The 71,829-nt window shown below is 38.7% G+C and overlaps 5 protein-coding genes and 1 pseudogene across 6 annotated transcripts; 4 read left to right on the forward strand and 2 right to left on the reverse strand.

Moving 5' to 3' along the window:
• Positions 1-7,712: 7,712 nt before the first annotated feature.
• On the forward strand, positions 7,713-10,395 carry LOC103432735 (uncharacterized). Its single transcript, XM_008370929.4, has 3 exons — positions 7,713-8,015; positions 8,123-8,177; positions 9,942-10,395. The coding sequence occupies exons 1-3, from the start codon at positions 7,931-7,933 to the stop codon at positions 10,096-10,098; spliced, it is 297 nt and encodes a 98-aa protein (XP_008369151.1). The 5' UTR covers positions 7,713-7,930; the 3' UTR covers positions 10,099-10,395.
• An 8,366-nt stretch (positions 10,396-18,761) lies between these two features.
• On the forward strand, positions 18,762-19,734 carry LOC139189352 (cell number regulator 6-like; annotated as a pseudogene).
• A 5,976-nt stretch (positions 19,735-25,710) lies between these two features.
• LOC103448610 (cytochrome c-type biogenesis ccda-like chloroplastic protein) lies at positions 25,711-30,246 on the forward strand. Of its 2 annotated transcripts, none has more exons than XM_029088992.2 (13): positions 25,711-25,900; positions 26,034-26,121; positions 26,285-26,440; positions 27,001-27,053; positions 27,284-27,414; positions 27,513-27,598; positions 27,736-27,767; positions 27,890-28,051; positions 28,201-28,273; positions 28,366-28,466; positions 29,036-29,128; positions 29,630-29,676; positions 29,966-30,246. In XM_029088992.2, exons 2-13 carry the CDS (start codon positions 26,034-26,036, stop codon positions 30,036-30,038), a joined length of 1,095 nt encoding a protein of 364 aa, XP_028944825.1. In that variant the 5' UTR covers positions 25,711-25,900; the 3' UTR covers positions 30,039-30,246. The 2 variants fall into 2 exon arrangements, with proteins under 2 accessions (XP_028944825.1, XP_028944824.1); XM_029088991.2 differs by having other exon boundaries at positions 25,775-25,900; positions 27,266-27,414.
• A 2,929-nt stretch (positions 30,247-33,175) lies between these two features.
• LOC114819640 (uncharacterized) lies at positions 33,176-34,877 on the reverse strand. The gene is made up of 2 exons (XM_029088994.2): positions 34,118-34,877; positions 33,176-33,833 (listed from the first exon to the last, which is right to left on the reverse strand). The coding sequence occupies exons 1-2, from the start codon at positions 34,752-34,754 to the stop codon at positions 33,361-33,363; spliced, it is 1,110 nt and encodes a 369-aa protein (XP_028944827.1). The 5' UTR covers positions 34,755-34,877; the 3' UTR covers positions 33,176-33,360.
• Positions 34,878-62,358: 27,481 nt separating this feature from the next.
• Positions 62,359-69,863, reverse strand: LOC103448617 (ADP-ribosylation factor GTPase-activating protein AGD5-like). Its single transcript, XM_029088995.2, has 11 exons — positions 69,575-69,863; positions 68,660-68,718; positions 68,383-68,473; positions 67,866-67,920; positions 67,681-67,771; positions 67,323-67,557; positions 65,476-65,689; positions 65,195-65,367; positions 63,334-63,573; positions 63,176-63,240; positions 62,359-62,734 (listed from the first exon to the last, which is right to left on the reverse strand). Exons 1-11 carry the CDS (start codon positions 69,623-69,625, stop codon positions 62,575-62,577), a joined length of 1,434 nt encoding a protein of 477 aa, XP_028944828.1. The 5' UTR covers positions 69,626-69,863; the 3' UTR covers positions 62,359-62,574.
• Positions 63,758-65,009, forward strand: LOC139189240 (BAG family molecular chaperone regulator 5, mitochondrial-like). The gene is made up of 2 exons (XM_070807791.1): positions 63,758-63,762; positions 64,246-65,009. The coding sequence occupies exons 1-2, from the start codon at positions 63,758-63,760 to the stop codon at positions 64,916-64,918; spliced, it is 678 nt and encodes a 225-aa protein (XP_070663892.1). The 3' UTR covers positions 64,919-65,009.
• Positions 69,864-71,829: the final 1,966 nt, after the last annotated feature.

Here is a 71,829-nt window from a genome sequence, read left to right on the forward strand (position 1 = left end):
AGGGTTAATCCAACTCCCTTCTCATAATATCGTTGTATCAAAATAAAACTCAAATAAGAATTCCTTATTTTAAAATGGATAATACTTGCATTCCACTTTGAAGGGATGAGGAAATTCCCCCATTTGTGAGTAACGTATCTTGACCAAATAAAATCAACGATCTGAAACATTCAATCTATTATTCTTAATTTGAAGATCATCAATATAAAAAATCATTTAATTGGAGAAACCTAGTCATTCACATTTATAAAAAAGATTGACGGTTTAGGTACCAAGTATATTCATGATGAACCGTCTATTTAAATAAAGATTAATAAATTGCATGATTCTGATTGTTGATTTTATTCGGTCAAGATACGTTATTTGCAAATGGAGAAATATGTGCATCCTCCACATGGGCGCGGTAAGTATTATTATATAAAAATTGTCGTCATTAATATTAGGATCTAATAGTATTCATCTTCAATTGTAAGTGCGAGATCTAAATTTGGCTCATAAATAATTAATGAATTCGATACCAAATTATTATGACAGTTTTATGGTGTGACAGCTCAAATTCCTCTTTGTAATATAAAATATACATTTGAACACAAAATAAAAGTAAATACTCTTTTTTCACAAACATTTTGGCATTGTACCATATGCATATATATCTACTTTCTGTGGCAAACGGCATCTTTAATTTTTCTCTGCAAAGCTGAAGAAAAAGAGGAAAAGAGAAAAAGGTTTTGCTTATTCTGGTAGTGGTAGTTCCAAAATCTCGAAATCCTAATTGGTTATCATAGCGTGAACCTGATATATGGATTGAGATGGAGCTTTGATATATGTAAAGTGACAAGTTTTGCCTCTAAAATAACAACAAACTCATTCAATCAATGATTTTCATCCAAAATGGTTCTTGATAACTCATCACTTTGGTCTTTAAGATTAAAATTGATAGAAGCGCTTCTTGAGATTGTCATCCGTCAATTATTTTGGTCATTCTGTAAGAAATCTCCATTAAATTAAGAGAATTTTTGTTAAATCTATCCATTCCCTTGAAATGGTGGTTTCTTTAACTCAATATAGGTTTTTCACATATTGATCAACATAATTGATGGTGGACAATTTAAACGACTACTTCAATCGATTTTAAATCTCAATGATCAAATTAAAGAGTTATGACAACTTAGCTAAAAAGCTTTCAATTAATTAACAAAATCCCAAACCCTAATGAACGTGCCACTTGCTTAATTTCGATGATAGTGTTTCCCAAAGGCAATATACCAAAAAGTTTGTCTGGGAATATGATAATTAACTTACCTAACGATGCGGATCTAAACTGGCACACAGTCTAAAAATAATATTTCAATCCCAAATTTTACATGTTCGATATTTCTCTTAAGCAGCAGACCAATAATTAGGGCATGCACCATGTCCACATGGTTTGATTTTTATGAGGCGGATCTAAGATTTCAAGACCGGGGGTTCCAAAATAAAAGTTAAAAAAAATATATATATATTAGATTAGTTTGGTTCCATATCACTATTTTTATTGAATTTGGTTCATTAAATAGTCAAAATTAATCAACCACATCAAGTGGCTCAATGGTAAAGGCGCAGATTTCGGCTTTCCAAATACAAAAAACAGGGAGGTCCTAGGTTTGAGGCTCCAAGCCGGTGCCTATCTGAGTTTTCCAGACCCCTAGAAGGGGTGGATAACTGTGGCTTGCCACTAGTTGTCCCGCTTTTAAAAAAAAATTAATAATAATAGATTAATCTCAAAGGTAATAAAAACAACAAATTCTTCCCAACAACATAACACATCAATTAATGACTTTACAAAGATGAAATTTGTTAATGTAGCATATATATTACAATTGGGAGTTAAGACTAGAGTATAGGATTAAAAAACTTAAATGAATTTGGAAGAAATAAAATTAAAATTAGGCAGCTAGAGGTGGTGGAATGGCAAATGGTGCTTAGGGATGGGGTAACTTGAGTTTAAAGTTGGGAGGTTGCGACGATTTGGGGTTGGGAGTTTTTAAATATAATTTGGGGATATTAGAAAGGACCGGGGTTCTCGGGCTCTGTATAAAAAACAGAGATATTTTAGTTTTTAAATCTTTTATAATTACCTAGCTAAAAAACGCTGTCGTTTCGGCTAGATCTTTAAAACAAAAATTAGAAATCTCTTCTTCTTCGTTACAAGCACTACTGCATGCACATCCATGGAGGTAACAAGCCTCTCCATTGCACCTGCCCAAATTGTTGGAGAGTCCCAAAGGTCGATCACAAGTGTTTCTTCGGGCTTCTAAAAGATTCTAGGACCTCCTGGGAGCCCTATATGGATCTGCCGATGACCGAATGCCCTTTTATGCATGTCAATTGTACCTAAAAGCTTTAAAAGGCTTGAAAGTTGGTATTGGCAATAATTCAGCATCTAAAAGCCTGAACTAACTACTGGAATTTAAAAAGTTTAGGGTCATCATTTGCTTAAGTAAGGTTTCTAGACAAGGAATTTGAGTGAACCAGGTATACCTTCATAATAACAATTCGGGTGATGCTAGACAGTAAAGAGATCAAATTTTAAACTATTTTTTGTAGACAGAATAATATGACAGTTGATAGTTAGACTTTTTCGTTAAATCATTAAAAAAAAAGCCCAACCATCAGTTATCACATCATGTGGTCATTAAAAAATGGTTCAAAAATTTAGTCTTCCTAGCATTTCCCTAACAATTTGGTCCAATAACATAATGTCTTAATATATAACATTGTATTGTTGTGTTATTCAATTAAAATGCCATCAAGATAGTGTACTTGATCCATATAATTTGTTCTTGTAATTTGAGAGACTCCAACTTCTTCATCAAGTTTATTAATTCATCTAACAGTATATCCTGAGTCTTATTCAGTAAAAATAAATGAAGTCTAAAGTGAATACTCCTTAGATGAATATATACTATATTAGAACATCATTTGGTGAATAAAATTTAATAAAAAGAATTTGGTTGAATATAATAAGGGGCAGTGCTATTCACATTCCAAACAACCATTTTTATCTCTTTTACACTATTTTCAATTTTCAACCGTCGAATTAAATAAATTAAAGAATAGCAATGAATAAAAATTAATAAAGATGCATGAGAGATAAAGAATAGTGTCCCAAATAACACTACCCTAAAACAAGACTTGAAATTAGAGGAGATAGAAGCCGGGGTTCGGGTCAATCAAAGTCAACACAAATGTGGCTTGGTGCAAGGAGACTTTACGTGCTGGAGTGGGTTGGGTTGCCCGCGATTTTGCAGGTCTGTTGCAAGCGGCGGGAGGCTCGGGCGGTTTATTCTACCATAGTGCTGTAGCGGCTGAGGGCACTGCAATTTGTGACGCCTTGGAGTTATGTATTAAGCAAGGTTTCGACACTGTGATAGTTGAATCTGATGCAAAGGTTCTTATCCAAATGATTAGGAAGGAGCTAACCCATGAGTTTAGCTTGAAATGCATTCTTGGTGACATCGAGACTCTAGCACGTGGCTTGGAGTTGGTAACTTTTGATTATATTTTTAGAGAAAGTAACTGTGCGGCTTACTCAGTGACTAAGTATATGTTTAAGGAGGACCGTGTTTTTGTTTAGGATTGTATTGACCCTGATTTCCTGTTTAACATCTTGGAGCAAGATGCAAACCTTTCTGTCCATTTATAAAATTCCTACCTTGAATTGAAAAAAAAAAAAAAAAAATTGGAGGAGATAGAAAAATGGAGTATGGATTTGCTTTTGTACGAAACAGCATGTGTCAATGTCATTGGCTGCCCCTACCTTCTCTATGTTGTCATGTTGGACAACGGAAATCCCTTTAATCATTATTGGTGAAAGGTAAAGTTCTGACAACAACTGAGATATCTGGTGGGAGGGAATGTTCAATCGATTTTTGGTCTTAAAAATGGGAAAAGGATCTTTTCTGGTTTTACTCTGTAAAGATTTTAGAAATCATCACATCCTAATCGTTTATCGTATATTATGCTGTCAGTTTTCGTCAAATACTATATATGTTTTATTTAAAAAAAAAAAAAAAATTTCTAATCGTACTATTCATAATGAATGACTAAAATATAAAGATTCTTAAAATTAGATCCGAATGGATCCAATTCCTTAAAAAATAGTTGCCAACTCTCCATACTTAAGTACTTCTTAGCAGCTTTTGTTCCTCTGTTATCTTGCTTGGTTGAGTAGCAGCTTTTGTTCCTCTGTTATCTTGCTTGCTTGAGTAGTTTCTAAGGTGAAGGACAATGCCAGTACAAACAGTTTCATCACATTGAATTCAGTAGTAAATTAGAAAGCCCTAAACGGAATTTACAATAAGTGATCGACAAATGTCAAATTCAAGAACAAAAGCATAGAGTTCGGATCCTAGTCGGATCTTTTTTGTGAGGATTCTTGATATTCTTGAATCATATTCGTTCATCATACATCGTGCAGTCAGAAATCATTTTAAATATTTTTATTTCAAAATAAACATAAACAGTACTTGAGATCCGGAAATGATCTCTTCCACCAAGGCCACCGGATCAAGTGATCCGGACCTTCCAAAGTTCATCTAACGGCTCACCTGTTTTGATCCCTTAAAATTTGTGATAATTTTTTGCCGTTTAATGAAATTTGAAAGACCCGGATTACTTGATTCGGTGGTCTTGTTGAATGAGATCCGGAGATGATCTTTTTCCCTAGGATACCATAGAGGTTGCAGAATATTCATAACTACTTGTTGACCAAGAAAGCAACCCTGACTCATGGGCAATAAATATAAAAAATTTCAAGAAGATCAAACTTCCTTACAACAACAACAACAACAAAGCCTTTTCCCACTAAGTGGGGTCGGCTATGTGAATCATAGAACGCCATTGCGCTCGGTTTTGTGTCATATCTTCCGTTAGATCAAAGTACTCTAAGTCTTTTCTTAGGGTCTCTTCCAAAGTTTTCCTAGGTCTTCCTCTACCCCTTCAGCCCTGAACCTCTGTCCCGTAGTCACATCTTTGAACTGGAGCGTCAGTAGACCTTCTTTGCACATGTCCAACCCACTCATTCCTAATCTTATCCTTTCTCGTGAGCCCACACCTCCAACGAAGCATCCTCATCTCCGCTACACCCATTTTGTGTACGTGTTGATGCTTCACCGCCCAACATTCTGTGCCATACAGCATCGCCGACCTTATTGTCGTCCTATAAAATTTTCCCTTGAGCTTCAGTGGCATACGACGGTTACACAACACGTCGGATGCACTATTCCACTTTATCCATCACTCTTCAGATCAAACTTCCTTAAAGTCTGTAAAAACCCAATGTTAATTATTTAGGCTAGACATTCTACCAAAGTTTTACTGTGCTCATTGCAAACCAATGCGTCTTATAAATCTTGTCGTTCCTTTTAAATCCATAGCCTGTGCAGCCTGAAAAGTCGAAAACGTCAATTCATGAATTTATATTTTGAATCATTTTCTATGTTAAACAATTTCCATAATATTTAAGGGGAAAAGAAAAAAAAGGCATGGGAGTCTGGTTATGTTATGTGGTCTGATAAAAGTGGGCAACAACTGGCTGTTGCTCTTGCTGTTTTGTTGGTGGATTGTTCTGTTCTTGTTGGCCCTCCCGGGCTTCTTGTTTGGTACAATTTGAACCCAATTGATCATTGTGTACCAAGTCCTGGCCCATTTGAAATTACAAAATATAAATTGCCAAAAAAAAAAACCAAACCTGTCTAGCCGTGTACTGCATCCATGTCAATAATGTGCGGCCATATGTAGTGGGGAAAACATGGATTGAAAAGTGCAAACTGATATGATAAAATAAAATATAAAAAAAGCAGTAGCCACTTAACTTGAAATTGTTTGTTAATCGACTATGAGTATCAACTAGCTCATAATCTACATGTATTTTTCATTCCGAGTTCAAATCTCCCTCCCCTGTTATAAACAAACTTAAATACTCTACAAATTAGAATTAATGATTGACACAACAATGGACAAGCACGTGTATTTTTCGAAGGATCATCATCTGGATTATGAAAATGATGGACTCATTTTAAGCAGAGGTGCAACTAAAGCCAGACTTTGGAAAACTTATGACTAGGCCTTGAGATTAGGGTTGGATTTTTGCTAACAAGATTAGTAACCAAATGTGCCAAGCGGCTAAAATAAAGGAGTATGGTGATGGGTGATTAATACCGGTCCAACCACATAGGGGCATGTTTGGTGGAACGGACTTGATAGGAATTTGTATTTCAGACTGGTTAGGATAGGATTGGAGTGGATAGGTTGAGTTTTTTGTCCACTGTTTGGTGTAGACGATCTCAATTGTACTGGAATTGGATTGAAAAGTGAAAACGTGAAAGAAAATAGAAAAGGGTCGATGATGCGGGCTGGGGATGCGATGCACTGGCAGTGTTCACCATGCATGCACGACAATACCACCCATTCACCAACAACCCACGACGGTTGCTCACGATGTCGTTTCCGGCCCGCTCACACCTTTGTTTGGGACAACATGTCCCAGCTAGCACACCAACACAAGCCTTGTACTATACTAGGTGTTATTTTATAAACGTGAAAACGCAAACTCGTTTCACTTTTATCTCTCATCCACCAAGTCGCCGTTGGCAACGTCAACCAAAGTTCATCGTCAACGTCGTCCTTCTCTCATCTCTCAAAACCCAATCAATCTATATTTCTCCTCATTACCATTTACTAAATTGATAAGTCATTGCTATGTCATAGTCCCACTGTTGATAATTTCTCAATATAACATCGTTTCTCATCATTGGCTTCGTTGATGTAGTTTGTGACTTCCTATGTATTATAACAGGCTAGTACGACCCGCTTGTACCAGTCATTTAGTATTATGGTCTAGTGGTATTTATTTTCATTTCTAAGTAAGAGGTCTTGGATTCGATTCTCGCCAAATGCGAGTTTAAATCATATTATTGCTAGCCTATTGTGAGACTATGCACATTCTCTTCCTCTTAATGTAGAAGCTTCCCCAAATATGAATCCCATAGGAATCAACAGTTAGAAATCAGTCACCTGATGAATAATTTCAACTGATGTTTTCCCACTACAATGGACCATGAGGAAAACACTTATAAATGTAGATCCACTTTCTCCTTCATTAAACTGAAATTCCTTTAAATTCTTTTTCTATTACAAAGTCACTTGGTCCAGAACGACTTGTAAAGTGCATCCGCTTTTCGAGATGCCAACGGAGACGAAAACTGCAAAGAGACGTATTCAAGACCGTGCAACTCGTACATGAACACCAAGGACATAGAAATTAATTGAAGAAAATTAAGGCTGGCTATTTCTATAGGATAATACAAATGTTATAGTCATAATACACACATATATTAATAAACAAAGCAGTAAAACTAAAAGGTAAGGAATGATCTGGTGTGTGATATCAAGATTTGTGTTGTCAGCCATAGACGCCTCTGTACCTGCCGGAATAACAATTATCTACAACTCCAAGATACAATCCTCATAGAGTGTCTGATCTATAAACATAATTATGGCAAACGGGGTGTCAAGTAGTGATCAATTGCCCATTAATGGTAAAGATGAGTAGGAGGATAATAGGAAGAAAAAACAAAGAGCATTTTGGAACAAGGCTTTTTGAAAGGTAGTTTTCTACAAGGGCTACTTGAATCAAATTTTAAAAAGAAAAAAACTTGAAAAGAGAGATTGTTTTTTTTATTTTTTTTATGTTAGAGTGGGCGAGATGTCCCAGAAAAAAACAATGGGCTAGATGTCCAAAATCCTGATGGGCCAATGGCCCAACAGGGTATAAGGTAGTTAAAGGTCCAATTAGCCCGCTTTTCCGCGGGTTCTCTCTCCGTGCAACGAGCTAGGGTTTATTTTTCCCTAAAACCTCTCTCAGATTTTCGGCTCTCTGTACATAGCCATGGCGAAGAACAGGAACAAGAAGAAGAAAACCGGCGCCGCTTCAATGGACATCGCCGAAGATCCCGTCTCAGATCTGCCTCAAGGTATCGAATTGGAAGAAAACACACGAGAATTTGGAATCATTTTTTATAATTCCTTCCAATTCCATGGTTATGAAATTTGGATTTCTGACGTTTTGATCTTTGTGCAGCAATGGATACGTCAGAGTCTGGAGCTCATAACCCTAGTGCTGCTGCTTCCAATTTGTAAGTATCAAGTATTAAAAACCAGTCAATTTTTATTTTTTTAATTTTTTGAAGAATTTCAGATTGCCAATCAAGACCACAAATTGAAACCCTAAACCTTAATCACAAGTCTAAGCATGATTCCATGTGAATGAATGAATTGATTAACATTCTGATAAAGTATGCTAGGTTCTGTGCAGCATTGAGATGGTATTATTGTACGGTTACGTGTGAGATTATTCGTTATGGGTTTTAATTTTAAAAAAAATGAATATATATATATATATATATATATATATATATATATATATATGGGTAGTGCTATGGAAACTAAATTTGCAAACTAAATGATGTGTCACCAATAAAAATAAGCACGTTAATCAATAGTTAAGTAATGATTTAATCGTCAACTTCCATATCATTTAGTTTACAAAATTTAGTCTCCCTAATATTATGTGTGTATGTACATACTTATGTCTGTATGCATTCAATGCATATTTATCTGTCTTCTTCTTTTGTGAGAAAATATCGGCGTTTACTTTATAAAATGTAGCAATAGTCCCTTATCTTAAACTCAATTGAATCAATGATCCCTCAACTAAAAATCCATTGCCATTGGTATCTCAACTTTAATCCAACTGGAGAAATGATCCTGAACTTTAACCCAATTAGAGCAATGTTTCCTCAATTTTAACCTAATTGTAGCAATGGTCCTTCCAACATAACTCATGTCGACAAAATTCTGACGAAGTTGACGAAAAAGACCATAGCTACACGTTTTGATGAGTTGAGGGATCCCAATTGTAGCAATGGTCCTTCCAATATAACTTATTTTGACACAATTGTGACGAAGTTGATGAAAAGGACCATAGCTGCACCATTTTGATGAGTTGAGGGACCAATGGTAATGAATTTTTAGTTGAGGACCATTACTCCAATTTGATTAAAGTTAAGGGACCATTGCTACAATTTACTTTTATAAAATGGTGCAGAATTTCAAATTTTAAGCGTGAATGTATATTGTTTTGGTTTGCATGGTAGATGTTACCCAATTATATGCATATTGTGAGCAATTCCAGAATTCGATCAAAAAATGTCTTGGTTGTATATCGTATGTCCGAAAGTTTTATTAAGTCCTCAAGCGAGATTGCTCCGTAAATGGCTCGAACGGTTTTATTATGGACAGTGATCAGTGGCATTACTGCATGATCATCAATTTGATAGTCAACTTATGATGGTACTCTAGTCCCAAGTTCTTCAACAGAGGGCATCTCTGCTACTCTCATTATCAAGTATTTGTTGCGTACAAGCTAGCATAATTACTTCTTTGCCTGTTTTGGGGCTGTGAAAATCAGTTTTACCATGTTTTTGGGGGTCAGTTGAGCATGCTAGAATTGGTAATGAGGAGACTTGTTTTTGTCGCTAGGTGATACTGCTCTGTGACTGTTCATGTCACAGGTGCAGGAATATAGGGTTCAAATCATGGGAAGAGATTGAGGAAGGGAGGGTTCATTGATGCGTCACGTGATTGCCATTTGATTATGTTTTGTCCTTTGAAAATAGGGTCAAGTATTTAGTATTTTGGTGGCTTCGTAGTTACTTTCCCCTCCGATTGATGTTTTATTTGTTCTTTCTGTGATGTCTAAGTTGTCTGTTCAAGTTACTTGTTTATGTTTTTGTAATCTTCCTTTTCTGGTTTCGTTTTATTTCTATATCCTTTGTTTTCCCGAAGCAATCTGTTTTCTGTTTCATACACCTTTATAATCGTGAAAATTTCTGTGACAGAAAGATAAAGGGAAGACAAATGAAGAGATCGAAAAATGCTCGAAAGAAAAAAGCCGTTGTGAGAGCTATATCTAAAACAGAGAAGGCTGTTGAGAAAGTTAAGAAGCATGAAAACAAAACCTTGAGAACTCAATCTGCAAAGTTGCTGTATGACTGAGGATTCTGGTCGACCATATTGATAGTCTTAAGATTCAACTCTTTTTATGATCCATGTATCAGTTTCCTTATAAGTTTCCTTCCCAATTGATATTTTGGTAATGAATGTAATTAGTTGGATGTTTTCGGGTCTTGACGTTGAAATTTCGCCTTAATCCATGGATGCTAGTAGACTTGTACAAGCATGAAAGCAAAAGACTCGTGCCGGACTCTCGTGTGTCCGGTGTCCCTTCTGCCTGGCAGGAATTTGGCATGAATTTGTAAAAGAGCAAACAGAAAAGCATCTTAGTTCTAATTATATGTTCTTGAAAAACACTAACAGGAATTGATCCTGTAATAAATCATTGACTCCATTCTACGGGAAAAAAAAAAACAGGAACTTCTTGAAAAACACTAACGTTAAGTATCAAGTTCTACAACGCTGAAGAAACACATGCCATACTTCCTGAACGAACTTCAACAAAAGCGTACTTGTACACGAAACCAACACAGGGGATAAATGTGAGTTCTTTAATACAGTTGGTATTAGAACAGAGGAATTAAAGACAATTTCTCAAAATCTCAGCTATAAAAATAATGTTCTTAACCATTTGAGGATAAGTGTCTCAACGGTAGTGTCAGTGTCTCAGTTAACTAATGCTAAAAAAGAATACCAAAGTTTAACAATGTGAGTCAATTTGGAATTTGCTTCTATAAGACCATCTCTAAGACCAACTCCAACCATGACTTATAACCTAAAATTCCCCTTCCCCCCCCCCCCCCCCCCAAAAACCCACTCCAACCCATGACCTAAAATAAACCTAAAACCTAAAACTCAAATGGGGGCCAAATTCCAGTCACGTTTTAAGCCACAAAGTAAAATGGGCCCCACATTTCTGCTAAAGAAAAGCAACCCCATGTTCCCCCAGCTTTCAATGCAAAAAGTAGCTGTTGGCTACTTTATATCATCAGCCCAATGCAAAAAATAGCGGTTGGCTACTTTATATCATCCAAGTTCAATTTTTTTTTTTAGTTTTTTATGTATATATATTGAATCAAACGGCTTAGATCGAATATAATCAAATCTAATAGTAAAAAAAAAGATCTAACGGTCTAAATTTAAATCCAACGGCTAAAATAATTAAAAAAAAATATTTAACTTAAAATTCAACCAAAAACTCTATAAATACCTATGTATTTGTTCAAACATCCACACAAAACTCAATTTTCTCCTACAATTCTTCCAATTTTTCTTTCTACCATTTCTTCTCATTTCCAAAATTTTCAAGATGGCAAAAGAGAATGTTAGAGGTCGTAATTGGACATTTGATGAAGATATTCCTTTATGTTTGGCATGGATATCTGTTAGTGAAGATGGTGTCGTCGGCACCAATCAAAATAGAAAGGATTTGTGGGGTAAAATCGTTGATAAGTTCCATGAAAACTCCAACGCCGGTCGAAGGGAAGTTGGTGATGTTTATGATCGGTGGAAGATTATCAACAAAGCGTGCACTTTGTGGACGGGAAGCTTGGAGAGAGCCATGGTTGACATGCCTAATGGAAGGGGTGCCTCAGAAATTGTGAGTTTCTTTGTTGATATTTTACTTGTCATGTACATAATAGTATTTTGCAACTAATTATTTTTATGTATTTGTTGCATAGGGTGACAAAGCAATGATAATTTACAAGACAAGAACTACAGCAAAAAATCAAGCTTTTAAGTTGCATCATGCTTGGAACATCCTCAAGGATTGTTCGAGGTGGGGAACCGATGCGAATCAACAATGTGGAAGATTATTTCATAATGAAGCCCCACCCCCAAATGATGTTAATGAAGGTGTGAATTTTGCCGACAATGAAGGTATCGACCAAATGAGCCTAACTTCTTCTTTGCCAAAGCCCTTGGGTAGAGATAAACAAAAGGAAGCAAAGAGAAAAGGGAAGTCCCAAGATCCGATACGTGCACAATTTGCTAGCAAAATGGCAAGAATGAACGAAAACCAGTGTCGTCGGCAAGAAGAATCGGCCCAAATGTTTTTGGCCATGAAGCAAGAAGGGGATAGGGAGCAAGAAAGGTACGCAACTAATTTGATAATGGATGACCTCGACAAATACACTCCAGAGAGGAAGAGATACTTACGTGGTAATCAAAAAGAAATTTTACGAAGGAATGCCACAATGAGTATATTTCAAGATGATGATTCATCTCAAGACCATCACCCAAGTCCACCACCAAGTCAAGATGATGGATATCATTATTAGGTTTATGTAGTCTATGAGTTTTCGATTGTATTAAGTTTATGTGGTTTATTAATTGTCTTTTTTTTAAAGTTTATGTGGTTTATCATGATTTTCATGTATTGATTTAGTGATTTTTCAAAATTTATCGGAATCTAAATATTTTTAGGTTAAAATGTTCATAAAATTAATTTAGGATAGTCTACATAATTTGTTTTTTAAAGTTAATTTAAAAAAAAATTAGCCTTAATTCATTTTTGATAATCTAGGGCTAAAATTTTAGGCCAAAAAGGTTGGAGTAGAAAAGTTGTTTCTGGGCTAAAACCTAAATTTTATGGGCTAAATATTTTTAGGTTTTAGGTCAGGATTGGAGATGATCTAAGACCATCTCCAACCCTTGGGCTAAAAGCCAAATTTTTTAGCCCTGAAAATTTAGCTTTTAGCCCAGAAATATCTTTTCTGCTCCAACCCTTCTACCCTAAAATTTTAGCCCGAAATTATTAAAGAATGAAATTAGCCTAAATTTTTTTCTTAAATCAATTTAAAAAATAAAAATAAATATGTAGATTATTGTAAATTAATTTTATGAACATTTTGATCTAAAAAAATTTAAATTCCGATAAACATTTCGCATTTAGCCCGGGGGGAAAGCTGGGGGGTATTTGGCCCAGAAATAGCATTTGGCATTTAGCCTAAAATTTTAGCATGGGTTGGAGAGTGTTTGGGGGGGGGTAATTTGGCTTTTAGCCCAGGGTTGGAGATGGTCTAATGGTGGCTTATAACCTAAATTTTCCCTTCCCCCCCCCCCCCCCAAAATCCATTCAAACCCAAAACCTAAACCAAACCTAAAACCTAAAACTTAAAATAAAGGCAAATACTGGTCACAAATTTAGCTCACAAATTGAAGTGGGACCCACGGATGAGACTGAAAATTGTGCTATGAAGCCCAAACGCCCAGCCACACTTCCTCCACGTGCAGACGCGCAAGTCATTCAGCCGAGGTGAACCCCCACCCACGTGGGTGTGTCCCCCGGCGTGTATATGTAGCCAACGGCTACTTTTCTCCACCGCACGGCTGTGGTAATTGGACCGTTGGTTAATCCAACGGTCCACATTCAAATGTTTTTTTTTAGTTTTATATTTATATATTTATTGAATCCAACGGCTTAGATCAAAAAAGATCTAACGGTCCAAATTTAAATCCAACGGCTAAAATAATTTAAAAACATTATTTAACTTAAAATTCAACCAAAAACTCTATAAATACCTATGTATTTGTTCAAACATCCACACAAACTCACTTTTCTCCTACAATTCTTCCAATTTTTCTTTCTACTATTTCTTCTCATTTCCAAAATTTTCAAGATGGTAAAAGAGCATGTTAGAGGTCGTAATTGGACCTTTGACGAAGATATTGCTTTATGTTTGGCATGGATTTCTGTTAGCGAAGATGGTGCCGTCGGCACCAATCAAAATAAAAAGGTTTTGTGGGGTAAAATCGTTGATAAGTTCCATGAAAACTCCAACGCCGGTCAAAGGGAAGTTGGTGGTGTTTATCATCGGTGGAAGATTATCAACAAAGCGTGCACTTTGTGGAAGGGAAACTTGGAGAAAGCCATGATTGACATGCCTAGTGGAAGGGGCGCCTCAGAAATTGTGATTTTCTTTGTTGATATTTTATTTGTCATGTACATAATAGTATTTTGTAACTAATTGTTTTTATGTATTTGTTGCTGTAGACATCGAAATTTCGGTAAATAAATGTTGACCGATAAATCAAAGTGTCAACGCTCATGTATTACATAAATTTTACACGTAGCGTGTGTCTCAACAAAAATTGAAATGAGTTGGAAAAGTCATCAAATAGGACACGTGTCAACACCTGGCAGAAACGACTTATTTCATCTGGAATATTATATTCAAAGTTAGGCCTTGGAAAATTCTATAAATACAAGCCCATTTCATTCATTTAAGGAGAGGAACCAAAAAAAATCATTAGGCAAAACTCTTGAAGCTCTGAAGCTCTGAAACTCCGAAGCTCTCAAGCATCCAGGTTCCCGAAGAATCAAGAAAGCGTTCTTCGTTCATCGTTCTTCCAAGATCAAGCCCGACGGCCCTTGGATCAACAATCATCCACCTTCAAGCCCAAGCCTCAACGGCCCCTTGAAGAAAGCGTTCATCGTTCATCAACTGTTCATCTTCAAGGATCAAGCCCCAACGGTCCCTTTGGATCGACAACACCAACAAATCCGCTCATCCGCTGTTCATCAAGCCCAAGCCCCGACGGCCCTTGAAGAAAGCGTTCATCGTTCATCACTGTTCTTCGAGATCAAGCCCAAAAGCCCTCGAAGATCCGTTCAAGCCCAAAAGCTCTCGAAGATCCGTTCGTCACTGTTCTTCGAGTTCAAAGCCCAAAAGCCCTCGGAAATCCGTTCATCACTGTTCTTCGAGATCAAGCCCAAAAGCCCTTGAAGATCCGTCAATCACCATTCTTCAAGATCAAGCCCAAAAGCCCTTGAAGATCCGTTCATCCTCGTTCATCCAAGATCAAGCCTCAACGGCCCTTGGATCAATCGCACATCCCACAAATCAACACCTTACGGAGATCGAATCAGAGGATCAAAATAGAGAGAGATTGTAACCCAAAATCATCAAAAACACAAATATTTGTTTGTGCACGTTGTTCTTGTCTCTTTCGTTTCAGGAATTTTCCGTGTTCACAAATTGGCACACCCAGTGGGACATCTCTACCTCTCATCTCTTCCTCCGTTCAAGGAATATAAGCACACTTCCAAAATCAATGACGTCAAGGAAGGCTCAAGCTGTTCCCATAATCGGCGCAAAGAACAAAGGCGCCCTCGTCGCAACTGGTGTCACTTTGGGCATCACGACTCGAAGCATGGCAAGAGCTACTTCTGCCGCCTCTTTCACCTCTGCATCAACTCTGCCAAGGGAACAAAAGCACCCAAGGCACGAGCCTTTGATCACCTTAGCCTCACTAAGGGCACCAAGGGGGGAAAGCCCAAGGAAATACGCCGAATCCATGCTCTCCGATGCCGATTCAAGCGACAGTTCAGCCATGCAAGTCATGACTATTGGAGCAACTTCAATCGATGAGCAGCTGGCTCAAATGAATGAAGCAATCGCAAGGCTAACCCGAACTGTGGAAGAAAAAGACTTGCAAATTGCAGCACTAGTCAACCGACTGGAGGCGCAGGACGGCGATAAACCCGACCCAGAGGATGATCCACTAAAGGGAGGAGCTGGCGGAGACGAAGAACCCCCGGTGAAGAAAATCGATGGGAAGCCGGAGCCAGACCAAGCAGCGGCACTCATGGGATCTCTTTCTATCCAGCAGCTGCAGGAGATGATCACCAACACCATCAAGGCACAGTACGAAGGGAGCTCACATACCTCATTGTTCTACTCGAAGCCCTATTCCAAGAAAATTGATGCCCTAAGGATGCCAAGGGGTTATCAACCACCAAAGTTCATGCAGTTTGATGGAAAAAGAAACCCAAAGCAGCATGTTGCACATTTCGTCGAAACTTGCAACAACGCGGGGACGGAGGGAGACTACCTCGCCAAGCAGTTTGTGCGCTCGCTGAAAGGAAATGCCTTTGAGTGGTACACGGACCTAGAGCCTGAGTCCATCAACAGCTGGGAGCAATTGGAAAGGGAATTCCTCAACCGCTTCTACAGCACCCGCCGCACTGTGAGCATGCTAGAACTAACGAGCACAAAGCAGTGGAAGGACGAGCCAGTTATTGACTACATCAACAGATGGCGCACTCTAAGCCTCGACTGTAAAGACAGGCTCTCGGAAACCTCTTCAATCGAGATGTGCATCCAAGGCATGCAATGGGGTTTGCAATACATCCTTCAAGGCATTAAACCACGGACCTTCGAGGAATTGGCCACTCGCGCCCATGACATGGAGTTGAGCATCGCCCATCATGGGAAGAAAGAACCGATCGCCGACTACAAGAACGACAAAGTTCTTGGGACAAAGGTGGAAAAGGCTGCATGGAAACCCACCAAGGAAGCGATGACGGTCAACACATCTCCCGTCAAAATATCCACACGAGGCAAGGCGATTCAAACCGAAGCTTTTCGTGATCAAGAGATGCGTAGACGCACTTTGAAGGAGCTTGAGGAGAAGACTTATCCATTCCCCGACTCTGATGTGGTTGCCATGCTAGATGACCTGTTGGACAAGAAGGTGATCAGTTTGCCTGAGTGCAGACGGCCGGAAGAGATGAATCGTACCGACAGTCCAAGATACTGTAAATTCCACCGCTTCATCAGTCATCCGACAGAAAAATGTTTCGTGCTGAAAGATCTCATCATGAAGCTGGCTCAGAAAGGAATCATCGAGTTAGATCTTGATGAAGTGGCGAAGTCAAACTATACCACCTTCACTTCTGGCTCTTCCGACTCAAAGTTTTCACCTCAACCGTTGGGGGCATCCTCCAAGACAAGCAAAATTGAAGGATGGACTCAAGTCACTCCTAAGAAATTGCACAAGAAGCATACGTCTCCTCCACAAGTCCGCCAATCGGAAAGGGGGCAAAGCAGTTCTTGTCAACCTTCAAAGCAACGTGAACGTGTTGAAGATGATGAAATTGCGACACAAAAATCGTCTGTTGCCATCACGATGCGCGACTTCTTGCCCGAAGACTTCTTCAATAACGCGGTCAAAGCTCCTTGCTATGAAAATTGTGAGGAACGCCTCTCCCGGATTGCTTGACAAAATTCACAAATTCTCCTCGCCCGCACGAGTCTAAACTGCATGGCACAAAGCTCCTGGTCTGCACGAGCATAAAAGGCAACACCAACGCTCATGGTCTGCACGAGCATAAAAGGCGACACCAACGCTCCTTGCCTGCACGAGTTAAAACTGCAAACGGCACAAAAATGAAAATACCAAGAAAAAATGTATTTGAACTACGTTACGACTTGATCTCTTCTTTGGAGGGGTACGTAGGCAGCTCGAATATTCAAAATTTAAGTTCAGTCACACCAAAATAAGGAATAAAGATTTTATTAAAAGTTTTAATGCTATTACAATATTTGTTTGTCCAAAAAAAAAAAAAAAAAAAAAAGAAAAAAAAAAAGAAAAAAGAAAAAATAACATAAAAAAAAAAAAAAAAAATTGGGCCGCCCCAACCTTGTCCCCATCAAAGGGAATCACAGCCCAGGCCTCCCTTCATTTCACAGGCCCATATTGACAACAAGCCCGTAAAAGGAACATCAGAAATGGAGCTGTGAGAAAGCATCATCAACCAAAACAACTTCATGTTGGGGCTGACAAAGCAACTGCATCAAAACGAAGGTAAACAATCAAAGCCGCGTGTACTCGCCGCTGTCCATCCACGTGGTGCTGAGCTTGATCGCGCCCGAGTCAAAAGGTCCGACCCAGGACCAGCTGCTCTCGCTCTATCTGTAGCTCCGGAGTACCACCCCACCTGGGCTGAGTTCCAAGATCCAATTGCCTACATTTTCAAGATCGAGAAGGAGGCTTCCCAGTTTGGAATCTGCAAAATCGTGCCGCCGGTGCCGCCTTCCACGAAGAAGACCACAATTGGGAACTTCAACCGGTCTCTGGCTGCTCGGGCGGGGGTTTCGGGTTCTTTGTGCCCGACATCTGAGCCCACATTCACTACCCGGCAGCAGCAGATCGGGTTCTGCCCTCGGAGGCCACTGCCGGAGCCCTCAGCCACGCGTTATACGACGCCGTTTGGGGACATCAATGTACGGTCTCCGTCGTTGACTCCACTATCTTCACCGGAGAGAGCTGCTGACGAATACCCATCTGCATCGGACCAAAACGGAGGGTCTCCGTCGATGTCCTCGTTATCTTCGTCGCCGGAGAAAGGATTAGAGAAGAACCCACATGCATCATCGAAAGTTTCGGTAGTTACGGATCAAGGTTCGCTGATTTCGTCACCGGAGAGACATTTCGGAATCAATCCAGATGCATTATCGAAAGTTTCGGTGGTTTCGGGTCAGAGTTCTCCTATTTCTTCACCGGAATTAAAATTCGGAAACAACACAGATGGGTTAACAAAAGTTACGGCCTTTCCGGATCAAAATGATCAGTCCCCTTCCCCATTATCACATTGTTCATCGTCACCGGAGAGAGAATCAGACGGTTCTGATTCAAAAGCCAAGTCGTTTTCACCTTCTATGTCACCACTGAGAGGTTTGGAGAACTCAGCTGCCTCGCCAAGAATTTCAAATGCTTCGGATCGAGCATCTATTCATTTGGATCCCAAAATGCAGTCTCTTTCATCATCTTCATCGTCTTCGTTGTCAAACTCGCCGGAGAGAGAGTTTAGTGTTGATTTAAAGCAGCCTCTTTCGGTTCCGCCGCCACCGCCTTCACCTCATTCCCCACCAACCAAACAGAGAGAAAGCGGTGCAGGAGAGACCAGACCAGCTCGGATGGCGGACGGAACTGCGCACTCGCGGTATGTGAAGCTGACAAAGGATCAAGCGCCGGCCGAGGACATTAAGCCCGGCGAGCTCAATCAGCTCATCGAAGTTCCCCAGTTGAATGTTCACAGGTGTCATGAATGCGGACAGCCTTTACCCGAGAGCTATCAGCCCCCTGGAGATGAGCCTTGGACAACCAGAATTTTTGGCTGTGCTGAAGATAGAGAAAGTTGCTTGATAGGGTTATTTTGTCCATGTGTTCTGTTTGGGCGCAATGTTGAGAGCCTAAGAGACGATACCCCTTGGAACAGACCATGCATTTGTCATGCCGTTTGTATTGAAGGTGGTATGGCTCTGGCAGCATTAACTACAATCTTCCATGACATTGACCCAAGGACTTCATTTCTTATTTGTGCGAGGGTCTGTTATTTTCTTGGTGGATGTGTGGGGTATATACAGGTCTTGTCCGGCAATCCTTGCAGAAGAAGTATCATCTACAGAACTCGCCGTGTGACCCATGCTTGACACACTGCTGCTTGCACTGGTGCGCCTTGTGCCAAGAGCACAGGGAGATGAAGGGACGCCTCTCGGACAATGTTGTGATGCCAATGACCGTCGTCAACTCACCCCAAGTTCAACAGATGAAGTCTGCTGACGACAACCAGGACTCCGCTTCACCACCGACAAACACCATCCAAGCTTACCTACCGCTCTTCCGCCCTACGACACGTCGCTCAAGCGACTCGAGCACCTCGAAATCGCACCATAGCTGTCTCCCTGCGACTCCAAGCTGCTCCTTTCCTTCTATCCACCAGCACAACGGCAGCAGCAATTTGAGAGCAGCCCGGACGAGAAGCCGCAGATTCTGAACCCGCAGCTTTTCATGAGCAACCAGACTCAGCAATCCTTGTTCTCCGCCGTCATCTTCACCGGTCTTTGTGCCGCTCTCTGCTGCCTCACTCCACCAAACCTGGCCTGCTGCACATGGTGTGCACACCCAGAGCAAGTGGACCTTCACGTCAGCCCTTATCCTCCGCTCCTCCTCTGTGCAAACCTGCGTCTCCAAACTTACGACCTCGTCGTCGTTCTGAACCATGGTAGAGCAGCAGCATCCGAGATAGAACATCTTCAACGTGGCACTCATCTGCTCTCTCGTCGCCGGCATTGGAGGACAGGCTCTGTCTCCGCCACCTCTGACTCTCTCTACTTGCAGCAATGACTTGGCGACTAGATCTCTAGGTGGGTCTTCTGATGGCTGCAGGTTCTCATGTTCTCCTTCCATAGATTTGCAGTCTTGTGGAGTCTGCTCAAAGCTTTTAACAGAGAGATCTTCATGGTGCAAGCGGTGGTGATGCAGTACATCATATACATCATCTAGGCACCCTCTCCGTTGCGCAACGCCTAAGCCCAGCAAAGAACCCAGCTCCAAAGCATTGGCACCGTCTGTCCACACCTACCTCCTCCGTGCACCTCCATCTCCTCCGCCTCTTGCCTCGCAGCTGCCACCAACTTCAAAGACCGCTGTCAAACGACTAGCCGGCCGAGAAGCTCTTCCTCAAACTCCAGCTCTCCGTCCGTCTTCGTCCGCTCCCTGCAAATTCCTCTACCCACCACCCAAATTTATACACAAAAAAAAAAAAAAAAAAAAAGAAGGATGGTGGTGCATTTGGCACCACGTGAAAAAAGGGAATAGTGCATGGGCACCAACTAAAGAAGCAGAAAATAATACAAAAAAAAAAAAAAAAGGGGGTATGGTGCATCAGGCACCAGAAAAAGAAAAAAAATATATATATATAAAACATAAAGGAAAATTTGGGGATAGTGGCCGGCAAAGAGGTGTGGTGACATATGTGTACATAATATATATATAGCAAAAAAAAAAAAAAAAAAAATTTGCATTGAGAGAAATAAAGTCCATTTTTTATTTATTTTTCTGGAAATTTTGCATAAATTTGCATTATACATACCTTAAAAAAAAAAAAATCAAATCAAATCAAATTTACAAGAGGGGATCTTCAAGGACGATCAGGTGCCGCCTCACCACTCGGCAGAGCTCCAGAAATGAGAGGCGCTGGAGGTTGACTGTTTGAAGCCTCACCACTCGGCGGAACTCCAGGAAGTAGAGGAGCCAAAGGTTGATCATTCGGAGCTTCACTACGCGGTACAACCCCAGAAGACGAAGGTAAATGTTGTTGGAACAAACCCACAAACCTCCGATGATCAAGTAAAATCTGACCATCAGATTCCTGCATCTGGTCAATTTTCCTCTTCATGTTTGTGGCATAGTTGTGTGCGAGCTTGTGCAACTGTTTATTCTCATGCTTGAGCCCCCTAATCTCCTGTTTGAGACTCATCACTTCAGCCGCCAACGATTCAACTTGACGGGTTCGAGCAAATAGGCGTTGGGCCATGTTGGACACAGAACCCGCACACTGCACACTAAGAGCCAAAGACTCCTTAACAGCCAACTCATCAGACCGCCTGGAAAATAGTCTGTTATCTTTGGGAGTGACAAGGTTCCGGGCCACCACCGCAGCAGTCATATCATTCTTCATCACCGAATCCCCAACAGTAAGAGGACCAGTAGGGGATATGAAGGATGGGCGCCATATGTTATCTGGAGAAGGCGGGACTACCTCTTCATCAAGGTTCAAATCAAAACGACGGTCGGAGGGTCCAGACATTTTCAAAGGTGTTGAAGAAAGAAGAGGTCGGACAAATCAAGACCTTAGAAGTGCAAGAAGGGAGTTTCTACAAGCGAAAATTGTGTGCTTTGAAACGAACTGCGTACCTCTATAAAAAAACGGCACTCGACGGGATTTCAGAGATCGAAGAGGTGAGCTCAGAATTCAAAGAGGCCATTCAAAAATCGAAGAGGCAAGCTCAGAAATCGGAGAAGCATCTTGCTTTTCCAGACGCGTCGACACCCGTCACACGCAAACTCAGCTTTGCGGAAATCACGGGTAATTTGTCGAAGCGCCAATCCCAGATATCGAAGAGGCGCCAGTCTTTTTCAGCCACGTCAGCACCTATCACATGCAAACTCAGCTTTGCGTAAATCACGGGTAATTTGTCGAAGCGTCGATCCCAGTTATCGAAGAGGCGCCAGTCTTTTTCAGCCGCGTCAACACCTGTCACATGCACACTCAGCTTGGCGGAAATTACGGATAATTTTGTCGAAAATTTCTGATAAAGAAACAAGCATGTGAAGCCGTATAGATCAATCACGCATCGGTCGCCGACACGAGTGAAAGAATAGTACCTCTACAGGTATCAAAGAACTTCCTATAATTGTCTACCCTCGCCTTCCATAGCAAGGCAGACATACAGAGCCTTTCTTCATCCAAAAAAATGTTTTCCCAACGAAACCTCTCGAGTCATTCAGTGTTCCTTATTCCTTGGAGTACCTCTGCAAGCCAATGACTCCAAAGCAAAAGTATCTCATATCACCAGGGTAGAAAGCAAGAGTATCTCATATCATGCACTCTCCCTGTCCTTTCCTTTGGCCTTGTTCCTACCTACAAAGACAAGGATAAAGAAAACAATATGCCGGAACTTCCACTCAAACTCGGGTAAGGAACCGACTGCTTGGAACCCTTCCCTGATTGCCTACCTAGCACTGCTCTCGAGTACTCGCCTTCCACTGCTGCTGTACTTTCAAAGAAGCTGCCACATCTGCCTGGAGAACAGATAAGGCAAGTGAAAATGATACCTTGCAGCATGTGGAGACAAGGTGCAGAAGGAACAAGCAGAGAAGAATGCGGTCTGCACGGTCAACTCAGCAGAAGGAGTCTGAACTGAGGAACTCGAGAAGCTGCCACATCTGCCTGAAGAAACAAGTAGAGAAGAATGCAGCATGCACAGTCAACTCAGCAGAAAGAGTCTGAGATGAAGAACTCGAGAAGATGTCGCATCTGCCTGATGACGGTGAACTTGTTTTGACCCTCAAATTCTTGGGTCGACTTACTAGGCGTTGTGGGCTGCACGTGCCGATTCACCACCCTTGAATCAAATCCTTAAAGATCAAGTCACCAACTGGAAGAAGATCCCATCAATCTCGAAGATCATACCGTTGACCAAACGGCTCAGGTGTGAATTAGAAAGATTGAACAAAGCAACAAGTCATCACCTTCACCTCGTGCCTGCTTGCCACGTGTTCGAGTCAGCCTTCAAGAATCAAGCCTCAACGGCCCTTGAAGAAGCTTCCAGCCAAATTCAAAATCAAGCCTCGACGGCCCTGGAAGAAATCACAAGTCCGATTCAAGATTAAGTGTCTACCACCCTTGAATCAAAACCTAGTTCAAGAATAAGCTGTGGAAAATCAACAATTGGAGGAATCCAGAAAATCCTTCAACCCAGTTCAAAATCAAAGCTGTGGAAAGTCAACAAGCGCAACAAAATATGTGCCGATTCGCCCACTACCAAAGCCAAAGATCATCTACCACATGAAGCTCCTTGTGGTCCAATTTCAACCTTCAAGATCAAGCCTCGACGGCCCTTGAAGAATTTCAAACAAAGTTCAAGATCAAGCCTCAACGGCCCTTGAAGAAATCTCAAGCCCAATTCAAGATCAAGCCTCGACGGTCCTTGGATCGACATCTACCTTAAGGGACTTCAAAACGCATCTCCTACACGCGACAAGCACATGTATACGGCGCGCCTTGAAGTGGGGGCATTTGTAGACATCGAAATTTCGGTAAATAAATGTTGACCGATAAATCAAAGTGTCAACGCTCATGTATTACATAAATTTTACACGTAGCGTGTGTCTCAACAAAAATTGAAATGAGTTGGAAAAGTCATCAAATAGGACACGTGTCAACACCTGGCAGAAACGACTTATTTCATCTGGAATATTATATTCAAAGTTAGTCCTTGGAAAATTCTATAAATACAAGCCCATTTCATTCATTTAAGGAGAGGAACCAAAAAAAATCATTAGGCAAAACTCTTGAAGCTCTGAAGCTCTGAAACTCCGAAGCTCTCAAGCATCCAGGTTCCCGAAGAATCAAGAAAGCGTTCTTCGTTCATCGTTCTTCCAAGATCAAGCCCGACGGCCCTTGGATCAACAATCATCCACCTTCAAGCCCAAGCCTCAACGGCCCCTTGAAGAAAGCGTTCATCGTTCATCAACTGTTCATCTTCAAGGATCAAGCCCCAACGGTCCCTTTGGATCGACAACACCAACAAATCCGCTCATCCGCTGTTCATCAAGCCCAAGCCCCGACGGCCCTTGAAGAAAGCGTTCATCGTTCATCACTGTTCTTCGAGATCAAGCCCAAAAGCCCTCGAAGATCCGTTCAAGCCCAAAAGCTCTCGAAGATCCGTTCGTCACTGTTCTTCGAGTTCAAAGCCCAAAAGCCCTCGGAAATCCGTTCATCACTGTTCTTCGAGATCAAGCCCAAAAGCCCTTGAAGATCCGTCAATCACCATTCTTCAAGATCAAGCCCAAAAGCCCTTGAAGATCCGTTCATCCTCGTTCATCCAAGATCAAGCCTCAACGGCCCTTGGATCAATCGCACATCCCACAAATCAACACCTTACGGAGATCGAATCAGAGGATCAAAATAGAGAGAGATTGTAACCCAAAATCATCAAAAACACAAATATTTGTTTGTGCACGTTGTTCTTGTCTCTTTCGTTTCAGGAATTTTCCGTGTTCACAGTTGCATAGGGTGACAAAGCAATGACAATTTACAAGACAAGAACTACACCAAAAAAATCAAGATTTTAAGTTGCATCATGCTTGGAACATCCTCAAAGATTGTCCGAGGTGGGGAACTGATGCGAACCAACAATGTGGAAGATTATTTCATAGTGAAGCCCCACCCCCAAATGATGTCAATGAAGGTGTGAATTTTGCCGACAATGAAGGTGTCAAACAAATGAACCCAACTCTTTCTTTTGCAAGGCCCCCGGGTTGAGATAAGCAAAAGGAAACAAAGAGAAAAGGAAAGTCCCAAGATCCGATACGTGCACAATTTGCTAGCGAAATTGTAAGAATGAATGAAAACCAATGTCATCGGGAAGAAGAATCGGCCCAAATGCGTTTGGCCATGAAGGAAGAAGGGGATAGGGAGCAAGAAAGGTTCGAAATTAATTTGATGATGGATGACCTCGACAAATACACTCCAGAGAGGAAGAAATACTTACGTGGTAAGCAAAATGACATTTTACTAAAGAATGCCACAAGGAGTATATTTCAAGATGATGATTCATCTCAAGACTATCACCCAAGTCTATCACCAAGTCAAGATGGTGGATATCATTATTAAGTTTATGTAGTTTATGAGATTTCGATTGTATTAAGTTTAAGTGGTTTATTAATTGTCTTTTTTTTTTTTAAATTTTATGTCATTTGTATTAAGTTTATGTGGTTTATTAAATGCCGTTTGTATTAAGTTTATGTAGTAGTTATCATGATTTTCATGTATTGATTTAATGATTTTTCAAAATTTATCGGAATTTAAATATTTTTAGATTAAAATGTTCATAAAATTAATTTAGGATAGTCTACATATTATTTTTTTTTAACAACAGTTATTTAAAAAAAAATAGTCTTAATTCATTCTTTGATAATCTCAGGCTAAAATTTTAGGCCAGAAGGGTTGGAGTTGAAAAACTGTTTCTGGGCTAAAACCTAAATTTTCTGGGCTAAATATTTTTAGGTTTTAGATTATCATTGGAGATGGTCTAATAGCTAAAAATATTTTTTGGCAACAAAAAAACACTACTGATCATGACAGAAAAATCTAAAAGTGCTACTAACTCATAAAAGCGCTTTTTGGAAGCACACCTACACTTGAGTTTTTTATAAAAACATCACGCGTGTGTATAATAAAGTCGCTTTCTAACACAAGCGTTTAAGAGCAAAAGTGATTCCTAAAAAAAGTAATTACAACCAATGTCTAACTCTTATAACTCATGCCTCTAATCATAAACATCTGAAAACAACTATTGGGCCTCAAATGTGTCTTCTGAGTTTTAAACCCAATGTGCTGTGGGTGTTACTGGAGATGCCCATTAGCCTAGTAAGCCCATATATGGTGATATTATTTCTTCCAAAGTTTGTGTTGATATTTCTGCCAATGATTGCTTGCTTGCTTGCTTCCACTGCTGCTGTGTGAACCAAATCCGAAAAATTTGAGGTAAAAGCAAAAAGCTTTGAGATTTTCTCTGCTCAAATCCACTAATGATTGAAAATGTAGCCGAACAATTTTCTGGGTTCCCGATCATTTCTTCCAGTGTTTAATTTTTATGTTTTGAGATTTCTGTATGCAGATGAATTTGGCTATCAACAATTGCGGCAGTTATGGAATTAATCCTTTCACAATTTCAAGCTGCAAGGGTGGCCAGAAAATCAGTCACAGTGAGTAAACTGTGATTATAATTTTGCATGTTGGGATATATTATCAAGTTCAAGCACTGAATCTTTTGTATATATTTGTAGAGATTTCGTGTGGGTTTTACTACTAAATACTAATTAATGCATGTTATGGCATTTTATTGTTTCCCAAATTCGTGTGTTGAAGGTAAAAAGTATATGGTGCCCAGCAGAATGCTGAAGGGACCTGCTTCTACTTCTACACCTCAGGATGCTTGCCAAGATTCTGCATCATTGGCAAAGACTGATAGAAGCAGCAGCACTAGCAGCTTCCCAATTAAGACTTTTTTAAATTCCATGGCAGGTAACAAGCCTTCGTCTTTTGCAGCTTCGCTTAACACGGATTAACTTCTGTTTCTATGGCCTCTGTTTATTTTCTCCCAAAGAAGTGAGCTTTCATATGATTAATGAATTGAATAGGTCTATCTTCAAAGGTAGAGACATATAATTAGCCAGGAGCTTTTGATTTCCTTTGTCTTCTGGATACCATTGACAATTCGTGAATATTTTTATACCCTTCGAACTGTGAGAAATTAGCTGTTGTTTTAGATCACTCGTTTCCTGATGGTTTTTTGGCGGGTTCGGAAGGTTTTTTTTGTTGAAATTTGAAAATGTATTAGTTTTGAATAAGTTATGGAAATCTTCCATTTATATTTGTGGTTTGGCTATTCATTTTAACATTTACGTTTTATTGATTCACTTGCATATTTATATAATATACATGTAGATAATTACATTCATTAACAGCCATGGCACGAAGGAAATCTTCCATGTTACTTGTGATTCTCAGTTGATTCAAGGCGATCGGATGTACTCTATAAACTTTCTTGTAACTGAGTTGGTTTTTTGTTTCTCATTTTTCAGCGGCGAATTTGGTCTTTGCCGACTTGGCAAAGGCTAGCACGGAGAAAATGTTGGTGAGAATTTGCTTCATTGCTGCTGCCATTATACCTTCTCAGTGATTTTTTTTTTCTTTTCAAAATTTCGGTATCATTTTGCTGCACAGTCCTTACAGTTTTTGTCGTTCTGTTGTTTCATGATGATGGTTTAGATTGTCAGTACCTGGGTCAGAACTACTATTAAAGTCTGTATCCTAGTTATAGTTCTCATATATAATCTCAGGAACTAGAATTCTTTTCCGAGACAGGACGGTGCTGTTTCAGTATATACCTTGGCTGATGGAGGCCCTGGAGAATGGTTTGGAGGCTTCCTATTTTCTGCTGGACAAGATGCTAATGAAGCTGTTCAAGACCAGCTATCAGCCCTCAGTTTCTCTAGGTTCAGTCCCACCTTCACGTCTTCATTTACAATTTTATTTTTGATGATTTACTGTCTTCGAATATGCACTGTTTCTCATTGCTTGTTCGTCTTTACAGTTTGGCAGTTATTTTTGGGGCTGGGCTGGTGACCAGCCTTTCTCCTTGTACTCTTAGCGTTTTACCGCTGACCCTAGGTTACATAGGTGAGCATTTATAAGTCTTTTATTTCATGGATATGGAGACAAATGGGGGGAGAGGAGTCGTTTTGCATGAAGATAGACAGTGACTCCTTTGCATATATCATGCGTAATGCTTATATGAATTTATTTGAATCATACAGGAGCATTTGGCTCAGGGAAAAGCAAGGCAGAGGTGATAACTTGCTACTTTTGATTGCCTTTGTTACTCTCTCTTTCTCTTTTGCTCTCTTTCTGACAGCTGACACGCACATATTCCTAGCAATAGCATGAGGTTACTGTTCCTTTATTGGTCAGGTTCTTGGGAATTCAATTGCGTTCTCCTTAGGATTGGCAACTACACTTGCACTCTTAGGCATAGGAGCCTCATTCGCTGGAAAGGCATATGGACAGACAGGGCAGGGGTTACCTTTGACTGCTTCAGGTTTAGCTATTATTATGGGCCTGAATCTCCTTGAGGTATTTATTCATGTGCTAACATTTTTTTTTTTTTTGGCCTAGAATGCGCTTATTTTATTGGATATTATCTTTCACTTTGATTGACTACTCTTTCTGATTTTATGCTATCCCTTAGTTTTATGCTATCACCATATGGGTTGATGTTGCAGGTAATTGAACTACAGCTCCCCTCATTTTTTAGCAATTTTGATCCCCGGGCTGCTGCTGCTAATTTCCCTTCAAGTAACTACCCACCATAATGTTATAGACTTTTGTGGTTTAGATAAAAGCTGGTTGTCCAACTGATCTTACAAGTTTCAACTTGGACGTATTAGGTGTGCAAGCATATCTAGCTGGGCTTACATTTGCTTTAGCTGCCTCACCATGCAGTACGCCAGTGCTGGCCACTCTGCTTGGATATGTTGCTACGTCTAAGGTAAACTCAAATGTTTGATGTTCATGAATTTCTTTTTAGCTTTCAGGTTTCTTGAGATTACTGATAGCAAAAGCTGTAGCTTTACATTTGTGCATGCGTTAATAGCCTGGCATATTCAGAATCTCTTACTCTTGAAAGGAGATAGATAGATGCAGAAGAATCTTTATATTTTTAGTACAAGTTCTTCACTAATGCTTGAGAGACTCGACTGATGCTCTTGGACCAGTTATTAAACTCCCTCAAACCCTTTGTTAACTGGAGGTTATGGATGATCACATTTTTGGAGGAAAACTCAATATTTTATTGTAGTGTAAATCAGTTGCAGTTAGGCAGATGATGTAGGAGGGTCATTGTAAATTCCTTCGATGTTGCTTATTGGTCTCAGTCAATCATCTCTGGAATGTCATATATAAGATTTTTATTTTATCCATCCTGATATCATATTATAGCATGCAAATTCAAAACAGTTGATGCTCTCAGTACTCTTTGCCAGCTTAAGTTGTGCCTTTCGCAGTTTGTGTACATACATAGCGGATATTTTTAGTTTAAGTGGACAAATTTTATTACAGAATCCAGTTATAGGAGGCAGCTTACTTTTGACGTACACAAGCGGTTATGTTGCTCCTCTACTTCTTGCTGCTTCTTTTGCTGGAGCACTGCAGGTATGTGGTCTATCACCTTCTAGATGTGTTGTAAGTTCTGTTAGAACATAACGGTTAGTGAATGCTTCCAGTATATTTCTTTCCTATTGCGTTCTCCCGCCTGTGACGGGCCTCATACTAAAAGATTCAAGACTTATGAGTGAATGTCTCTGGAAAGTCTGCTTAGCAATGTTGGCAACTTTAACCTTCCATTTCATCTGTAATTGTGAGTTGAATATTGAATGAATTTAAATCACAAGAAACAACAAAGAATGGTTCGGAAGTTGGGAAAAGAAAAAAGAAATCAGAAAGAATATGCAAGAACACAATAATAGAAGTCATATCAACTGACAAAAAACTACGTGGATGGGAACTCAAAATGAGATCATAGTCATTTCTGTGGAAACCTATGCATTCAATCTTTTGTTTCAAAGTCGTGATTAATTAGAGTAAATAATTATCGTATTCTGCTTCAATGTTTTTTCCTTTTTCCTGAGCAAAACCTATGTATGTTTTGTGTAGAGCCTACTTTCATTTCGCAAATTTTCAGCATGGATAAACCCAATCAGGTAACACTCAATACCTTTCCTTGTCGTTTTAATTCTTCGAAAACTTGTTAGTATATTTGAGTTCCCCCAAATTATAGGAACTAAGCTCCATCATCAGTAATCGACTGTTGAGGTGGTATATATTGTACAAGTCTGTCAACTTTCAACCCCCTTCCTAGTGAGCACTTTGGTGATTCTCGGGCCATCACAAGGCAACTAGGATGTCTTATGAGCTATTTGCTCATTTCTCAAATACCTGGGGTCGCTGAACGACTTTCACTAACATATTTGAATTTTGTTGTTTTAACAGCGGTGCACTTCTGTTAGGAGGGGGTGTGTATACTTTCTTGGATAGGCTTTTCCCAGTTACAATGGCAATGTAGAGATTTGCTCAATGAAATAAACGTCGAAACACTTCCACAATGGCAATGTACAGGATTCAACAGTTCTAGTTATGTGTAAATCTATACTAAAATTGCATAAGATGGTAAGAGCGAAAATAATGTGAATCCCTTGTAAAGTATTCTGATTTCATCATTCAAACTGAGGTAAATAGGAATCCTGTAAGGAAGAACATCATATTTGACCAAACCATATTTTTGTTTTTTGTTTTCTTCTGAATAAACAATATTATCTACATTAAGGGGGGGAGGGGATGAGCTTAATCTCACAATGGGTTAGCAATAATGTGGTTCAAATTCGCGTTTGGCGAGAATCGAACCTAAGACCTCTCACTTACAAGTGAAGAAGAATATCATTAGACTGTAGTACTAAGTGGTTTGATCAAACCATGTCAGTTATGAACTTATTAGGAAAGCCTCATCGGTTTAACTGTCAGCTAGAATAGCGAACATTTTTTCGTTCTCTTGACAAAAGGAAAGGTGTTTAATGACATTATGGCATGAAAGGTTTTGGATGTTGGCCATTAGGTAAAGATTCTTAGCCATTGCTAAGAGCTCATTGGTGGAACTTGCCCTAAAAACCGAGCAATACCCGGCTGTTCAAAGATGAGTAGGAACTTTGAGCTTTGTGCTTACAATTAGAAAACTGTTTATAATATTAATCACTTTGTAAAGTCATCTTTGCAAAAAGTGAGTTAAAACTAAGATCATTTAGTCAATCTATTGAAGCAAAATTCTAGATGATCCACAATGCTTTTACCAATTCCGTTCATCGATTCTTATCCAATTCGAAGACAAAACAATCTTAATTTTAAGTGATTTTTTGCAAATACGATCTTTATAGAGTGCTTTATATATGAACAGTTCCGATCATAAACATAAAGTTCTTCAAATCGACAACGAACAATTCAGTGTAAGAAATCATACTCATCTTTTGAGTAGCGAAGTATTATTAGCGCCTAAGGAAAGGGGTGCCCAATAACTCCGAAACGCGTATGGTATATTTTTTTCTAAAAATGGATACGGTTTCCATACACCGCAAACTCGTCGACGCATTCTGTCGATTGAATTGGCCGATGGTAGCCATTTTCTTCGACTATTGACACAAAGGAGAGTGAAAACGATGTCTAAATTGGGTAGGTCTGATAACCTTCATATTAGGAATTGGGAAAAATGACATCATTAATCAGAAATGATGTGGTCCAAGAAGATGGCAACAGTATAAATACAAGGGAAGGGAAGCCCAAACGGTGGATACTGGTGGAGTATGCAGACTGGACTATTTCTTCAAGTCTGAAATGGAAGATTTTGTAGGCCAGCCAAAACAAAATTTCCACTATTTTTTATTTACGTGGTTATAAAAAGAACTTAACAGGTTAGCCACTACAAGTACATGGAGGTGTACTTTTTCTGAAGTGCTTTATCCAGAAGCAGAAACATTTTCCAAAGCTTTTTGGCCACGTCCACAGTGCCAAATTTAGGCTAAATATTTAGGGATGTGATATTCACACATCCTATTTTACTTCTCGCACACCTTTTTAATTTTCGACCGTCGGATCAGATGAATTAAAGAAGATCAACGGATATAAATTATCAAGGGGTGTGTAAGAAGTAAAATAGGATGTGTGGATAACACACCCCAATATTTATTGGGGTTAGACTTACCTCACCACCCACCGCCTTCGCAATTATGATACAAACATGATGTCTTCTTCTCTTCCAGGGTTTTACTCCATAAATGTTTCATGATCTCATCATCTCTGCATTTGAAATGCTTTGGCTGCTGTGATTGGTGAAAGGAATTCAGAGTAGGGCAAAGAACTAGACGAAAAATACTTGTATTGAAAGCATTATGGGCATGAGAATGATTGGGTATGCGATAAATAACTCCCTACGTTAATAGGATACTCGTCATTTTTCAGGCATGCCATATCAAACCAATAGAAGGGACTTACTTTTCAATGCGTTAGTAAACACATGAGCAGGAATGATACTCATACCATTTAGCTTTATTTATTTATTTATTTTATGTGAACACGCCCTATAATTCTTGTATTTCTTTGTGTTTACTATATATACTAACACAGGTTATTAAGTACATGCTATCGATAAATAAATACTTGAAAATTAGCAAGTAATTGATCTCATTTCCATTCCTCCGAGTCTCAACCTTATTCTTGATCTCCTCAAGAAGGTGTTTTGGTAAACAAATGAATCTAGAAGGGCTCATAGTCATAGCCAGAAGCGGATCCATCCATGGACCCGAGTGGTCTTGGGATCATCAAGGTCTGAAGAACCGCTTGTGAGGATCTCTGAGAACCACCCAACAGTCTGGGCAAGTGGTGGAAGAAAGAAGGCTGCCATGACTGTGCAGATGCTATGCAGGGGAAGCTTTTTGTAAAGTACTACGAATTCCAAATGATCTTTCATCTCATACCATCAAATTCACTAAAATACTAAAGCAAAAATTATGATATTTTTGTATGTCATATATATGTTAAACAATACACCTAATTAAAATAATAAACGCAAATTCACAATACAAGTATAGTTTCTAAGTGTAAATATACACTTACTAGCTCGTTTAAAATAATAAACGCACATTCTCAATACTCTAAGTGTAAATAAACACTTAATAGCCCGCCCTCCCATTTGTGCCTACTGTACCTTGATTAGGACTACCCAATGTTATAATTATGAATCCACCAGTACTAGTCATTGACATAAAAGTTTTTTAATATTCGAACAATATTACAATTAACGTAATCTAATTCAAAAATTTGGACAATGAAACTCCAACTTAAGGGAAAAAAAGCATGTTGTTTAACCAATTTCGCTACACTTGAGTATGCAGATATTGATTTGGATTTCAAACATCTTTACAACTTAACCGTTGGAGTTGATTGCAATTTTCAATACCCACAAGAACAACTTTGCATGTTTTTTATTTCTTTATAATTATAAATACAAACAACAACAAAGCATTTTCCCACTAAGTGAGGTCGGCTATATGAATCATAAAACATCATTGCACTCGATTCTATGTCATATCTTCCGTTAGATTCAAGTCCTCTATAAGTACAACTTAACCGTTGGAGTTGATTGCAATTTTCAAAACCCACAAGAACAACTTTGCATGTTTTTTATTTGTTTATTATTATAAATACAAACTACAACAAAGCTTTTTCCCATTAAGTAGGGTCAGCTATATGAATCATAAAACGTCATTATGCTCGATTTTGTGTCACGTCTTCCATTAGATTCAAGTAACTCTATAAGTTTATAATTATAAATATATATTAAACTAATGAGCCATTGGAGCCTTGGCCCCGCGGTTCACCATCTTCTGGTACTGATTCAACGACTCCTGCCTCTGCAGCCTCATTTCCTCGTTAAACTTGTTGATGAACGCCTCCACCCGCCGGTTCAATTCGTCTTGACTCAGCGACGGCTCCTTCCTCAGCCGCCCCGACCCCGACGACCGAGCCAGCGACGGCGAGTTCGCGCTGCTTCTCTCCTGCAACGTCTCCGACTTGTTCATTTTCGGCTTCGGATGCGGAGAGTTCGCGCTGCTCCGCTCCTGGAACGTCTCCGACTTGTTCATCTTGGGCTTCGGAGGCGGCGTGTTCTCGTCTATCCCCCGCACTTGCGTGTCCCACGTGTCCGACTTCTTCAGGTGCCTCGTTAACGGCACCGAGCGCCCTTCCGTTATCGTCCTCCACGTGCTCTCCAGCGTGTCGTTCCGCTTCGGCTTCGACACTCCCAACGACTTTCCCCCTGCCAAAACAAACTCGTTAATTTACCATTGTGACATCGTCTACTCAAATTCCACGCCGGGCATTTCACAGTGCAATTACACTTCTGCCCCCACACGACGAGGTCAATTCCGATATTTTACAATCAGAAATAAATTTGAATTTACACGATAATAACAAAAGCAAAATCCAGGCGGCGCTCTGACCACCGAACGGTAAAGCGGTCCGGCCAGTCCGGTTCTTTGTTCCTATCCGAATATTCCAAGGCTTATACGACAAGTCGTACACAGAGAAAGAGAGTGGTACCTTCAGGGCTAGCTTTAACGGATTTTCTGTGACCGATACGAGCGGAAACCGGCGGTTTCTGGTTCTCGTTCAACCAGAACTCCATAGAGTCCTTCCTCTGTAAACTAGTCTTTACAGGCGTCGATACCGCGGCTGCCTCATCTCCGCCTTCAATCGCCCCCAGATCTTCGCTATTCTCCTCCTTCCCCTTCACCACCTCCGAAACCATTGGTTCCACTACCACTCCTCCGTACGAATCCGAAACCTTCGTCAGAACATTCTCATCGTAACCGGACTCACTCGGAACGAAGCCGTCGTACGCTGAGTAGTCGGGACTAATTTGTGCAGATATCTTTGCTGTCGTCACGGGAGAGGCCCTCACCAGCTCCGGCTCCGTCACCGGCGTCAAATCTTCGGGTTTGGGGTGGAGCTTGGAGGAGGCGATGATGCTGATGATGATGCAGTTGATGATTATGTAGAGATACAGAGGACTGAGCCAGGAGACGGCGGAGCTCCAGAGAGAAGGGACATGGGAGGTGACGGCGTCGGCGACCACTGGAGCTGAGAGTTTCAGCCCCACGGCCATGGAGACCACACCAGTGGATATCAGCGCAACCTTTAGAGTGAGTAACCAGGTGTTGCTCGTGCTCGTAGACATTTTTTTTCCGGCGACGCAGGTTGGGAACCAATCGGAATCTTACCTTTTCCGGCGAGAGCTCTATATAGGAAGTTTAAGGAATGAGTGAATGGGGTGAGGAGGTGGATTATAAATAGGGGCGGAGGGGAGGGCTAGTGAGTTTTTGCGATGAAACGATAATGGGTGACACGTAAGCATGTAATGGTTTCTTCCACGTGGCATTGGGGTTTTTAGCGAATGCTTGGAAAAATAATAGGAAATGAGACTTGAATAACCCTCATTTTGGTCATTAAAATTTGAAATCAATAAAAGTTGTCTATAAGTTTGCCCATCATCAATTATTTTGATCATTTCGGGAGAATTATGTTGAATAAGAATCAAAATGACAAAAATATACTTGATTAATAAACAATGGGCCCAAATGATTTGACAAAAATTGAGAGCATTTTTGTTATTTTATACTTATTTAATTGAAATTGTTTATGGAATAACTAAAATGATTGATTGTGAACAACAACTTCTGCCAATTTCAAACTCCAATGACCAAAATTATTAGTTATGTCAATTATTTTGACTATATATATGAATAATATCATTCATATTTTTAGTTTTATAAGCATCAAACCAAAAATGTCATATTTATTAAAAAAAATCATTTTTAAGGTTAAGCGGGTTTAGAATCATTACACTAGCAAATGTTATTATTTATTAACATTACATTAAGACATGTTTGGGATTACTTTTAAAATTGTTAAAAATGTGTTTTGATAAGTGTTTTTAGTTGCGTTTGACAGAAAAAATTAGAAGTACTTTTTATAAATTTCTTATGAAAGCACTTCTAACCGAAGCACTTAGAGCAAAAGTATTTCCCACTAAAGTAGTCGCAAAACCCCGATACGAAAATTGTGACTTGAGGAGCACTTGATTTATCTATCCTATGATTTTTCAAGCTCAATAATTTAGTTTAACAATTTAAGTGATGATCTTGGATACGTAAATAAGAATTTAACTGCCATTTCTTGGATTAGGGTCTCTCACACACAAAAATAGATGTGACTTTTAGCTGTTATTTCTTGGATAAGAAGTTTCGTGTCCATAAATAATCAGTTTCTTCTACTTCTCCAGACCGTTCTGGTGGTGGGAGGTGGGACATGTTCTTTCCTTCTTTTTAATTTCTTTATTTACTTAATTATCATTTCATCATAAAAGTAAATAAAAAAGGTGATTAATTGTTTAATCTTTGTACAGGAAGAATTAATATTTAAAAGGTACCACTACCACATCTCAACGGCTATATTTTTATAAATGTGACCGTTAACTCCGGCGGGGTGTTGATCATGAAGGATCCTAAATGCCCGGTTCGTGGGTATCGCATTGGACCACTCGCTCACTCACCCTTGGAGACTGGGTAATGGATTTTTCTTAATTAATCTTAAGCTTCCCCACACGCTTGCCACCCTACTTAATTAACCGACCGTGTTTAGAAGGTAATTAAGAAAGAATTCGTGAGTTGTTAATCAATGTTCAAAATATTAATCGGTGAAAATATTTGTCACAGCCCGTCCTGAACTTCTATTATCGATGATGTAAAATGACGGAATTGTCCTTGGACGTTAATTGATGTGTGTGAATTATTATTGGGTTAAATTGTTTTAGATTGGTGACCCAATTAGAACTAAGACTTTTCTTAGTTTTGATTGGTGGCTTTTGGACCACACACACACACCCACCCACCTTTTCTCTCTCTCATTCCCGTACTCTCTCTCTCAGACTCTCACTCTCTCTCTCCCTTCTTCGTATGGACCAACCCATAAACCCTCTCAAACCTTGTAGATCGAAGGTTTTAAGATCACCATTGTGTTCGTGAGGACCATACGAGTTCAAAGGTACCATTTTCAGGTAAGGAAACCTTCGATTTCATGTGGAAACCCTAGCTCCGATTTTGTCACTGTTCATGCATACGTGAAATCTTGTGTTTCAGGGAATTTGAAGCTTAAGGAGGTCCTCACGAGTCTCGGGGTACTTCGTTGGAAGGAATTGGATGTCGGAGGCCTAAGATCGACGTATATCTAGGTAAGCCAAACTATCGAGCTTTTTCGGGGAAAACCTATTAGATTTTAAGCCTTGAAACTTATATAACGTGATTCTACATGTTATTAGCTTCATTTTGGTACCAATTTTGTGGAAAATGGTGAAGAAATGAAAGAGAATAAGCGATTTAAAGTTTTACCCAGAAACCGGCGAAGTCACCGGCGATCGGCGACTTGTCGGAGAAGAAAGGAGCATATTCTGTTAAGTTGACGGAATATGCTAATGCTGTCAGTCATCTTTAATAGTTACCGTTGGGTTTTAACGGAATGTTCCATGGAATATTCCTAACGGCAGTTAGAGAATCCGTCAGGATTCCTTGCACGTGGCCGCGCGTGTTGCCATGCACTCGCCGGAGCGTGGAGGCGTGTGAGGGGTTAGAAAAATATTCTAAAAATTTGGGAATGATCCTGAGGTTGTGTAGGTCACCTTGGTATATTCAAATACCAAAATTGAGCATTGTATGAGAAGTTATTAGCTAGTTTTGCCTATGTGCTTTAAATAACGTTTTTATAGTTAATTCGCATATAGTATTGAGCATAATTATATTACACCCATTATTGTCGTATAGACCTTTTCCTTTGGTTCCAACTCTTGTGCAGTATGTTGCCGTATAGGTCATTGTAGTGACTTCGGCTAGATTGATGTTGAGTTATGAATTCAGCCGTACAGACTACCACAGGGGTTCCGGCTAGCATGTTATATTTATATGAAATTATTCTTACCTGAATTGTTTACTCTGTTATATCTTGGCATGACATACATATGAATATGATTATGTGAAGCATGATTTGAATTGATATAATTTCATATATATTTATGTATATGCATATATCTTGATTCTGGGAAAAATTATACATGTTTTACAGCAAGGGGTTAGATATGTTGATAAATGAAATGGTTTTGTAAAACATTTGTTTTTGCCCATTCACGTTTTCTGTTTTGCGCCCCTCCAGGTTTTAGGTAAGTTTGTAGTTGCTGGGTGCGAGGACTTCGGCGATTCTGACATATCTAAATAATTGTAAGACATCTTATGGTACTAACTTGTTCTACTGGACTGCACCTAGACTTTATATGCTCTGATTAGGAGTGTTTGCTTTTGTATCTTACTCCTAACACTTCTTGTTTAGGAGTGCACTCTAGTAGTTTCGATTTTTAATTATTCATATAATTCTTATCTTCATTGTTTCCGCACTGTGCACATGGCTACGTCACCCTCAAGTGACGGCCAGCATGCCTTGATCTCGATCGGGGTGTGTCAATATTGATATGTAAATTTGTGGAAATACGATGAATATATCGATATCAGTTGCATTTGATGGAAATGATGAAAATTTGCTAAAACATGGAAATTTAAACTGAAATTTTAGAGAATACCATACGACAGTTTGTCGATATTTAACCAATATGCTGGATTTATTGAAAAAATATGTCGATTTTAGCCGAAATTTAAGAGTTTATCTGATATAAAGTGAAATCAACTTCACCCCATTTCCATATCTTTTTTTTTTATTAATCTCAACCAAATCGAAGAAATTTCAAACATTGTGATACAAGAGAAGAGAAGGTCAAATATGGTTACCATAACCAAATTAATTAGAATGCAACGAAAGCCATTAGCCATGCAAGATGCATTGCGAAAAAATTTGAATGGAACCGAAATATTGTCATACTATGTACTAATCTATGTCTTATAAAATTGTGGCATTTTAGAAGCATAAGATATATTATAATACGCTTATTATAACATAAGCTAGTTAGTATAACACTAATTCTTCCTCATACAATATTTACTTCTCACCTAAGAAACAAGCACTTACAAGCAACAGGATCCAAGAATGCATCTCCAGATTTCGTGAGAATAGTATATGAACATAATAAATATATATCTCGTGACATGTAACTCCAGATTTCATGAGAATAGTATATGAACTTATTGAATATATATCTCGTGACATGTAAGTTCTGTCAGGTCAACAACATAAACAAGTTATCTTCTCGAAAGAGTATGTTGCCGAGTGTAGATTGAGCAATGATGCCTATATATAGAGCTCGGGATCCCAATATATGCAGAGTCAACGACCGAGTACAAACAATGAACATGTGATTTGGGTTCACCAAAGCCAAAAAAAATGAAATGAAATACTAAGATAAAATGTGGGTTTGCCATGCCATGTTCTTGTCACTATAACCTAGATTAACAATAAAATTAAGCATTTTCTTCGAAACCACACTATCATTAAGCAACCACACTCAATGTAATGTTAGAGAGACTATGTTGTACTATAACAAGTTAATTATTGGATAGATCCTCCTTAATCTGAAAATTAAACTTTAGCCCCTCATAATTAATTTTCTCCACATAAACTCAATATTTTTTTTTTTTACACAAAGAAAACTCAATGATTAGGATCCACATCAGCAAATTCAATAAGTATGCTTTACAGATTTTACAGTTATTGGATCCCTAAAATACCCCTATTACATGTTTGATGTAAACAATTAATTCTATGCAAATTGTAAAGCGGGATTAATGACTTTGCTAAAAAAATTATTAGTATACGAAATTATGTGTCACCAGTCACATTTATACTTTAATACAAATTAGAATTTGATTAATTGTAATAAAAATTTATATGGTGTAGAATGTGCCATATTATTTTATGCACAAATTTGATATATGTAGTACCACCCTATAAATATAGGTAAATTCACGTAAAAAAATATAGGTAAATTATTTATACAACATATATATAAGGGTTAACCTCAGTTTACTACCATGAAGTTTCGTGATTTTCAACATTTGGTACATGAAGTTTTTTTCATCCTAGAGTCATACATTAAGTCTTAATTTTGGGATAGTTTTGTATATCTGTTAAGTTGGCTGTTAAGTCAGCTGTTAATTGATAATGTGGCGCCTCTGTGGACAATGATTGGGCGCCATGTGTCAATATGGGGCCATGTAGATATTAAAAAATAAAAAAAATATATTAAAAACTAAAAAAAATTAAAATTTTAAAAAAGTAAAAAAAAATATTTAAATTAACTATTGTGGGCATCCTGCCCCACCCTTCCTGACCCCCTCCCTCCTTCTCCCTCCCTTCTCTTCCCTGCACCCACCTCCCCGCACACCCATCCATCTACCCCGCTCCCTCCCTTCTCTCCTTTCTCTCCTCTGCACACATCATCACCCACCCCCACCCCTTCCCCCGGGCGCGTTAATCTTTCACTTCCCGACTCCCTCCCTCATTCTCCCTCCTTTCTCTTCCCTGCACCCACCTCCCCGCACACCCACCCATCTATCCCGCTCCTTCCCTTCTCTACTCGAAGCTACGGCAGGCCTCACCGCCGCACAGATGGGTCGTGGTTTCATGTTAACCTTAACCCTAACTAATACACGGTATACACCACTCCAAACTCGATACCATGCTACTCTATCTTCTCAGCCCGTGACTCTGTCTCTCTCTTCGCGTCTCTACCCTTCTCTCATCCTCACTTAGACGCAATCTTTCTTAGCATTACTTGAAGTTTGAAAGAAAGGCATATATGAGTTTAATTAAGATAAAATTAGGGTTTATTCAAATTGAATTGGGGTTTTAGTGGAAATTAGGGATTAGGAATTGCTCTTGTTTGTAGGCCTTTGCTCTTGACTGGGAAATTAGGGTTGGTGGTAGGTTGTTTTGGGAAATTAGGGTTGGTGATGGGTAGGTGTGCGGGGGAGGTGGGTGCAGGGAGGAGAAGAGAGGGAGAAGGAGGGAGGGGGTCGAGAAGGGTGGGGCAGGATGCCCAGAAAAGTTTTTTTTTTTTTACTTTTTAAATTTTTTAATATCTACGTGGGCCCATATTGACACGTGTCATTCAATTATTGTTCACATGGGCATCACATCATTAATTAACGGTTAACTTAACATGCAACTTAACGAATGTAAGAAACTGTCCCAAAATTAAGACTTGAGGTATGACTCTAGGATGAAAAAAACTTCATGTACCAAATGTTGAAAACCACGAAACTTTAGGGTAGTAAATTAAGATTAACCCTATATATAATAACAATAAAAGTTCCTAATAATTATAATAATACATGCAAAAATAATTTATCTACAAAATAAAAGAATGTTGCTTGATTCGAAATCAACTTACCTACATTTTACATAAAAATATAGGTAAATTATTTGCGAGTGCGCGCGCGCACACACACACATATATATAAGAATAACAAAATGTGTTTAGTATATCTAATAATACATACACAATAATTTACCTACAAAATAAAATAAAAAAAAATTGTTTGATTCAAAATTAATTTACCTATAGTTTACATAAAGTATAGGTAAATTATTGCACACACATATATAATAATATCACAATGTGCCTAATATATAATAAAACATGCAAAATAATTTACCTATAACGATTGTCACCAAATAAAAAAATAAGACATGATAGATAAGTATTAAAATGACGTTAGAAACTCATGAGTGGATAATTTCTGTAATAATAAGGCACTTATTTGCCATAATCATGGTGGGTAATTAAATACGTTAACGTAATTAAAGTGTTATGACACATTTGTAAATATTTTAGTAAATAGTAGGTCACTTATTTTGTCTGCTTGGGAGTTAATTTGAAACTTGGGTTTTATTTAGAGGTTTAAAACGTTATGAATTTTTGTCTAGAAAATAAGTACTACAAGGGCTTAACTTTCAAGAACCCTAAATTAATTAGCATATAATAAAACATTAATTCATGTTTTAAGATTGCCGACCAACCAATAAGCACCAAGCATTTTTGTTTTTGCAGTAGTCCAAATATATAATCATGAGGTGCATGTTTGATTAATTCGATAGGCAATGCGTGTACCTAAAGAGTCTTGATTTGTCTGTGGTCAATATAAGCATGCATGTTTTCCTTACCAGAAACATACAAATGCAAGAGTGCGACGTGGGAAGATTATTTAACCGTAGCTAGCTATATATATATATTGCTAGTGTAACTATACGCAAGTGAGAGACAGTGATCAAGTCGTTTCTGAGAAGTCGACATGTCCTACAAATTAAGGCAGCAAGCATATATATCCAAGAAAAATGGTCATGAAAGTCAATTGGATGGCAGTGACTCAGAGCCAAGGGACGGTCGAGCATGCAAAAGTCGTAATATATGATTGTTTTGCAACAAACTTCATAGAAATGTGATCGAGGAGGACATTAACAGATATAACACGGAGTAGACTAATAAGATTGAGCAAATCCCATTGCAAAATGAATTTTAATAGAGAAATGTTATCATGTCAAAACTGTTTGGGAAGTATTGTTAGATTGATAAGATCAACCTAGTCAACTAATATTTAAATATGATTTAACCTAACCAATGATATTCATCGAGATCAAGCAATATCAATATGTTAGGTCATATGACAAGAGAACATTACTAATTCGTATATATATATATATATATGCCCATTATATGATTTTCAAAGCCATTTCTCCTCTCAAACTATATGTGGCCGGAGAAGAAATATATGTTACAAACTTTCAATTAGATTGAGAAGATGTAAGCATAAAAAGTTATTTATGCTTAACATTTGTAGACCACCGTCATGTTTGTGGCCAGATGACACCCTGAAACACGAACAAGAGAACAGGGAAATTAATGGGAGGGTTTGTGGCCCTTAATGGGTGGTTGTGTCCGCCTAATAGGCCGAAACAACTACAGGAACATTTAGGCACTAACAACTAGATGGTAGGTGGACAACTTAAATATCAACTATGCGTAAGGGCATTTCAACAATTTTATCTTACTATTATTTAGTCTAGTGACACTTAATTTTATTTTATTAGCAAAGTTTTTAAGTTTAAATCTCATGAACTACAGTTGCGTAGTCGTTTCTTTTTCCAAGTACAAATTTGTAGGTCATGCATAGATTTCACACGTGTTACAGATTGCTTCTGAAAATGAAAAAAAGAGTGTTCTGACAATTAAAGCAATTTTAATTGCAAATTAATTAGAAGTGCCAGTACGTAAAACTGTTTCTATATAGATGCTCAAGAAGTACTTCCAAGTATTTTTGAAAAAACTCTTAGTAAAATTTCAATGCACTTCAACTTAAAAACACTTGTCCAAGTAAAAATCATTCACGCTCCGCTCCAATTTTCTCTTAAAACTCCCGATGATTCATTTTTTGCAATCTCAGTGGTCCTAGCTTTTCATGACTTGTCCCCTTCCTATGATGAAAGCCCCACACCAGGCTCTCAATCTCCAGGAGCTTACGTCAACAATATATAATATAATTATATACACACACACACACACACAGAGTTGGAACTTAAGACATTATCATGATCTTATTTTGCATCAAGCAAAGTATGGAGTATATATGCATGCATGCATGTCATTCAGCTCATCATCTTCAGTCGGCCTCTCTCAAAACCCATGCTTGCAGCGTGGTGGTTTCCTATTGGCCGGTGATGACCTAATATACTTGGACTCCAAGCGGGTACAAGTGAGTCAAAGATGAATATTTGGGAGGGTTTGGAGGTGTAGCTGATGGCCTTGCACTACTACTACCATCTCATTCAATCCATATGTGTTCTCATGCCACCGTCCACTTGTTGGGTGATTGGCACGTGTTAGCCATATACTGTATTCTGATGGGTTATCGGTTAGGGAACCAGATCCCTTCCGAATCCATATATACTGAGCCTGCTGATGGGTTATTAGTTAGAGAACCAGATCCCCTTCGAATCCATATATATTGAGCCTGCTGAGCAGGAGATCCGGACCGTTGAAATTTGATCTAACGGCTACAATTATTATAACTTTTAAAGAGCCTCCTTTTTCTAGCCATTAAATCAAATTTCAATGGCTCGGATCGTCTGCTTAGTAGACTCAGTTTTATTGGATTTGGAAGGGGATCCGGTTACATCAGTTAGAACAACTACTACAACAAATTCTACAACAATTGCAGGGGACCTCGATTTGGTATTTTTCTATGTCCAACATTTTGTACCTAATTTTGGGAGGGAAATTTCAAGATGTACCCAAATTCGTAAAGATGTTGGCTCACTTGGCTAAGTACACAAAAGCTCGGCTGATGACTGATTGGCAAGAACAAGACATGTTGTCATATGTATTTTGAGTTTCTTGCTCATTTTTTAGCACGTCGTCCTTATATTCCAACAACAACAACAACAACAACAACAAAGCCTTTTCCCACTAAGTGGGGTCGGCTATATGAATCCTAGAACGCCATTGCGCTCGGTTTTGTGTCATGTCCTCCGTTAGATCCAAGTACTCAAGTCTTTTCTTAGGGTCTCTTCCAAAGTTTTCCTAGGTCTTCCTCTACCCCTTCGGCCCTGAACCTCTGTCCCGTAGTCACATTTTCGAACCGGAGCGTCAGTAGGCCTTCTTTGCACATGTCCAAACCACCGGAACCGATTTTCTCTCATATTTCCTTCAATTTTGGCTACTCCTACTTTACCTCGGATATCCTCATTCCCAATCTTATCCTTTATCGTGTGCCCATACATCCCACGAAGCATCCTCATCTCCGCTACACCCATTTTGTGTACATGTTGATGCTTCATCGCCCAACATTCTGTGCCATACAACATCGCTGGCCTTATTGTCGTCCTATAAAATTTTCCCTTGAGCTTCAGTGGCCTACGACGGTCACACAACACGCCGGATGCACTCTTACACTTCATCCATCCAACTTGTATTCTATGGTTGAGATCTCCATCTAATTCTCCGTTCTCTTGCAAGATAGATCCTAGGTAGCGAAAACGGTCACTTTTTGTGATCTTCGCTAGATTGCTCCGGTCATTAGTGTGGATAAGTATATAAATGGATAGAGATAGGAAAGCAAACACAAGATATACGTGGTTCACCCAGATTGGCTACGTCCACGGAATAGAGGAGTTCTCATTAATTGTGAAGGGTTTACACAAGTACATAGGTTCAAGCTCTCCTTTAGTGAGTACAAGTGAATGATTTAGTACAAATGACATTAGGAAATATTGTGGGAGAATGATCTCGTAACCACGAAACTTCTAAGTTCTAAGTACCGGAGTGTGGTATCGTCTTGACTTGCCTTATCTGTCTCATAGGTAGATGTGGCATCTTCTCTGGAAGTACTCTTCCTCCATCCAGGGGTGGTATTTGTAACTGGTGGAGATGCACAAGGTAATGTATCAATTTCACTTGAAGCTTACTTGTAGTTTCAGGCTTGGTCAAGCGCGATACAAACCATGTAGTAGGAGTCTCCCAAGTCGCCGGGCTAGGGGATCAGCTGAAAGAGGTGACAGACAAGGTAAGCAATCAGAGCTCCGGCTGATTGTTCACATTCTCCCTATCTTGCAAGCAGCATGAAGGATAAAGAGAAGAAAAATGAGAAGAGATGATATGGGATACTTTTGCTTTTGAAGAAGTAACTTTCCACAGGCTTATTCTTGAACCGGGCTGGAGGGTTTTCTGGTTTCCTCCAGAGTATAAGGCCGACTGAAGAATTTGAGGGTCAAAACAAGTCCATCAAATCTAGAGTACGTTCGACCCTGCTGATATGGAATACTTTTGCTTTTGACAGAGTAGTGGATGTATCGGCACGTGTGCTGTTACGCTTGTCTCCACATGCTTCCTTGTATCCTTCTCACTTAACCTATCTGTTCCTCAGGCAGATGCGGTATCTTCCCTGGCAGCATAAGATGTTGAAGATGAGTACTCGAGAGCAATGCCAGGTAAGTAATCAGGTAAGGGGTTCCAGGCAGTCAGTTCCTGGCTGGAAGCTTGATTCCAAGTGCTGACTGATTGCTCTCTTTCTCCTTGTCTTGCAGGTAAGAACAAGGCCAAAGGAAAAGACAGGGAAAAAGCATGATATGGGATACTCTTGCTTTTAACCCTGATGATATGAGATATTCTTGCTCTAGTATAGCTTGTTTACAGAGGTATTATCGGGGGGAAAGAAAGCTGAATATTTCGAAAGGCTTCGTTGGGAGTGCCCTCTCAGATAAGAGAAAGGGTTGAGCATTTTTGCAGGTCTGCCTGTCCGTTAGGGATGAAGGTCGACATATATAGGAGTCTCCCTAACATCAAGTAATAATGCTATTCCTTTACCCTGCTTGGTCATAGCACGGTAGTGGGAGCTGCCAGCTTCACATGTTTTAACACTGTCAGAGCACTTTAAAAAAGTGGTCTGTGCTATCTGGAAAGCTGATGTTGCGTGTGAAGATTACAGACAAGCTTTATCCAAGGGGATCCAGCTCTTGAAGTTGGGAAAGTGGTGCCTCTTCGGTTTTTGAACAAGCAATCCTGTCGGGGATCTGGCACTCGAGATTCGGAGAACGATGTCTCTTCGATTTTTGAGAAAGCAATCTTGCTGGGGGTCTGGCTCTCGAGATTCGGAGAGCGGTGTCTCTTCGATTTTTGAGAAAGTAATCATGTTGGGAGTCTGGCTCTCGAGATTCGGAGGGCGGTGCCTCTTCGATTTTGGAGCAAGCAATCTTGTTGGGAGTGTTTTCTCGAATGTGAGTAAAGGTTGGGCATGTTTGCTAGTCTACCTTGCCACGAAGCACAGAGGTTGACACACAGGGACTTTCCAATTATCCAGCAGTGGTACTGTTCCTTTACCCTCTCTTCGATTTTTGAGAAAGTAATCATGTTGGGAGTCTGGTTCTCGAGATTCGGAGGGCGGTGCCTCTTCGATTTTGGAGCAAGCAATCTTGTTGGGAGTGTTTTCTCGAATGTGAGTAAAGGTTGGGCATGCTTGCTAGTCTACCTTGCCACGAAGCACAAAGGTTGACACACAGGGACTTTCCAATTATCCAGCAGTTGTACTGTTCCTTTACCCTCTCTTCGATTTTTAAGAAAGTAATCATGTTGGGAGTCTGGCTCTCGAGATTCAGAGGGCGGTGCCTCTTCGATTTTGGAGCAAGCAATCCTGTTGGGAGTGTTTTCTCGAATGTGAGTAAAGGTTGGGCATGTTTGCTAGTCTACCTTGCCACGAAGCACAGAGGTTGACACACCGGGATTTTCCAATTATCCAACAGTGATACTGTTCTTTTACCCTTGTGGGTAATAATATGGTAGCTAGACCTTCAAAATTTATGTGTCTAAACTTTGTTAGTGTTGTTTCTTTGCAATTCTTTTACCCTTCTTGGTCAGAGCGATGTAGTGGGAGCTGCAAGCTTCACGTGTCTCAACTTTGTCAGAGAACTTTGGCAAAGTTATCTGTGGTACCCATGAGTTACTGTTGCGTGTGGGAAGTGGGTGATTGAACAGTATGATTCATGTGCTTTTTACTTCGCCAGAAATCTTCGACATAATGCCCATAATTTCCGCAAAGCTGAGTGTGCGTGTGACAGGTGCTGACAAGGCTGGAAAAGTAGGTGCCTCTTCGATTTCTGAGATCGGCCCTCGTGGTCTCTTAGCAGCCTAGCTTTTGAGAAAGCAAGCCTCTTCGATTTCTGAGATCAGCCTTCGTGGTCTTTGAGAGCAGCCCATCTTTTGAGAAAGCAAACGCCTCTTCGATTTCTGAGCAGACGCCTCTTCGATTTCTGAAGCTTCGTCGAGTGCAGATTTTTATAGGGGCTGACATTAAGTTCCAGAGCACACTTGAATATCCACCAGTAGAAGCTCCATTCTTGCACTTCTAAGATCTTGATTTGTCCGACCTCTTCTCTCTTCAACACCTTTGAAAATGTCTGGCCCTTCCGACCGTCGTTTTGACTTGAACCTTGTTGAAGAGGCAGCCCCGCCTTCTCCAGACAACATATGGCGCCCATCCTTCGTCTCCCATACTGGTCCTCTTACCATTGGGGATTCCGTGATGAAGAATGATATGACCGCTGCGGTAGTGGCCAAGAACCTTCTCACTCCCATAGATAACAGACTACTTTCCAAACGGTCTGATGAGTTGGCTGTTAAGGATTTTCTGGCTTTCAGTGTTCAGTGTGCAGGTTCTGTGTCTAATATGGCCCAACGCCTATTTGCTCGAACCCGCCAAGTTGAATCATTGGCGGCTGAAGTGATGAGTCTCAAACAGGAGATTAGAGGGCTCAAGCATGAGAATAAACAGTTGCACCGGCTCGCACATGACTATGCTACAAACATGAAGAGGAAGCTTGACCAGATGAAGGAATATGATGGTCAGGTTTTACTTGATCATCAGAGATTTGTGGGTTTGTTCCAAAGGCATTTATTGCCTTCGTCTTCTGGGGCTGTACCGCGTAATGAAGCTCCAAATGATCAACCTCTGATGCCTCCTCCTTCTAGGGTTTTGTCCAGTACTGAGGCTCCGAATGATCCCCCTCCGGTGCCTTCTCTTTCTGGGGCTCTACCGACTGCTGAGACTTCTCCTAAGCAACCTTTGTGAAGGCTCCCTCTTGTTTGTTTATTTTGACTCAAGTATATGTACATATTTGTAACTTATCGGGGATATCAATAAATAAGCTTTCCTTCATTTCAACGTATTGTGTTAAATACACCAAAGCCTTCTTCGCTAAGTTCTTTGAATTTTCTTTTGTTGAAGCTTGTATGTTGAAGCTTTGTGAGTGGAGCATGTAGGTTGAGGTAGTGTTCCCTTAATTTCCCGAGTGAGGAAAACTTCTCGGTTGGAGACTTGGAAAATCCAAGTCACTGAGTGAGATCGGCTATATGAATCTTAGAACGCCATTGTGTTCTGTCCTGTGTCATGTCCTCCATGTTGGAAATGTGCCCTAAAGCCAATCATGTGATGATACTTTACGGACATTTCACATGTTAAACTAATCTAGTTTTACATATAAAGGGCATACATTATTGTTTGAGCCGTCTCATATAAATGTTATATGCTTAAACGATAAAGTCCAAGGAATATGTGATTGGGAGAATGTAATCTAATGAAGTTAGATTCATGAGACCATTCTTTCGTAGACACATCCTAAACGTTCCTGATCATAGGATTGCCAATTGGGCGTTGACAGTCCGTTAAGATCAGTACGTACTATGTCTTCTCTCAGGGAGAGTGATTAGTCTCGAGTCATTGGTGTGTGTGACATCAAGACAAGTACGTAGGTGCTCAATAGAGAATGAGTTCACTGAACGTGATCAACGAAGAGTTCTTATATTCCATGTCACATGAGAACTCATGGTTGGGATAATGCAAAGTAGTCCTTTGACCTGAGGCATCACAGTTGTCTTGTGGTTAAGTCCTTGATCTTTGATTATGTCAAAGTCACCCCCTCGGGGTGTCCACGGCATCGTTGGGGTTAAGCCACTTAGCTATGGAGACAAGTGAATGCGCAACAAGGGATCTCTAACCTTCAAACAGTTGAGGGAGAATACTCTATGATATGATTTGGAATCTCTGGCCAGAGTATGAATGAGATTAGGGAATGCGTTCCAAATCACATTCAAGGAAATCATATAAGCACACGAATCACATTGGATAGTAGACATGAATAAATAAACTAGCATACCAAACAATGTGGTCAAGAGTATTAGATTAGAGAAGGACCGTATTGCATTTGTAATCCCGAACTGAATAGGTTCTCTAACCTCTTCTGATTAGCTTGGGTAACCATGATATGCTGCTAGGTGTCACTCATGGTTTGTGGAAGCCCTAAACGTGTGTAATCACTAAAGGGAGAATTGAAAATAGTTTCAATTCACAATCGATGTAAAATGGTTTTAATCGCCCACTACCTCGCTAAAAGGAACCTAATGGATCGCACACCGTAAAAGGTAGAGATTGGAGATTAAACGGAAATGAGTAAGAATGATTAAATGGTTTAATCATTTATTTATGGCAAGGATTAATTAATATGTTAATTAATCAAACGAATAAGTTCGTTAAAGACTTCGGGATAGTTTTGGACCTTAAGGCCCAATGGGCTTCGAACGTCAAGCCCATTAACTTAAGTTGTATGACAATTTAATGAATAAAGATTCATTAAAGCCCAAAAGCCCAAATCCCTTTAAATGGCCGGCCATATGTGTATGAATTAGGGTTTTGGTTGTTTAGGTCACTTAAAGAAGTGACTATATAAATGACTTTATAGCCAAATATTCATTAAGTGATTAAGGGTTTATTTTGGGGGAAAATTGGTGAGAATTGTCTTTCCATTTTCTCTCTAAAGAGGCCAACACCTTGGAGGGTACATCTAGCAATCCTACTACTCCAAGGTCACTCATTTCTTCTACAATCTAACCTTGGTGAAGAGACTTAGAGGTTCTCAATTTTGGGAACTTAGAGAACCTATTCTTCCATCCAAATCCATGGATCTAAGAAGCAAGGAATGAAGGCCCTATCTCTTTGGGTGATTAGCCTTTGCTTATGCAAAGAGGAATCTACAAAGGTATTAATTTCAACTCACTTTGTTTTGAGTTGATTAATTGGTTCACCAATCTACTAGGCTTTGAATTTCATGGTCATGTTTTGTTTTTGAGTGCATACAAGCATGATTCCGCCTTTAATTGTTAATTGCATGCTATATGATGTTGCTCAAATGAACATGTTTTTTTTCAAAATAATTCCTTCAAGTGGTATCAGAGCCTAGGTCTAGTAGTTGGTGAATCCTTTTGGGTTTTGTAGTTCATAAGTTTATGATTTAAAAGTTGTAATTGTTACAAGCTTTATTCTTGCTTCTTTGAATGTAAATTTTGTTTGAAAATTTGCCATCTCAAATGTTGTAGATGTAGTTCATATGAGGATGAATATTGGAGCTAAAATTTGGTGCCATGTTTTTGGGGATTTTCGGCCAAATCCAAAGGGTGATTTTTTGGGTTCATGTTTGTCTTGTTAAAAATGTTTTAAGGTGACTTTTGGAACCCCTAAGTACCCTAGGATGTTAGCCTCATTTTGAATGATAAAAATTTGAGTTTTATTGCATGAAAACATTCATGGAGCTCTTATGGGTTTTCATGGATGTTCTTCATATGTTTTTGATGTTCTTGCCAAGAACACAAATGTTTGTGTTTTGATTCAAAGTTTTGATTTATTTCATAAAGTTTATGATATATGTTTTTCAAATGATTTATCATGTATTTAAAGTGTTAAATATTTGTATAAATGATGATGGAAACATCAATCATCAAAACATATATTATTTTTATGAAAGTATTTAAAGTGTTAAATATTTGTATAAATGATGAAAGAAATATCAATCATCAAAACATATATTATTTTTATGAAAGGTGAAAGCACTACTTGATTGTTTTTGACAAAACTAATAAATCAAAACACCCACCACTCCTTTTTATCCCTAAAAACCGGCCACCCTAATAAAATAGGGTATTTTTGGGGCTTTTATGCAATTACATAAAGTTTTGATACTTTTGTGTATTTGTACTTTGACCCGAAAGTTTACGTTTTGACGTTAAGGCCTAAAAACGCTAAAGGACAAATTGTTTTGCTCCTTTAATGAAGTTTTTGAATTTATTTAAATTTTGGGTTCTAGTTGTATTTACATGAAGTAGTGACTTTTGTGTTTTTACAAAGTGACCCCAAAAGTTTATGTTTTCGCAATATGGCCCAAAAAGTTGTGGTTATTGCATGATGGCCCAAATAGGATGAGAACAAAATTGTTTTGTCTTTTTAAATGAGAATTGGATTTTCATTTTGTTTAGCTCCACTTAAATCAATTTTATGGATACAAAAACCAAATGAAAATGTTGCATTCAATTAATTAGTTAAAGCGTTAATTAATTAAAGGATGATTATGAACCTAAGCCTAATATAATTGAGCTATGTGAAAGGCGTTTCAAATTTGTTTGAACCATGGGAATGTGTAGATTATATTTTGGTTGTAATTTGATTTGATCAAATGTTGTAAAAGGGCATAAGTCCTTCTTTACTTTAAGGTAATTTGTTTTATGCAAATGTTGTAATGAGCATAAGCTCATCCTTTACTTTGAAGTATTTCTTTCTTGCTTTATATGATATGCATGAAAATGAAGTAATTGGGTCCAACGCCCCTAAGACAACACGCCTTAATGTGATTAAACGCGTAACTAAAATCAATCTCCATCCCTAGACCGAGATTCAACACAAGGCTCGTGTTGAATCTAAACAAAGGTTCATAGTCATCCTAAGGCCCTAAGGCAACTATATAGTCCATCAAATGAATGCAAACCTAATGTTAGTAGTAACATATACTCTTGCTTTAAAAACCGTTTTAAAAGTATAGTGGGAGTATTATGTACAACTAAAACAATCATATGGACCAATAGTTGTAATAGGACCAAAATTGTTTTAATAGAGATTAAAATGTATATTGAAATGTGATGAGACCTAAAAACCCTCAACCAAACCAATATTAAGTTGATAAGCGAGAGATGTTTAGAATATCTCTTCGTGGCCTTCCACCGTGGTGGGATCCAATCGTTTATGACTTGTACACCGGCTTCACCCTATCATGGGGGAGTACAAAGTGCATGCTTATACTCAGGAGGAATCCATATACATATGATGAGGTGAGTGTAGGCAACGAGGATAGCTATATATCGTATCATTGTGAGGCTATTCTTGAACCCCTTCACGCACTAAGCATGGTGGGAAGAACTTAACTAAGTGCAATGGAACCAATATCATATCATTGTGAGGTTACATTCTCTAGAGGCCAAATAAGATGGGTACTTGCATTAGTTGCAAATGAGTAAGCGTACTCTCTCATTATTATTGTTGCTAGCCATATATCGTATCATCGTGAGGTGGGCTTGGTAATAGTGAGCCTCCCATAACCTACTAAGAGTTTCATCCAAAACTCTCGAATTCCAATGAGGGATATGGAATTTGCCAAAAATAGTGGGTGATGCTATTTGATTTAAAGACCCGAATCAAATGGCTTAAAATCAATCAATTTATATACGTTATGTATTTGTTTACCAATATATTTGCAAACGCTATCCAACACTTGACAAATAAAAGCCGAACGTTTAGTTTACGGACTTGGTACTACAAAACCATAGATTGTCTTTAATGGCTTGTAAATGTACCTAAGTAGTCTCATCCTCACAATCTTCCTATTGATAATGTATCATTAGAAGAATATGTTAGAAAAGGTCTATCATAGAGAGGACAACACTTTTAATGTCATAATTCTTCAATTACAAATTGTTGTATGAAGAAATAGGAGTTGCTTTGAACAACCCTTAGTCAATGCAAACACTTAGTGCTTGTTTCTTTGTTAAATGAACAAAGAACTTGAGAAGAAAGCACAAAGGCATGGACACTTAATGTGCCATGATTCTTCACTTGCAAATTGTTGTATGAAGAAATGAGAGTTGCCTTGTACAACTCTTGAAAGTTTGTAATTATGTTTAGAACATAATGGTTGGTTGACAAAAATAGTCCATTAACATGGACTTATGATGATTTTGAATCATTGAGTGTTGAAGTGTTAAACCACTTAACGAGACGGAAACTAGGCAAGGACTTCACCTTTGTTTCCCCTATCCTAATGGTTCACTAAGTTTATGGTAAACTATGTAGTGAACAATAACCACATACTCTCCAAATTGTTTGATGTGTATAACACAATTGAAAAAGGTTTCAAGAGAGATAGTGGGAGTTTAGGGACCATGACTAATGTAGTCAAAGGTGAAACTCAAATAAAGAAGATAAATAACTCCAAGGGAACAAACTTTCTTTATGAAAGGATGGACATTGGAAGGGGTATTTGCAAGAAATGTCTTGCAAGTGTCAAGAACACACCTTTCGAAGGTGTTGTAAATTGTTCTTGAATAGTTCAAAACAGTTGGTTCTTCTACTTGAATGTATGATTCCGTATTAGTAACTATATTTTACAAATCGTTGTAAAAGTGTGACTAATAAGAAGTAGAAGATATATGAGAGAAGAAAAGGTGCTTCACATACGGAACGTGAATAAGATATAGATCTCTGCGAAAGCAGATAGTACTTACTTCCTCATATGAACTACCAAAGAAATTGGATTATAGTAATCTAATTGATTGTCTCTATAGTAGAGATGATATGGTAGTGTTAACTGTTTAGAATATAATGATGCTTAAAACCCAAAAGGTTGCAAGGTAGTGACTAATCCCAACTAAATTGTGATACCTCTAAAACATAAGTTACGAGTTGGTGAAACAAGGATGTTTTGGATCGATAGATCCGGATCCAATACCTTCTTGTTAAAATTGTATAGAGGCGAAATGTTCGAATCTTTATTCTTTTGGAAAGAAGAAAGAATCACAAAGTTGTTGAGGTTAATTCACTTAGATGTTAGTGGCACTTGTCCACAACATAATACTACTCATGTTATATGACATTCACCGAAGATCACTCTCGGTTGGACTATAGTTTATTTTGAATAAACACAAGTCCGAATACTTTGCAAAAGGTTTCAAAGAATTCAAGAAATGTAAATAGATGAGTAAGATATCTAAAGTATTTACCTCCTTAGATTTGATCCAAGGAAAGGTAACACTTTAGATGAGTTTCCTTGAAAGATATCAAGGAAAATAGCATCATAAGATAATGTATTTCTCCATTAGGAGAAGAACGAACTTGAATAAGATTTAGTTCGTTAAATGTTATCTATTACCCATATATAGGATATATACTTCTAAAACAATATGATTGTCGATGAGAAGATCTTCCAATATTTTCATGACTCCATAAGATGTAGTTGGAAAGAAAGACAAATCTTAAGCATGTTAAAGATTTGGGGTTGTGTGCTAACAAGCAATATTTGTTTGATAATAATCTTGTAGGATATCCTTAAAATAACTTTTGGAAATCGCTTCTATAAACCAACTAACAAATGTTGTTTTGTTGGGTAGTTCATTGTAATTCTACAATGTGATTTGCCTAAAAGCAAATGAACGAGAGATAGAACTCAAAGAATGGGTTCTTTGAGAGACAAGATAGTAATCAACAAATATAACAACCTAGTTCCTATACCACAAGCTCCAAGGTAGTCGATAAGAATGAAAATCCTTATGACTACATTGAGTGCATATACGATATATACTCAAGGAAATGGTAAAGTACCATTTGACTCGAAATAATGAAACCTTCATAGCTAATTGGTAGCTTAAGGTAACTACAATCAAAGAGAATGGTTGACTTTGAAGAAACCATCTTTGAGGTAGGCTTGGTTTCAATTAATTCGAAGATTGCTAGCTACAACTAAAATGGTGATTCAATGTTTTGACATAATATGGGTTTCCGAAACCATTATTAAGATAGTCTTGATAATATATGTCCAAAACTATAAATCACAAGACATGTAAGTTGTAGAGATCCATCCATCATGGATCTTAGCAAGTTAGTGGGAGCTATTTGCATTTTATGAGAAAAAAAAAGGATCAAATCGTTTGATTTCTCATCAAGATGTAAATGAATCTTTTGTTTACGAGTTTTACAAAAGATTAGTGGGAGTTAATCATGTTCCTAAAAATTTAAGTATATATGATATATTAATTTTGGAAATGAAAAGAATACTTCTTCGTTAAAGTTATGACTTTAATACATTATATGAAGATAGAATGTATATGGGAGATATAGTCTATATACATGGGATGGAAATATATAATGATATATTTCATGATATAATTGGATTATATCAATCCCTAATAATAGACAATGGATGCTAGGAAGTTTCTCATATGATGATAAACTTCAATAAGAAGGACGATTCTAGTGAGACTAGCAAGTTGCCCTTCTCAAAGGGAACGTACCCTTTGACTCCCATAGAAATAATGCGTAAATTGAATCCTTTATGCATAAGCAGAAAGGTGATTTATGTATTTCATATTGTATGAAAAACATTGATATGAGTTGTACCTAGAACGGTACAAGACGATATCAGTGCAAGCCCAGGATCAGAACCGTGGCAACTGTCAAGTGAGTCCTTAAGTATTTAAGAAATACTTAAGGATAGATTCCTCAAAGAATGAGGAAGAATTAGAGTAACGTAATGGAAGCGTAAATGTATTAGATTATGAATCTGATCCATCATTGGATGTTTCTTCATTATGAATGAAGAGATAAACAAATATCTCTTTATTATGACTAAAGAGATATTTGGATGGAAACATTAAAGTAATGACTTTAGTGTGTTCCATTATGAATGCAAGATATATTGCCATATAGAAGTTTACAACAATGTTGTTTGGATGGGAAAGTTCATTTATGAACTCTCTATTCGATTCCAACCAGAAAGTGTATGACACTAATGGGGCGATAGCTCAAGCCTGGGAATCAAGGTCTCATCAAGATCCGAACACAAATGAGAGACTGAACCACATGATTGAGAATCATGTATAATGGTGACGTCGTTATTCTCAAGGTTGCTTCTGTGGATAACACATATAGATATCCACTGTCTAGGCCTACTATTCAGCCATTTATGAAATGACTACAGAAGAGGTATCATCAAGATGACCAAGCTGATTGGCTCTAGTGCAAGTGGGAGATTGTTGGAAATGTGCCCTAAAGCCAATCATGTGATGATACTTTACGGACATTTCACATGTTAAACTAATCTAGTTTTACATATAAAGGGCATACATTATTGTTTGAGCCGTCTCATATAAATGTTATATGCTTAAACGATAAAGTCCAAGGAATATGTGATTGGGAGAATGTAATCTAATGAAGTTAGATTCATGAGACCATTCTTTCGTAGACACATCCTAAACGTTCCTGATCATAGGATTGCCAATTGGGCGTTGACAGTCCGTTAAGATCAGTACGTACTATGTCTTCTCTCAGGGAGAGTGATTAGTCTCGAGTCATTGGTGTGTGTGACATCAAGACAAGTACGTAGGTGCTCAATAGAGAATGAGTTCACTGAACGTGATCAACGAAGAGTTCTTATATTCCATGTCACATGAGAACTCATGGTTGGGATAATGCAAAGTAGTCCTTTGACCTGAGGCATCACAGTTGTCTTGTGGTTAAGTCCTTGATCTTTGATTATGTCAAAGTCACCCCCTCGGGGTGTCCACGGCATCGTTGGGGTTAAGCCACTTAGCTATGGAGACAAGTGAATGCGCAACAAGGGATCTCTAACCTTCAAACAGTTGAGGGAGAATACTCTATGATATGATTTGGAATCTCTGGCCAGAGTATGAATGAGATTAGGGAATGCGTTCCAAATCACATTCAAGGAAATCATATAAGCACACGAATCACATTGGATAGTAGACATGAATAAATAAACTAGCATACCAAACAATGTGGTCAAGAGTATTAGATTAGAGAAGGACCGTATTGCATTTGTAATCCCGAACTGAATAGGTTCTCTAACCTCTTCTGATTAGCTTGGGTAACCATGATATGCTGCTAGGTGTCACTCATGGTTTGTGGAAGCCCTAAACGTGTGTAATCACTAAAGGGAGAATTGAAAATAGTTTCAATTCACAATCGATGTAAAATGGTTTTAATCGCCCACTACCTCGCTAAAAGGAACCTAATGGATCGCACACCGTAAAAGGTAGAGATTGGAGATTAAACGGAAATGAGTAAGAATGATTAAATGGTTTAATCATTTATTTATGGCAAGGATTAATTAATATGTTAATTAATCAAACGAATAAGTTCGTTAAAGACTTCGGGATAGTTTTGGACCTTAAGGCCCAATGGGCTTCGAACGTCAAGCCCATTAACTTAAGTTGTATGACAATTTAATGAATAAAGATTCATTAAAGCCCAAAAGCCCAAATCCCTTTAAATGGCCGGCCATATGTGTATGAATTAGGGTTTTGGTTGTTTAGGTCACTTAAAGAAGTGACTATATAAATGACTTTATAGCCAAATATTCATTAAGTGATTAAGGGTTTATTTTGGGGGAAAATTGGTGAGAATTGTCTTTCCATTTTCTCTCTAAAGAGGCCAACACCTTGGAGGGTACATCTAGCAATCCTACTACTCCAAGGTCACTCATTTCTTCTACAATCTAACCTTGGTGAAGAGACTTAGAGGTTCTCAATTTTGGGAACTTAGAGAACCTATTCTTCCATCCAAATCCATGGATCTAAGAAGCAAGGAATGAAGACCCTATCTCTTTGGGTGATTAGCCTTTGCTTATGCAAAGAGGAATCTACAAAGGTATTAATTTCAACTCACTTTGTTTTGAGTTGATTAATTGGTTCACCAATCTACTAGGCTTTGAATTTCATGGTCATGTTTTGTTTTTGAGTGCATACAAGCATGATTCCGCCTTTAATTGTTAATTGCATGCTATATGATGTTGCTCAAATGAACATGTTTTTTTTTCAAAATAATTCCTTCACTCCATTAGATCCAAGTACTTTAAGTCTTTTCTTAGGGTCTCTTCCAAAGTTTTCCTAGGTCTTCCTCTACCCCTTCGGCCCTGAACCTCTGTCCTATAGTCGCATCTTCTAATCGGAGCGTCAGTAGGCCTTCTTTGCACATGTCCAAACCACCGTAACCAATTTTCTCTCATCTTTCCTTCAATTTCGGCTACTCCTACTTTACCCCGGATATCCTCATTCCTAATCTTATCCTTTCTCGTGTGCCCACACATCCAACGAAGCATCCTCATCTCTGCTACACTCATTTTGTGTACATGTTGATGCTTCACCACCCAACATTCTGTGCCATACAGCATCGCTGGCCTTATTGCCGTCCTATAAAATTTTCCCTTGAACTTCAGTGGCATACGGCGGTCACTCAACACGCCGAATGCACTCTTCCACTTCATCCATCCAGCTTGCATTCTATGGTTGAGGTCTCCATCTAATTCTCCGTTCTTTTGCAAGATAGATCCTAGGTAACGAAAATGGTCGCTCTTTGGTATTTATTGATCTCCGATCCTCACCCCTAACTCGTTTTGGCCTCCATTTGCACTGAACTTGTACTCCATATATTCTGTCTTTGATCGGCTTAGGCGAAGACCTTTAGATTCCAGCACTTCTCTCCAAAGGTTAAGCTTTGCATTTACCCCTTCCTGAGTTTCATCTATCAACACTATATCGTCTGCGAAAAGCATACACCAAGGAATATCATATTGAATATGTCCTGTTAACTCATCCATTACCAACGCAAAAAGGTAAGGACTTAAGGATGAGCCTTGATGTAATCCTACAGTTATGGGAAAGCTTTCGGTTTGTCCTTCATGAGTTCTTACGACAGTCTTTGCTCCTTCATACATATCCTGTATAGCTTGGATATATGTTACTCGTACTCCTTTCTTCTCTAAAATCCTCTAAAGAATGTCTCTTGGGACCCTATCATACGCTTTTTCCAAATCTATAAAGACCATGTGTAAATCCTTTTTCCCATCTCTATATCTTTCCATCAATCTTCGTAATAGATAGATTACCTCCATGGTTGAGCGCCCTGGCATGAACCCGAATTGGTTGTCCGAAACCCGTGTCTCTTGCCTCAATCTATGCTCAATGACTCTCTCCCAAAGCTTCATTGTATGACTCATTAGCTTAATACCCCTATAGTTCATGCAATTTTGTACATCGCCCTTATTCTTGTAGATAGGCACCAAAGTGCTCATTCGCCACTCATTTGGCATCTTCTTCGTTTTCAAAATCCTATTGAAAAGGTCAGTGAGCCATGTTATACCTGTCTCTCCCAAAACTTTCCACACTTCGATTGGTATATCGTCTGGGCCTACTGCTTTTCTATGCTTCATCTTCTTCAAAGCTACAACCACTTCTTCCTTCCGAATTCTACTATAAAAAGAGTAGTTTCTACACTCTTCTGAGTTACTCAACTCCCCTAAAGAAGCACTCCTTTCATGTCCTTCATTGAAAAGATTATGAAAATAACCTTTCCATCTGTCTTTAACCGCGTTCTCTGTAGCAAGAACCTTTCCATCCTCATCCTTGATGCACCTCACTTGGTTTAGGTCCCTTGTCTTCTTTTCCCTTGCTCTAGCTAGTTTATAGATATCCAACTCTCCTTCTTTGGTATCTAGTCACTTATACATATCGTCATAAGCCGCTAACTTAGCTTCTCTCACAGCTTTCTTCGCCTCTTGCTTCGCTTTTCTATACCTTTCACCATTTTCATCGATCCTATCCTTGTATAAGGCTTTACAACATTCCTTCTTAGCCTTCACCTTTGTTTGTACCTCCTCATTCCACCACCAAAATTCCTTTTGGTGTGGGGCAAAGCCCTTGGACTCTCCTATTACCTCTTTTGCTACTTTTCGGATACAACTAGCCATGGAATCCCACATTTGGTTAGCTTCCCCCTCTCTATCCCACACACACTGGGTGATTACTTTCTCTTTGAAAATGGCTTGTTTTTCTTCTTTTAGATTCCACCATCTAGTCCTTGGGCACTTCCAAGTCTTATTCTTTTTTTCTCACTCTTTTGATATGTACATCCATCACCAACAAGCGATGTTGATTAGCCACGCTCTCTCCTGGTATAACTTTGCAATCCTTACAAGTTATACGATCCCCTTTCCTCATTAGAAGAAAATCTATTTGTGTTTTTGACGACCCACTCTTGTAGGTTATCACATGTTCTTCTCTCTTCTTAAAGAAGGTGTTGGCTAAGAAGAGATCATATGCCATTGCAAAATCCAAGATAGCTTCCCCATCCTCGTTTCTCTCCCCAAAACCATGGCCACCATGAAAACCTCCATAGTTGCCTGTCTCCCTGCCCACGTGTCCATTTAAATCTCCTCCTATAAATAACTTCTCCGTCTGAGCAATTCCTTGCACCAAGTCTCCAAGGTCTTCCCAAAATTTCTCCTTCGAACTCGTATCCAACCCTACTTGAGGTGCGTACGCACTAATCACATTGATAAGTTCTTGTCCTATTACAATCTTGATTGCCATGATTCTATCTCCTACCGTTTTGACATCTACAACATCTTGTGTCAAGGTCTTGTCCACGATGACGCCAACACCGTTTCTCGTTCTATTTGTGCCCGAATACCATAGTTTAAACCCTGAGTTTTCTAGATCCTTTGCCTTACGACCAACCCACTTAGTTTCTTGTAGGCACATAATATTTATCCTTCTCCTCACCATAACTTCTACTACTTCCATAGATTTTCCCGTCAAGGTTCCTATATTCCACGTTCCTAAACGCATTTTGCTCTCTTGAACTCTACCCTTCTGTCCTAGCTTCTTCACCCTTCCCCGTCTAATAGGATCAAATTACTTCTTTTGTGTGTCCCGTGTAAAGTTGATAGGAGCATATGCTCCCAAACAACTTTGAGTGGAGTCGTTCGAAAAGAAGTTTCTATAGCCCCCTTGCTCATTTAACACTGCATCCGGGTGCCGATGGAGATACAGCGACCCTTACTCACTTATCACTGTGCTCGGGCCACACAGCGCGCCACTTACGGGTGACGCCCTAGCTTTAGCGCGATTTCGTTCTGGATTCATTTTCATAAGGATTCGACGTGATCATGGAGTGCCGGCTGTCGACTACCTAACGCCCTCCCCCTCCTCCTTTATCCGGGCTTGGGACTGGCAATGTAAGATAAACTTACACGGCGGAGTTGTCGTCCTTATATTCCACCAAAAAATAAAAATTGTCCTCATATTAGTATTTCATTCTATGTCATGTGGTGAGAGAGATACTATCACAAATGAGGATTTTTTTTTTTTTTCAAGAAGTCTAGTAAAGTACTTTGGAAAAAGAGTGGTGCTATGATAGTCATGGTCGTTTGAACTTTATTTCATCAATGTTCACCCGGCATGACCTTGAACATCTTCATAAGAATAAGAATTAAAAAAAGAATTGAAAATGTTGGGTGACAAATTGTTCATGAATTATTGTATTCCGTGACTTCATAATACTACTCAATGCTTGAAATTGGCCTTTCCTTTTCTTACTTTTTATTACAAAGGTTAGGTTATCTTTACATTTGGAGTTTGGTAGATGAAGTTGAGATTCCCTTAAAAGTCTTTGACATTATTGTGGCTCTAAGAGAAACACTTTAGTAGGGCAACTTGATCACGTGATCGGTGATATCACTCTCACAAAAGCACTGGTTCTCTCTTGTATTTAAAATTTTTAATCTCATTCAACCCCAAGCTATTTTGACCAGTGTAAAAGTTGTCCTAATCAAGCAGCCTTATTGAAGTCTCTCCTTAGCATAGGGAAGGCTTCAAACTACCACCCTATCATGATTCTCTCATAAAAGCATTGGATCTCTCTTGTATTAATCTCATTCAACTCCCACGACAATTTGACTCAACGTGAGAGTTATCCTAATCATGCAAAGTATTGAAGTTTCTCTCACGTAGGTGAGGTTTCAAACCACCATCCTATCCCAATTTCTGCATGATTTCATTGCTTGTAGCAAAACCATGAGCATTTAGCGTGCTTATTCGAGATTTATAGGCCATGTTATTGAGCATAAAACAGTGGACTTCAAAAGGAATTGCCGTGAGTTTGGCTAGAACTTGCTGGTGTTTGGGATGTTACCCATTCTTGTTACCGCAAAACGAAAGAAAATAAACACGAGAAACGGAACGATTTGTAAGAATTCTGGGATTCCAAACACCATGCATCGACAGGCATTGTTCTTGAGGTTCCCTTAAGTAAAAAATATTCATCCAAAGAACACAAATTAAACTGGGAACAAAATAATTTTGATCAATCTAAACCCATCTTATTGCTCAAATAGCCCTAATCATACACATGAAGTGATCACCCAGAGAAAAGCTAAAAAGCGGTACTCCCTCTACAAAATAGTTTACAAACCCCAGTACAGGTGGAACAGACGATGGGAAAAAAAAGAAAGTAATATCTTTCTGTAATTCGACTGTTTTTGTATGGTATAACAAGGCCGGGACCAAAGACTTTTCACGGTTTTGCGAACATCAATTGTGTCAAAGAAGAGAAATCATAATCTTTTCCTGATTGTGCAGAAGTTGAAGATGATACGGGAGATGGTGATTGAGTCTTGTTCGCCCCATCGTTTGTCACGCCATTAACTGGGTTAACTTGGGCCATACCGTAAAAGCTGCAACATAGAAGCAGTAGTATTGATAAAAGAAAATACTAGGGGTAAAATGTTTCATTCATTAATATTAGCCGTGTAGAATCCAATTAGAAACTCCGAAAACCTTTGGGAACCAGATAATAGGTGTGTTATTATGCTAATGAAGCAAAACTAAATGTAGCATTAGCACGAAATGATGAATATTTGATGCATTACATCCCCATTTCTCCAGTGTAAGCTCGTCTAATTGGTAAACTAATTTAAGCCCATATGTTTTAAGAACCGTGCTTGCAAAGAGGGGCCTATTGAATAACAGCAGCAATCAAGGTTGTGAAACATGAAGCTCAATTTGCTTCGGATTTTTTTCCATTTGCTAACCATTTACACACCCAAATAACAGCGAGAAAATCCCATCACAAATGTGCCAACTAAAACTAGGACAGGCAGAGATTTATGACATACCTTGATGCTGAATATGGAACAGAGGTCCCCAATGGATGTGCCTGTCCCATGGTCTTTGTCTGACTCTGACTCAAAAGGAAATATACACAATGAGAATGTCACCTCAACGTTGATAAACGAAATACTTTTACATAATGAAGCCTTATTGTGGACTATACCTGTGGAACTTTCTGTAGATCAGCCTGCCCATCTACAGGCATCACCAATCCAGGATATTGGTAGCCAACGTTTGACCAACCTTGGGAAGGTAAATTGCTTCCGTTGGACACAGGTTGTTGAATAATACCAGGAAACTTTTGATCTGCACCAGATTTAGCCGCAGCCATGAGAAGAGACTGGTGCTGAGCCAGCATTGCTAGTTGCTGCTGATGCATAGAGAAGGGTGACACCATGTTCGACTGCAGATATTCAAATTGTTAAATAATATAACATGCATTTACAAACCATGGTATGCAACGGAACAAGAAAACGATAATTCGATTCAGTCAAAACCAAAGTAATTTTTTAAAAGATCATTTTACTTAATTTAAGGCTTAATTTTAAATTAAATAAATCAGCCTTGTACAAAATTTATAATGGATTATGGGGCAAAGCCAGAACGATTTTTGTCCAACTAACAAAAAGAATTTATCAAACCATTTAAATATTTTTCAAACAATAATTCGGATTCACATGATAATGGGTAAATTACATAGTAGCCCCTCAGGTTTGTGGTCTATTACAACCTCATACAACAACTTTAAAACATTTCACTTTCATACATCCAGTACCATTTTATTTCAAAATAACACCTCCGTTAGATTTTCCATCCATTAGTCTGTTAAATGCTGACGTGGCTGCCACATTTGTGCTGATGTGGCTGCCACGTGGCAAAAAAAATAATTTTTTAATTTTTTAAAAAAAAAACCTAAATCTTCTAAATATTAAAATTAAAAAAAAACTAGAAAAACCCTTCCTTTGTCTCCCTTCCTTCCCCCCACCCTTCTGCAACTCCCAAAATCCTCTATTCTCCCCGCAACCCCAAACCCATATCCCCCATCTTCATCTTCATCTTCTTCCCTGCAATCCAGAAATGATAACCCCTCCCCCACCCCACCCGCGTCCCCCACCCCAAAACCAAAAACCCAGAACACCCCCACCCACCCTCTTTCCTTCTCTACACACCCCCACCCTTTTTCACTCACTCAAATTCACCAGGGCTTAGCCAAAGATGATGAAACCTTCTCACAGTTGCAAACCCCTCCCGCCACCACCGAAATTCCCATCCAGTCCTCGAACGCCCCAATTCCCATCACCCTTCACTTACCGCAATCCACCGCAGCCATCAAAATTCAATCGGCCTACCGGGCCCACCTCATCCGCACCCACTTCAAAACAATCGCAGCCGTCCACTCCGAGGCCGACGAGTTCCAGCGCCTGATCCAATGGCAAGAAACTGTTGATTCCGTCAGGACAAGCGAGCGTGAGAAGCTGAGGATGAACGAATCCCTGATGCGGCTGCTGCTGAAGCTGGACTCGAACCCCACGGTGAGGGAAGCGAGGAGAAAGGTGAGCCGTCGGATCGTGGACGCAATCGTATCGGAAGACGTGGATGGCTTCTGGGGTGGCAGAGACGATGGGTTTGGGAGGAACTGGGACGACGTCCTTGCGGAGATGAAGGAGGAGGCGTGCAGGGACAAAGGAAGGGAAGAGATGGAGAGGTTTTGCGCTCAGTATATGGGGGTTTTTCTAGTTTTTTTTTAATTTTTTTAATTTTAATATTTAGAAGATTTAGGTTTTTTTAAAAAAAAATTAAAATTTTTTTTTTTGCCACGTGGCAGCCACATCAGCACAAATGTGGCAGCCACGTCAGCATTTAACAGACTAATGGATGGAAAATCTAACGAAGGTGTTATTTTGAAATAAAATGGTACTGGAGGTATGAAAGTGAAATGTTTTAAAGTTGTTGTATGAGGTTGTAATAGACTTCAAACCTGAGGGGCTACTATGTAATTTACCCCATGATAATCCAGCACATACCTTCTCAAAAAGACTCATAATGTCAGTTTTTACGTCTTTCTGGGGTTTCTCTGAAACAGGTGTTAACGAAGGTGCATCTTTAAATAGATCCTCAATTCCTGATGAAGATTTGACATTGTTCCCTGCTGCTTTTGAAGGACCAGTTTTCTCAGCTGTCGATGCCTTTTCAGCAGCTGCAGATAAAGGCAACCATATGTCTTAATCCCCAGAACCAAACTTATATAGGATGATCCCAGTAAAGGAAAACGTTTTAGAATGATGGGAGTGGAGCAAAGACATACACTGAAAACCAGCCCAATCATTATCCTCAGCTGATGCTGCATCTGATCCATTCTCGCTTGGACCATCCACTGAAAGCATGTTGAAAAGGTCGGTAGCATAATCAACTTTTGGAGGGGCAGGAGGAGCAGTATCAACAGCTTGCTTTGTTGCTTCAGCTGGCTCAACAGCTGGTTCTATTTTCTGAACATCTTGTGGTCTTGAGACATGTACAACCTGTCAAAATTTGGATACACCATGAATCAAAACTTTTAGGTCTACTACTCTTTCTAAAATAAACGAGGTAACAAATACTAGGGAAAGAAACTGTACAAAAAAAAAAAAAGGAAATGGGCCAATAAAATCAAAGTATGCAATTTTTTTTACAGGACTTGAAACATACTGAGAGAAGAAATAAAAAAAGACAAAGCGCATACTTTAAATAGAAAAGGTCAAACCAAAAGGAACCAAGCAACAAGCAAATTAAAAATGACCATGTAAGGGCTGGTTTGGTATTGCTGTGCTTTGAAAAAAAACTGCTTCTGCTGTGCTGTGAGAATAAGCTCATTTTTGCTGCTTCACGTTTTCAATTTTTTTTTTCACCCAAAACTGTGAAAATAAGCTGTTTTTAAGTGTTTACCAAACACCTTTTTGAGTTCAGCCTTTTTTGATACCCACTTTTTATAAAAGCACCTCAGTACTAAACCAGTACTAAAACATGTCACCCAAAGAGATAGCAGCTTCACAATCCAAGTTTAAAATGAAGAAAATGACATTTTCTGAATTTAGATGACACCGACACTCAAAACAGCACAAAGAAGGAAAAGGCGGTTGATACTGTCAAGTGCTCCTTTGCACATGGGACACCGTTGAAGGGAAAACAACCTTAAGGCCTTATTGATATAGGTACTTTAGCCTTCCATAGTAAGCAAGGGATAAAAATCATGGACAGTGATCTACACAAAAAGGTGACTGAACTCCAGGAGCCTGGCCATCCTGGCTATTCTTGCCGAGGAAAGGGATATGGTCTCAATCGAAAAGAAGAGTACAAATCTGGAAAATTTCTTGATCTCTCAGATTCCCGAAGAAATTGAAGTTCCACCACAAAAGATGAAGCAGAGGAAGCATCGAACTAGCTATTAATGCATTATGAGACAAGGGAAGCTAGTATGATCAGGGGAAAGGGACGCAGCAAGAGGAATCCTCATACTAGAAATGAATCTTCTCCCTACTACCTGATCTGAAACAAAGGTTAAAAAATAACTCAACAAGTCCCTGAGAAACGTCTCTCTATGACACCTACTTGAACCTCTAGGCTCTAATTACCACTTTAGTGCCCCGCCAATATTCACACACTGGGTTACCGAATGCCAAAGACATTTCAATATTTCTATGACACCATTGATACTTGATTTTTGCATGCTTTCTGCGTGCCAGAAACGGAATGATGTGTTATCTCCAACATATCACATGTTTTTGTCCATTCTTGCTACCAATTATCAAACGCAAGTTCGTTCAACAATGCTCTTTTCTTTTAAAGGAAGATGATTTCCATGAAAACATGGTAACATAGTAGCAGACCCCTTAAATAAAACTTTCCATTTTTTATTTTACTATTTCCCTTTCTTTTGTCATGTTTGTTGCTTTATTAACTCTCTTACTGAGAATATCTGCCCATCATATATTTTCTTGTTTCTTAAACAATATAGTTCATCATACAAAACAATTGGTAGATCTGACATAAAAATCATTAACACTGAGTTTGTCAACAAGAACCCCAAATAATCTACGATAAGAAATCAATCAGGTGCAACAACATGAAAACAAACAGAAAAAACATAAGCTTGCAGGGAAACACCAAATTAAATACCTGTTCAGGACCTTTCGGAGGAACAGGAAGACTAATTCTTGCAGCAGGAACACTTTCTTTTGTATGAGTCGCTAGAATGTTCTTCCTTTCCTCAACCTTCTTTTCAGAATTTCCAACATAACCATGCCCATTTTTTTCTCCAGATTGAGGCCAATGTAAGTTAGTCCTTTCTTCCCACACTTTAGAAGGTGGCTTTGGTTGTCCGTCCCTAGGAACCCATCTCTTATCTTCATACCTGAAAAGAATGCCAGAAGCAGTTTTAAAGAGTTTACCTAAATCATAATAAAAACTGATGATAGACAACAACTATATCTCGACAAATAGATGCTAGTTCTAAGGGATACCGCCAGACACGCACTTTGCACGAATAAAATTCTCAATTCCAACTCTGTCATAGTTTGGAGGTAGTTCTGCTTCCCAGTAACTATTTGACTTCTCATTTCCCATTGCTGTATAAAATCAAACAATCTTTCTAAACATAAGAAAATTGAAATCAATCAACAGAGAAACAAACTAGAGGCCCAGGTCCTAAGACCAGCTTACATTGAATAAAAGCAACCTGCTCTGGAAGCCATGTGTCCAAAGTAGCAGACCGCACCTGCAGAAAAAGTCAGTAACACTCAGATCACAACTGTACTACATGGGTTGTTCTTGGATTTTATATCAAATTCTGTTAATTTAAAAATTAGTTGTTTACTGTTCTACCCTCATGATATTAAATTATTGTTTATTAGAAATCTTGTTAACCAAGGAGATTTTATGGGTTTTTAAGGTTTTTTGGAGCCTGTCCATGTAAATATATAGATAAGAATGCAAGGCATGAAAAGACACAATGGTGCCGTTTGCCACCAACAAGGGGCAGTTAATGAAATCAATTTTCAGGATATTTTTCAAAAACCAAGAGCTAATGTTAGGTGGATTCACCCGTTATTATGATTTGCTGGACCTTATATTGCTGTCAACAAAAATTCAAAGAGGCATACCAAGAGAAATGTAAACCGCCCTAACAATTAGTTCACCAAGTATTCTTGTCATGAGCCACATAAAAGATGAAAATCACCTTCGATATGTGTACGCCAAGACTTCTGTGGATCCCGGAACATTGCATGCATATAAAGATACCTAAATTCACACTAGCCCATCTTGGACCCCTGTAAAGAAGACAATTCATCATTTAAAATTGATACTATCTGTTCACCAATTTAGAAAGCTTATTATGACACTTGTTATGCATGGATTAAGACGCACGCTGTTATGGCTTAAATCATTTTTCATTCTCTATGCTTGGTTATCCAGTATCATGAAATGCAAATCATCTCTTTTGAATGCTTACGTACTTGGCTTTGCAGTCAGCACATTCCCTATTCTCTGGCAATTTAAGAAGTCCTTCCAGTATCTGCACATGATAAAACAAATAGGCGAAAATTATAAATACAAGCAACCACTGAATATAATCATAAAAAGAAAGTGTAACTATTTAAAGAGAGCCCAATGACTAGTCGCGCAAATAGAGCATTGGGTGATTCAACACTCAGTAGGATCACAATCATAATGTTGCAAACGATCTGCAACAGCATACATGGAATGTCAATAAGGCAAATTCGATTTTCATTTTTATAAAAGAAATCAAAGCAGAAAATGATCTGGAAATCACACACAAACAGAATTGACAATAGATGCTTCGAAAGGATCTTCTTCAAGAATAATTTCTCCAAGCTTCAAAATTCACATATTAACTAATAACAGCATACACGGATAATTACAGACAACTGTTAAAGCACAAATCCAAACTTCCATTATTGCCCATTTCGATAGTTCATCATCTAAACCTATGACCAAATTTCATACACATAGGAAAACAGTAGAGGTATTGGTGAATCGAAACAAATTCAGATAAATCGAATCATGACCCAAAACTATAGATCAAATCTCATCAAATCCAGTCAAATCTACCACTTCAATATTGCAATTCATATCCACGAATCCAAATTGAAATGTACAAATCTAATCAAATCCAATCAAACTCCAACCATGCACAGATTCTCAAACGTTTTCCCCTCAATTCTCAGCAACCAAACAAAAGGGTTAATTACACCCAAAAACAGAAATCCAATTCCACAATACGTAGTCGAGGATCCGAAACAATTTGCACGGAAATGAACAAGATTGGGGGGCAAATTCCAAATTATGAAAATTTCTCGGTGCATAAATTGTAATTTCCAAAATTAGAAAACGGGAAAAAAAAAAGAGACCTTTCTGTGCTTGGCGTTGAGCTCCTTGGTGACGTTGGCCTTCTCGTTCATGGTGAGGCGACCGTACAGCAGCAGAACTAGCAGACGCGAGGAAAGACGAAGAAGAAAAAGCAGCAGCAGCAGCTCCGCGGGCGGACGAAGGTCAAATTGGTCTTTTTGCGCTCTTTCTCCCTCTCCTTTCTCTCTCTGGATTATTATGCGACCACCAAAGAAAAATGAAAGTAAGAGAGAAGGAGAGAGATCGAAGCAGATTCGCTCTTGACTTTTATTTTTGAGTTTTTACCTTTTCACATTTCTTTTTTTTTTTCTCTCTTTTTTAAGATCCAAAATCACATTACTAGGAACCGAACCGATCAAACCGACCGGTTTGAACCGTTTTGAACGGTTTGATTTGATTTTGAATAAGAAATTTGATTGGTCCGAAAACGAACCAGTGTATAGTGATATGATGAAATTTGATTTTATATTATTGTAAACTAGTCTAAATCGAACCGACATTTAAAAATGTGTGTGTGATAAGTCAAGTAATATTTTTAAGAATTAATTTGGCTCCTCAATAGCTGAGGAGGAGTTCCTCCTCAATTAACTTTGTGGGGTCGATTCATGAAACTTCAAGTTTATGATCGAAACTGTTAATATTATAAACCACTCTATAAGGATATTTCTACAAAAAAAATTGATAAAATATGAAATCATTTAATACTACAAAACAATGCACGAATTTAGTAAAAACATCATCAACCGTCTATTTATTTGTTATCATTGATTAAACAACATTAGTTTTAATTAATTTTTTTAGAAATTTTTACAGAATTATTTTAATATAAACGATTTTAATTATAAATACGAATTAAACTAAAGATGAACTCTTCCTCAATCTTAAAAGACCAAGCTCCTCTATTGTTTTTCCTCTCTATTTTTCATGTACAGCAAAGTTGAGAAAATGTAAAAGAATTGGACCTTGGCCCAAACCAAACCTTCCAAAGCAGTTTACTTTGGGTTGGTTGCATTAGTAACTTTGGTTAAATTGAATCATTTTATTTGAATCGGTTTGGTTTTAATTTTAAGTCTATCGAATCATCAATCAAATATACACCATTCAACATTACAAGTAGCATTTATACTAGGGAACTTTAATGAAAAGCTCTTGGTACTGTTCATTTTAACGAAAAACCACATTTTTACACTAAAAAGTCAATCATAGTACTATTCACTTTACCCTTTATTTTGTCCTTATCGTTAAAACTCAAAGTTTTCAAGTCATTTTCATTAGTTTTCATGTCTTTTTTTTTCTTTTTCTTTTTTCATTTTTCTAGAGTTGGTGTTGTGATGCAGGATTATTTTGAAAAATTAGAGCATCTCCAAACGAAATATCACAAACACAAAGTACGTATCAATAATAATAGTGAAAAAAATAGTGTTTTCTAACTGAAATGTTAATTCTATGTGGTCTGATGTGGAAAACAAAATTTTATTATTTCTATTAAAAGTATTTAATGTAAATCTGGTGGAGAACAAAATTTTAAAAAAGATTAATAAATGGCTTTATTATTTTTATTATTGTTTTTGTTTTGAAAATATTTATTACAATTATAAAATGTAATTAATGTAAATCGGATGAGAACAAAACTTTAAAAAAGATCAAAAGTGCCATGTAAGCTTTTAAATTTAAATTTTGTATTTAATATTTGACATCTACTTTGGAAATGCTCTTAGACTTGCTAACTATTTTGATAACATTTTCTTGAACCTAACACGTAGAAGTGTTGGCTGCTCATGAAGGTGTGACAATGGTGGTGTCATGTGATTTTCTAAATTTCAATTTGAGAGGGATTCACTCTACATCATCTCAACTCTTCGAAGCTCTTCTACTAATCAACAATCAAATTTTTTACGTTAGCAATATGATCAATTTTCTAATAAAGATAAGTCTCATGTACGATAATAATATGGTCAATTTTCTATTTTGAAATAACATTACTGAATTTGCAAATGCAGCTCAAACAAGGTATATCCCTAGTAAAAATGGTAAAACAATAGATAATTCCACATTAGCACATTGTATCATTGTTTCCACTTTGTTGGATGGTAATGTTGATGTGAAAGCTAGAAATGACATAAGATGGTGGGAAGCTTTTGGCTCCTCTAGCAAGTACTAGTCTAATAAAAAAATAGCTCAAACAAGGTATATCCCTAATAAAAATGGTAAAACAATAGATAATTCAACATTAACACATTGTATCATTGTTTCCACT

This window comes from Malus domestica, chromosome 11 (genome assembly GCF_042453785.1).
Source record: "Malus domestica chromosome 11, GDT2T_hap1".
Classification (NCBI taxonomy): Eukaryota; Viridiplantae; Streptophyta; class Magnoliopsida; order Rosales; family Rosaceae; genus Malus; species Malus domestica.

Coding starts and splice junctions, on each gene's coding strand:
- LOC103432735 (XM_008370929.4), top strand. CDS start 7,931: ATGGCGAAGAACAGGAACAAGAAGAAGAAAACCGGCGCCGCTTCAATG. Junction 8,016..8,122: donor CGTCTCAGATCTGCCTCAAG/GTATCGAATTGG, acceptor ATCTTTGTGCAG/CAATGGATACGTCAGAGTCT. Junction 8,178..9,941: donor AGTGCTGCTGCTTCCAATTT/GTAAGTATCAAG, acceptor TTTCTGTGACAG/AAAGATAAAGGGAAGACAAA.
- LOC103448610 (XM_029088991.2), top strand. CDS start 26,034: ATGAATTTGGCTATCAACAATTGCGGCAGTTATGGAATTAATCCTTTC. Junction 29,129..29,629: donor CTTTTGCTGGAGCACTGCAG/GTATGTGGTCTA, acceptor TGTTTTGTGTAG/AGCCTACTTTCATTTCGCAA. Junction 29,677..29,965: donor GCATGGATAAACCCAATCAG/GTAACACTCAAT, acceptor TTGTTTTAACAG/CGGTGCACTTCTGTTAGGAG.
- LOC114819640 (XM_029088994.2), bottom strand. CDS start 34,754: ATGTCTACGAGCACGAGCAACACCTGGTTACTCACTCTAAAGGTTGCG. Junction 33,834..34,117: donor CGTTAAAGCTAGCCCTGAAG/GTACCACTCTCT, acceptor TTGTTTTGGCAG/GGGGAAAGTCGTTGGGAGTG.
- LOC103448617 (XM_029088995.2), bottom strand. CDS start 69,625: ATGAACGAGAAGGCCAACGTCACCAAGGAGCTCAACGCCAAGCACAGA. Junction 67,558..67,680: donor GAGAATTTTATTCGTGCAAA/GTGCGTGTCTGG, acceptor CATTCTTTTCAG/GTATGAAGATAAGAGATGGG. Junction 63,574..65,194: donor TTATGAGTCTTTTTGAGAAG/GTATGTGCTGGA, acceptor GAATATCTGCAG/TCGAACATGGTGTCACCCTT.